General features: G+C 37.9%; 1 pseudogene across 1 annotated transcript; it reads left to right on the top strand.

Annotated features, from left to right (window-relative positions):
- The first annotated feature begins 1,236 nt into the window (after window positions 1-1,236).
- On the top strand, window positions 1,237-1,900 carry LOC309826127 (homeobox protein NANOG-like; annotated as a pseudogene). Its single transcript has one exon. The product of its transcript is annotated as a homeobox protein NANOG-like (transcript).
- Window positions 1,901-72,089: the final 70,189 nt, after the last annotated feature.

Raw genomic sequence — 72,089 nt, 5'->3', positions numbered from 1 at the left:
GGTTTCTGAGACCTAAAAGCTTGAGGACAACAGGCTGAAGCTATTCGCTGTCCCTGAAATGTCCTTTCTTCTTTCTCTTGTTGCTGCAATTCTGTATGTTCTTTCAGGATGAAATCAAATATTACTTCTATGAAAACTTTCTTAGATTACACTCCAACACCAGGAAAACTTGTTCCTACCATACCATCTATTGCCTTTATCGTTCATTTCTAGCATACAGGTGTAGTGATTTCAGAATTGTTAACCTATATCCCCAGGGGAAACAACTTTCTCGACTAAAGTGTGGAGTGTATGTACTGTTGCTTTGGCATTTAGAATTTCAGACTCCACTTATTTTCGGGGTTAGGTCAGCACCTTTTACCTGCACTCCTGTCAGTGAGGCTGTTTCATACATTTGTAACCCCATTCGATTCTGCATTCTATTCTGGGATCCCTCAGCCTTCTAAATAATACTTTTTAAGTTGTATACATTAAAGTTCACTCTTTGTGCTGTAAAGTTTCATGGATTTTGTCAAATGTGTAGCAGGTACCCACTGTCACGGTATCATATGGAATAGTTTCACGACACTAAAAAATCTCTTGTGCCTCCACTCTGTAACACCTCCCCACCACACACACATACACACCCACCAAACACACACATACACGAACCTCAAACTCCTGGCAACTACTAATCTGTCTATTATCTCTGTATTTTTGCTTTTTCCAGAATGTCATATAAATGCATCAGTATATAGCCTTTTCAGGCTGGCTGACTCCCATTAGCAATAGGCATTTGTGATTCACCGATGTCTTACATGGCTTGATAGCTCATATCTTTTTATTGATGAATAATATTCCATTGGGTGACTGGGCTCCAGTTTGTTTATTCATTTACCTATTCAAGAAGATCCTGGGTGCCTCCGTTTTTTGACAGTTATTAATAAAGCAGCTATAAACATTTCCATGCAGGCTTTCATGTAGACGCACTTTTTAAAATTAGTTGGGTAGATATCAACAAGCACAATTACTGGAATGGTATGGTAAGGGTATGCTTAGTTTCGGTCATTTTCCTACATTGGGCTGGTAGGCTTCTGTTATCACACAGGTGACTTCCCTTCATCCCATATTTTTAATACTTTTATACCTGGAGATCTTCACCTTTCTCTAAGCTCTTCTACCTAGATTCTTAAGCCTGGACTTTTTCTACCATCTATCTAGCCCTTTGGTTTTCTCCCTCTCCTTCAATTCAACAACATGAGTGTGGACCCAGCTTGTCCCCAAAGCCTGCGTGGTCCCGAAGTATCCAATTACAGGGAATCTTCACCAATGCCTGAGATTTATGGGCCTGAAGAAAATTATGTGTCCTTGCAAATGTCATCTGCTGAGACCCACAACGTGGAGACTGGACAGTCCTGATTCTTCCACAAGCCCCAGGTAAAACTACTGGCCACGGCTGCAGACAAGAGCACAGAGAAGAAGGAAGAGAAGGTCCTGGTCAAGAAACAGAAGACCAGAACCGTGTTCTCTCAGACCCAGCTGTGTGTACTCAATGATAGATTTCAGAGGCAGAAATACCTCAGCCTCCAGCAAATGCAAGAACTTTCCAACATCCTGAACCTTAGCTACAAACAGGTTAAGATCTGGTTCCAGAACCAGAGAATGAAACGTAAGAGGTGGCAGAAAAACAACTGGCCAAGGAATAGCAACATTGTGTGACTCAGGGCCCAGCAACTACAGAATACCCAGGCTTCTATTCCTACCACCAAGGATGCCTGCTGAACTCTTGCAGAAACCTGCCCATGTCAGGTAACCAGACCTGGAATAACCCAACTTGGAGCAACCAGAGCTGGAAGGTCAATCCTGGAGCAATCACCCTTGGAACAGTCAGACCTGGTGCCCCCAAGCTTGGAATAACTAGACTTGGAACAGTCAATTCAACAACTATGTTGAGGAATTCCTGCAGCCCCAGAACCAGTTCCAAATTCTCCTGTCAGTGATTTGGAGGCCACCTTGGAAACTGATGGGGAAAGCTAGAACACAATGCAGCAAACTGCTAAGTATTTCAGTTCCCAACAGCAAAGCATGGATTTATTCCCAAATTATTCTCTGAACATACAGCCTGAAGATTTGTAACAATGGCTGTATTATTCAATCTCAATTTGAGCCTTGACTGTATTACTTCCCTAGAATTTTTCTTTTACAATTACGTATCTCTCTGCCTTGAAAAGCTGCTTTTCATTGTGCCTTGTGTGTCAGTTTGGGGGTGTATGATTGGTGACTAATCAAAGAGGCTTCAGAAGCATTGGCTTCTACAGACAACGTGATAAAAGATGACTGGCGACTATAGATAACTAGGTTATAATGCTATTTTTTGGATATCTTTAGGATCTAGAACCTAACCTCAAGAATAGGGAGCAAAAGTACAAAGATGTGTGATGAAGGATTATTCATATTTTCTGGGGTGGGGAGGCTTTACTTGTTAAGAACCTCAGTTGTTAAGGTGAAGGGTTAAGCTACAATGTGCTTCACTGATTTCCTCTACCCATTTTTGCTATTTTACTACAACCCCTAATTTTTTCACCACTCTAGTATGTGTAGAAAGATGTTTTGATTTGTCCACATCATAATACTACCAGTTGGCTGGTTTGTTTATAAGTACCAATAAAAAAAAAATTACCCATTAAAAAAAAAAAAAAGAGTATGCTTAGCTTTGTAAGAAACTGCCCAGCTATCTTCCAAAGTGGCTATACCATCTACACTCCTAACTGCAATGCATTCCTGCTGCTTACCAGCAATCCTTACCAGCAAATAATATTGTCAGGTTTTCTCTATTTTATTCTTTCTGGTAGTTGTGTAGTAATATCTCCATAAAATTTTTAAACATCTTTATTGGAGTATAATTGCTTTACAATGGTGTGTTAGTTTCTGCTTTATAACAAAGTGAATTTCATTTCTTTTTATGGCTAATATTCCATTGTATATATGTGCCACATCTTCTTTATCCATTCATCTGTTGATGAACACTTAGTCCATACATTTTTAATGTTTGTTTTGTGTTCATGTGAGAGCCATAATTTTAACTTTCTGAAAAGTACTGACAATTTTACTTCTAGTCTCTCTTTGGTATATAAACCCAACTTTTATGAATGTTATGGGTAACAGAATATGCAATTATATGAAAAGAATATGGGTACGTATCTGTTTGTGTGTGTTGATATAAAGCTGTTATTTATCATATTTAGTCAATTCAAATAGTAGATTTATGGATTTAATTAAAAATAAGCAAGTTAATTTGATTTTGCTTTATTTTTCTATGACATCCACCAATTAGAAGAGGAGACAATAGAGATTAATTCACTAAACCACTGGTATTGATTTATTTTCCTCCAAAGCCTTAGGAAAGTACATGCTGTATGAAATTATTGAGGTTATTGTGCAAAGCTGCTGCTGAATCTGAGATACTTGACAGCCACAGAATAAGGAGAAAACTCAGTGTGCTATGTGCTTTGTGCTGAGATAAGTTCAGTTATTTTCAGATCCCTTTCATTTCAGTTGCTATTTAGGATTTATATAATTTGGTAACACACTGTTGAGGGCTTATAGATTAACCTGAAATTCATAGACTTTATGGTGAAAAACTTCAAGACATTATAGGCTTACAAGAAACAGTTTTCTGGCTGATAATTATAGAATTAGGATCAGTAGCGTTTTAAATGGAGAGTGATTGGAGTACAAATGTTATTGGGGGGAAAAGGGATAAGCCAATATGAGATTTGGGGGAAGCTCTTACTCCTTTGATTACTATTTCACCATTCTCATATGAGCTTCAGTACCAAGATAGCAATAAAATAATTCTATAGTTCTGTTCACCAAAACAGTCTGGAATTTATTTAAGGAAGTAAGCACAGCTTACTGGCTGCATTTGTTATTAAATTTTTTTTCTTTTTTAATTAAACTAATTCTTTACGAATTGGCCCAACATGATGCTAGAAAAGAGATGACAGGATGATTTTACTAGAGAGCCACTCAGTATGGGGCCAATCTGACCAATATGTCCCAATATCACCAGCAAAGGGTAGCTCCATTTTTCTCACTACCAAGTCAGACCCCTCCATGCTTTGGAGATCTCAGCATCCTTTTCCTCTTGTTTGATGAGCTGATTGAATGCAGATACAGACAACAACCTGAGTGCTGATGTAAGCTGTTGAGTATTCATTTGATTTTAAGCATCTTAATAACTACAGTATAGAATAATTATATCTCCTAATTTATACATTCATTATACATTACATCTCTGGAAAGCAGAAGGGAGAAAAATAGTACAATCTTAATATCTGGGCTTTGTTGTCACGGAGACAGGAGTTGGAATCATGCTCTGCGGTTTATGATCTTGAGAAAGTTACGTAACTTCTTAGAAATTCATTTTGTTCACCTGTAAAATTGAGACGGTAATATTTATCTGAGTTTTAGTGAGAAGTAAATGAAAGGACTAGCACTTTATAATCACTTAAAAAATAATCTCCCTGGGCTTCCCTGGTGGCGCAGTGGTTGAGAGTCCGCTTGCCGATGCAGGGGACACGGGTTCATTCCCTGGTCTGGGAAGATCCCACATGCCGCAGAGCGGCTGGGCCCGTGAGCCATGGCCGCTGAGCCTGCGCGTCCGGAGCGTGTGCTCCGCAACGGGAGAGGCCACAACAGTGAGAGGTCCGCGTACCGCAAAAAAAAAAAATCTCCCTCCTTCCTCAATTTGGTAATTAATAATCAGTTCTCGAGTACTTCATTGTCACTTGCCTCATGACCTCCTTTTTCTTCAAAAGAAAAAAAATAGCATTAGGAAATAATGTTTATAGACTGATTTTATTGGGAAAAAATTAGCAAAACTAGTATAAGAAATATCCACTCCCCCGGCCACCAAAAGAAACACTGATATGTCTTCACAGGAGCGTTCTATCACATCTTTAAGGATCAGATCATTCCAATGCTATTATCTCTTCCATAGCAGCCAGATTGGCCATAAAAAAAGGAGGCAATTTAAAAATTATTTTTAAAGTTGGCATTACTTGCTACCAAAATGTGACAAAGACTGCACACACATGCAAAAATTATGGATTTATATTACTATAAATATTGATTAAAAAATCACAAACAAAATATTAGCAAGTAGAATTCAGTAGCCCATTAAAAAAACTAATACATCATGACCGATCAGGTTTTATAACAGGAATACAATGTTCAGTCAACATTAGGAAATGTATTAATATAATGTATTATATAGATCTATGTATTTAAATAAATTATATGATCATATGCTTACATGCTAGAAAAATTTTTTTCAAATTCCACACCAATTCTTGATTTTAAGTGTCAATAATATTGGAATGAATTGATCCTTCTCAGTATGATAAACTATTTATATCTCAAAAAAAGGACCAGTGTCATGCTCAACAAGGACACACTAAAGTTAGGAATAAGGTAAAAATGCCCACCACCATACATATAGCTTAACATTGTACCAAGATATTAAACAATAAAATTTTATGAAAGAAAGAAGTTAGAAGTATAAGAATTTAAAAGAAGGCAAAGTGATCACTATTTGCATATGACATGATTGTATACCCAGAAAAACCCAAGAGAATCAAGTGAAAAAAGATCTTTATGTGATAACATAATTCAGTAAGTTTGTGGGGTTAAAAAAAATACGCAGATGTCAGCAGCTTTGTTAAGTAGGAACAACAATAACAACAAAAACAGTTAAATGATAGAAGTAAATAAAATAAATATTATTGATGAAGATACAATACTTAGGAATAATGAAAGAAATCTGCAAAATCTTCATGGGAGAAACTTGGAAACCATTATTTTATCACTTTAATGCTATGCTGATAAAATAACACTTGGTATCCTAGGGATTCTAAAGTTCACATGTAAAAACAAATCAGAAATATTAGGAAAGCAACCTCAGGGGAGAAGGAGGAAGAATACCGAGGAAGAATTAGTCTTAAAACAAATTACTAAAATATAGTACTGGTGTTTGGATAGATCAATAGGACAATAGTCTATGGAATAACTGGGTTGTGAAGCAGACAGCTATAAAAGATAACGTTGGATCCATGATTCACATTACACATTAGTATAAACTTTAAATTAAACAAATATTTAAATATGAAAAATAAGCCATACAAGTTTAGAAGACTACATGGGAGGATTTCTCTATAATTTTGGAGTGAGGGTGCCTGTTCTAACTTATTCAAAAGGAAAAAATGGTAAATTTGATTACTTAAACAGTACAAAGTTTTGCAAGGTAAAAAAAAAATATATATATATATATATACATAATATATATACATGGCAAAGTTAAAAGACGATCAACAAATTGGAAAAAAATTTGCAACTCATAACACAGGAGAAAAAGATGCTCTACAGGAAGTTGAGAAGAAGAATATTAATAACCTCCAAAAGAAAAATGAGCTAGGGATGTGAACACAGAGCTCATAGAAAAAGTACAAATGTCCCTTAAACATGTAAAAAGCTGCTAAATCTCACTTATGATAAAAGAACTGCAAATTAAAACTAAATTTCAGTACCAGATTTCATTTTTCAGATCAACAAAAATCCCAAAATTTGGCAACAGCCATTTTGGTGAGGTTATGGGAAAATAGACTCATTTCATTTTTCTCAGGCGACACTGCAGAATAGTGCAATGGCTAACAAAGGTAATTTGGCAATTTCTCTCTAAATGAGAAATGCTTTACCTTTTGATTCAGCAATCCCACTCCTTGGAATTTATTCAACAGATGTATCTGCACATGTATAAGACGTGTGTGTAATAGGTATGTGCGCAAGATTACTCCTCCAGTATTGTAATAGCAAAACATTAGAAACAAACCAAGATTCCATCAACAGGAGAATGGTTAAATGATCTACAGTACATCCACAGGATGAAATACTATGTGGTTGTAGGAAAAAAAGATGAATTCTTTATTTACATATGTGAACAGTTTTATGAGATATAAGTGAAAAAAACAAGATTCAGATCAAAGCATAGGATATTTTTTGATGTACAAGAGGAAACTTAGAATATGTGTTCATATGTTCTTATACTTGCATAGAAACAGTGGAGGGATACATAACAATTAAAAGTTGTTTGCAGCTGGAGATGTGGTGTGGGTCTGAGGATAGAAGTAAGATTGAGATATTTCACAGATGAGCTTTTTTTTTTAAACTTCTTTAAACCATGTGTTTTTTGTTTGTTTGTTTTTTGTTTTTGCGGTACGCGGGCCCCTCACTGTTGTGGCCTCTCCCGTTGCGGAGCACAGGCTCCGGACGCGCAGGCTCAGCAGCCATGGCTCACGGGCCCAGCCGCTCCGCGGCATGTGGGATCTTCCCGGACTGGGGCACGAACCCGTGTCCCCTGCATCGGCAGGCGGACTCTCAACCACTGCGCCACCAGGGAAGCCCTCATGTGAATATTTCTTATTAATTTTTTTTTTTCATTTTGGGTCTCGACCAATATCTGGGGTCAAATATTTAGGCTTCTGTATTGTCCCCTGGAAAATGCAAAATTGACCGTACACTTACTGGTCCCTTCACACACATTTCACCTTTGAAAGTGAAATTAATTAATGATGTTCTCTGGCTATTCAGACCCCAGGAAACAAAAAGCCTACTTTTGCCTTTTATATTCCCCTGTTGAGTTTGCATCTGAGTGATAGAATTATCTGGGTTTACCTGTGTTTGCAGGCAGAAAACAACAGCAAGCATCCAGCACTCATTTTCCAATATATTTCCTTCTCCACTGAATCTCGAAAAGGCTCCTCCAAGTAAAACTGGTTAGGCTTCCTTTGGTGCTTTCCAAAGATGTCGGAGGCAGACTACAGCCATTGAGTTTTGTTTCGTTTTGTTTTTAATTGATTGAAGTATAGCACTGGGCTCCCTGACTACCGTCTCCTTTCTTTTTTTCTTTTTTTAATTAATTAATTTATTTATTCATTTTGGGCTGTGTTGGGGTACCGTCTCCTTTCTGAGAGTCTGTATCTTTAAATATTAAGAGAGAATGAACATGTTGCTAATGTTGACAATCAGCTACTTTTTACTGTTTAACCACACACATGGTCACAAATAAAAAGTGAAGGACTACTCTGAGTATGGTTAACGGGAGGTAAGCACTAAGACGTGAAGGATGCTGCAACCACTATCTGAAGAAAAAGAATTCACTCAATATGATTTCTTACCTTCATTTCAAATTCCCTCTCATTCTATATGAAATATTGAGTTAAGAGATGAAATAAATTGTTGTGACACTTCCCTTAAGAGTTCCCTTAAAAAAAACAAGAGTTTTCTCTAAAAGAAAATTATTTTGCAATTATTCATGGAGTGCTTCATAATTCCCATAACTCTTTCTGAAGTTGCAAAAGCAGACACCCAGATGTATATCAAATATCTAAAATAAAATGTTATAACTGTTATAATTCCTCTGTTAACACCTCTTTTAATACAAGAAAAATGCGATATAGGTTATGGTAAAATAAGAACCATGAATAAGAGTCACTGAGTTTCTCTGTATCAATTAGGGTAAATCAGGAAAGCAGTTTGCAATGAAGAATCTCTTACAGAAATTAAAGTTTATACAATTCGAGGGAAAATAGGCTTCAGAGGGAAGTTGGAGGAATAGAGGAAAGTCACTAATGAGCTCTCTTGAAACAGGGGCACTGGAGGACAGGGTGGAGCTTGCAGGGAGATCTGGAATTCAGGCATGTCCAGCCCATGGGGTTAGACTATAAAGGGAAGTGGTAGAAAAGTCTGTGGAAAGGTAGTTCCTCTCAATCTTGTTGCTGTTGGTCAGCAGAGCTAACAGTTGGGAAAAAGAGAGGACACAGGACAGGAGACGAAGAGAACAAACTGGGATTCACTAGCACCTCTATATCTGTCTTCTACTGCAGGGAAGAGCAAGGATAAACTCAAATTGCATGCATCTCCATGCCTGTCTGTCACTCCATCTAACTACGACAGCCTCAGAGAGTCATGGCTACCAACATGCTCTGCTTCCCAAATCTCACATAAATTTCACTTTTGTACCAATAGTATGCCTGGACCATACAGGGAAGAGGATTCTTAGAAATGCAGTGTCAGCTTAGCCAATTTGACACTGAATGATAGCACCACACAGTACAATTCAATCAACAGGTACTGAGTACTTACTCTGCATCAGGTACTAATCTTATGTTCAGAGATGAAAGACACTCTCTATCCTCACCAAATAAACCATTATTAAGGGGACAAAATATGGGGAAAAAATATTGTAATCAGGGTGGGAAGAGTAACTCTAACACTGATGGTTGGGTAACTTAACACTATACTCAACCCATTTCCCTCTGACTCATTATCTCTACCAGAGAAGATGAAAAAACTAATATCAGTTTGACATCCTTTTTTGTAGCTAGGAGTAATCATGTGACAAAATTATTGCAAATTGGATCTAACTGGAATTCTAATTGGTGCTTTGGAAAGGCATCGATTTTTTTTCTGATGATGGGAGAATGCACAGCTCTACACACTTTCTGGCTTTGAATGTGGATGTGAAGTCTGATGCTTTAGTGACCATCTTTCAAGTATGAGGAAAAAGCCAAGAGAATTTCAAAGGTGCTGGCCTTGATGTTGCTGATCCACTAAATGCCAACAGACTTCACATTCTAGATTTCTTAATTAGTATGAAAAAACAAACTCATATTTATTTAAGCCCTTGTGCTTTGAGTTTCCCATTACTTGCAGTTAAATGCATCCCTAACTACTTCCTCTATAGAAATAGCTATAGTAAAGAAAAGAGAAAATAAAATCAAGAACAGCTTCCCTAAGGAAGACACAGATGAATTGCTTGTTTAATGTCAAGGTGGATAAATATAGACAATTTTTTACCCAGGTATGTAAATACAAAACAACACAGGTATAAGCAGGTATTTTATTACATTAAAGCAAAGATGCTTTTCACAGTTCCTCCATGTCCCAGAAAGTTCAGTATATACCTTCCAGCTGAAAATTAAGGGAAATAAACAGAACTTAATGCTTTTAAACCTTCCCTAATGGCATTAAGATCTGAGTAGAGCAATATTCAGTGGACATTCCATCATTGATATTGGATGAGTGCTTTGGAGAAAAACATTCAGGACTAGAAATTGTTGGTGAGAACAATGGACTACTATTGGTTAAAGTGTAAATGAGAGAAAATCAGCTAGGGACTGTAATCAGTAGCCTAAAACATATAATATTTGTTGGTATGTGTGCCAGCACTTCTTTATCCATCAAAGACAGATTTTACTTTCTCACTAGAGTCATCTGCTGATCCCAGACTCACCTTCAGAATCCTTCTCAACACGGGACTTCAGCTAGTCACTATCAGTTAGAATTGGTATGTGAGGAAAAAAATTACTTGCAGTCATGATCTTGAAATATTATCAGAGATCTGACTTGAAAATGAAAACCTTAGGGTAATCCTTACATTTCAGATTAATATAGAAACATAGGCATGGTTGGGATAAAAGAAGAGTTTAATGATGAAAGGCTTTTATATCTGCTAGTTCTGGTTTTGAATTCTGAATTTTGGATGCTGGTCAGGGGAATTCATCTCTCAGTTTGCAACCTCTTTAAAAATGGGGTAAAAATACCTAACTCATAGATATATTGTAAGTAATAATTTATGTGAAAATATTATCTGTGAAATATCTGTGATGATGATAATAATGAGTCAGATCTTTTTAATTGAACTCAAGGAGGAAAAAGCAGTTGCGAATATCAGATCACATTATCATCAAATGGAAATTCTTGGGCCATATCTAATTTGAATGGCATTTAAGAATATATATGAAATTTACTCAAAAGAACCAAAAGGTAGAGAAGCAACTCAAAACTGCAAAATAGAAATACCACATTCTTTGGATTAAGTATTTTTAAAAGGCTGTTTTAAGGGTAGAGGTACTAGGTCTTTGAAATGTGCAATTATTATGCAGAAAAGGATTAATGTGTCTGTCTTCACCTTGAATTTCTAACATTTAAATTTCTAGTTAGGAATATGACCAGCAATCCCTTCTACTTTCATCAAACATGTCCCACTAAGGGATAGATCCAGATTTTGTGAGACCTCAAGCATATACAATTTGTGCATCTTTCTTTCATGAAAGGAATGCAAAAATTACAAATATAAAATTACGTTTGAAAATGAATATTCAAGTAAAATAAGAAAAGAAATCACAATAAATTACTGTAATAAATGACTCAGGCCCCTTTTTCTGAGATCTCTTTAGGCAACTTACAAGTAATTCTTAGAGATGTTTTCTGGTTGCTACCTGGCTTTTCATACCTGAAACACTGTCCAACTCAGCAACTCCCAGCCCTCACAGGGGCAGGAGGCAGTGGGGACACTGAAGCTGAAGATTCATCAGGTTCACAGCAAATCTACCTCTGGTTCCACTCTAAGTCATTCTAAGTCATAATGAACTAGCAAAGCAATAGCAAATTCAGTTCTTATTGCATTTGAATGTTTTTCTTTAAGCGTTATGCATTTTTTTCAGATGTGGACAATTTTTAAAGTCTTTATTGAATTTGTTACAATCTTGTTTCTGTTTTATGTTTTTGGTTTTTTGGCCATGAGGCATGTGGGATCTTAGTTCCCTGACCAGGGATCGAAACCGCACCCCCTGCATTGGAAGGTGAAGTCTTAACAACTGGACTGCCAGAGAAGTCCCATTAAGCATTGTGCATTGGCAACCAAATTTAAAATAACTGCCTAGTCTACTTTTTAGTAACTTAGTCCTTCTAGAGGAGTTGTTTTCAACACTGGCCACACATCAAAATGATCCAGGGCACTGTTAAAAAATACCAGTGCCAGGGCCTCACTCCAAGAGTTTCTGATTTAACTGGTCCTATTGGGGCCTAAGAATCAGTATTTAAAAGCTCTTGAGGTAGTTCTAATGTGAATCCAGGGTTAAGAATCACTGACCTAGGGAGTTGAAAGATTCTAAAATATTTATCATGTTTGGTTAATAAAATCTGCATTGTAACTGCTAGTTGAAAATTAAACAGTGTATATCTATTAATTTCAGATTGCTGAAAAGATCAAACTGTATACAGATACTAAGTGCCTACTTAAGAATGACCCAAACAGGGTAGAGAGGAGGGACAGAAAGGAAATTTGGAAAACTTCCTATTTTCTTTTGTCCTAGAAAATAGGAATCAGACAAATAAGAATGGACACAATACATATTGATACACTTTTGTCGACTACAGTCACAAACTAAAAAGGGAACGTTTAAAAATAAATGAAAAATAAAAGCACTGAGCAAGGTAATGGAATACGAGTAGATGTTAAATATTCTTGGATGACTCAAAATTGCTAGTTGTAACACAACTGTAGGTGGGTTTTTTTTTTTTCAGACATCAAATTAATCTGACAGCATGACAGGTTATGACATGATAAGTTCTGTCATTTTTATTTTTCTTTCTTCCTTCTCTATCTGTTTTATTTAATAGCAAACATGAATTTTCCTGGACACTACTGTAGCAATTATCATTCAGCCATTCAGTCTATCAAGAGAGAGACAGGATGGCAAAATAATTAAATAAAATAAAACCGTAGTTCAATATAAGGTAAAAAAAGAAATTACTTGTCCCACTTTAAAAAAAAAAAAAAGTAGAAAGTCAGTTTGGGAAAGAATAAAAAAAAATCTCCTATTTTTGATATTCAATGTGATTCCATTTAGCTCCAGAGTTGGCAAAGACTGAAAGGGAAAAATGGTGTCTGTACAGATCAAAATAAAGAGAGTCAAGAAAATGACCTAATTTAGTTGTTTTCAAAATTTCTTTTTGCTCTGGAATCCTTTATTTCAACAAAATCTTAGTCAAAAGCTCAATATGGAAAATGAAAATAGCAGAGTTGGCCTGGGTGAGAAGAAACTCGGGAAAGTTGAGATAAGACCCTTGGTGGGTTGGGATGAAAGTGCCTCATGACTTTTACACTTTCAGCAATGCTTGTAGCACATCCTCAGAACCATAAGAAAGATGTGGAAAACAGTTTGAAAGCCACTAATCCAGAGAATTCAGATTCCAGATTCTGCTGCTAACAAAAGAGCCTTTTTTTAAAGAGAAGATGATCTTTTTCACTGGTAACAATAGATATAAGCAAATAGTGCTTTTTAAATTTTTTTTTTTTATTTACTAATGTGCAAACCCTATGGCTCTAAAAGAATCCATTAAAATGTGGAACTGAATTTATGGCACATTTACTGAGCACCTCTATATGTTAAGAATTCTACTAGAAGCTACAGGTATCAAGGACTAAGTAAAATGAAGGAGTGGGTAGAAAGGGAAGGGAGAAAGATCTTTTAATCAATTTTATTTATTGACTATTGTTTGAGCATCTATTGTGTGCCAGACAAGGTTCTAGACACTTAAAAAAAAAAAAAACATAAAATTTCCTAACAACAAATAAGCCCTCCAAAGAACTTATGTTCCATCATAGGACGATAAAAAATAAATAATAAACACTAGGAATAATTGAGAAGGTGACATCCATGGAGTAAAGGGGTTTGGGAATGTTGGAGGTATAGTTACAATTTCAAATAGGGAGATCATGATAAGTCTTCTTGAGAAGGCACATTTGAGAAAGACCTGAAGTAGAGAAAGGAGTAAACTATGAGGATATCTGAGAACACTATACCAAGCAGAGGAAAGAACCAGTAGATAGGCCCTGTGTTGAGAGAGAGTTCTGTTGGATGATTGGTGTGGTAGCTAACATGATTTAAGAGAAAGGTTAGTAGGACCTGGGGTCAGAAAGGTAAAGAGGTATGGATGGAGCGTGGTTAATCACACAGACCCCATAGACCATTGTGTAGCTATTACTCTGAGTGAAATTGTGATCTAATCCAAGGATTTGAGCAGAGGAGTGATAAGCTTTGACTTTCATACTAAAAGGATTATTCTAGTTGCTGTGCTGAGATTAGGTAGGGTTTGGGGACAGGGTCAAGTATGGAAGCAAGAGGGCCATTTAGAAGGCTATTTCCAATAGCATAAGTGTGAAAATGAGGGTGGCTTAGATTAGGGGGGGTGAAGAGATTTAGAAGTATTTTTGGATTTTTTAAGATGGAGATAATAGAATTTCATGGTCAACTGAATGGACGGATGGTATGAGAGAAAGAGTCAGGAGCCAAGGATTACTCCAAGATTTTTGGCCAGGGAAATTAGAATAATGGATCTCTCAATGCTTTTGCTCATGTTACTTCTTCCACTGATGATGCTTTCCCTTTAGTTTCTCCATTTTAAAATCCTATCAGTCTTTCAGGTAATAACTAATACGCTCTTTGCTTCCAGAAACCTTTCCTGTTCTCTCAAGATGAAAGGATTGTCTTTCTTTTCATACAGCCACAGTCTTTTTTGATACCTTTCTCATGGTATATAACAATATCAACTTCATATTAGAACATTTTGTGATGCTGTCTAGCTTTCCTACTAGACCACCAGTATTTTCAGAAGAGGAAATAAAAGTTGATAACAAGCATGGTCCCTGACATATAAGAGAAGCACAATATTAATGCATAAATGACATTTTCCAGAATATATTTTTGAGTTGAGATGTGACCTTTTTTCATTCATCTGTATCCCTTTACTTACATTGGTGTTTACTTTTTTCACAACAGTTATAACCAGAATATAGATTCAATGGAGGACACGGATTAGTTAATAAGGCTAATAGTTTGACAAAGAAGAGATGGTGGTGGCTATTTTAATTTTGTGAAGAAAAGGGCATTCACAGGAAGTGGAAGAAAGCCTATTTTATTGAACACTTACTGTTATGTGTCAAGTGCTTTATGTCTGATCCTCTTTTACCCTCAAAAGTGTGTATAAGCTATGTGCTCAGTATTTCCATTTTGCAGATAAGAGAGATGATAATCAAAGAAGTGAAATAACTTTCCAAAAGTCACATAATTCATGTGGTGCAGGAACTCAAGTCCTTTGATCCTGAAATCTATGCCTTTTCCTTTTGTATCACACTGCCTCTCCAGATCTTTGGACTTTCTTTCCACGCTATAAATTCAATGAAAATGTTTTGAAGGTTTATTTTATTTAAGTTCAAATTTATGGAAAATTTAAAGTCAAGTAAACAACTCTGCATACAGGGTCTGGAGCAACTGAAGGTTACCGGGAAACCTATTGTGAAGGGCACTGCAGGCTCAGGTCAGGAAGCAAAAGTATGACTCCATGGTAGTTGGCAAACACAAAGAATTATTTAAATAAGCCCCACCTCCCTGCTAAAAATGTTCACCATAACATGGAAAGAAAATTACTTCTAATTAGAAGTAATAAAATGGTTCTTAAGCAGTTGACTTGCTTTTCACGCTCCTTTCTAGGAAATATCTCTAGAAGCCCTAAAGCTGTTTTGATTCTGAATGTTTTTTATTTTAATAAAGCTATTTTTTAAATGATCATACAGAATAGTAAGTTCTGAAAGACAGAACCTTCTCTGTTATAGCCCTGAAATTCAGAACAAAGTTGAGCAGTAAACTGATATTCAGAGAAGGTGTAAAAATAGAATCTTGGATCCCTCCTGGCATTAGTATTACATTTTTTTTTCCTACAGAAGAAAGGAACTTTATGTTACCTCATAGCCTCTCCATCAGCAACTGAGATCAAAGGAAAAGAATCTTTTTTTAAGTTGGCATGGGAAATGTAGCCAGAAATTTGGCCAAAGTTTTACCTTAGATTGGTTTAGGGCTGAGGTCAATCTGAGATGTTGAGAAGAGGGGAAAATTGCCATTTCCTGAAAATGCAAACTTAGTAATGATTCATCTTTTACCTAAATGCATTAAGGGCATACTCTGTGTCGAGGCCTGTGGTCAATAATTGGGATCCAGAGATAAAACAAAGAGTCCCCATCCTCAAGGGGCTCTGTCTATCTGTTAGGTGAGTTACATGTAGAAATTTGGAGACTTGGGAGATAACAGGCTGGAGGTGGTTTAACTTACTTGGGTCATTTAATACAAGGCTTATACTTTTATAAGAAGGAAGTTTCCCTTCCCAAACTCGAAAGGAAAGGAAAACACTAAATGCTTAGGACATGTATATTAAATAAATTATTCAACTTTAGAAGTTCATACTTGAAGGAGTTAATGCGAGAACTGCCATCTTGAAGCATTAGGAAGAGTGTATCTCTCCCTAGTCCTGCAATAGAATCACAGAAGCTCCGTGGGTATGGCCATGGAATTTCTATTTTTAAAAAATCTTCCAGATGATTCTAGTGTTCAGCCAAGACTGAAAACCATTGATTAAGCCACACAGGAGACAGGGATTTCCTGCAAGGAAGAGACAAATAGGTAGAGAAAAATATTCAATTTTGGTTGGGGTTCTAGGGAAATTGGGAAAAAAAGACAAAAGGAGACTGAAAAGTGGAAAAGGGTGAGGAAAGACAAAGAAGGAGAAAGATATGAATTCATGTTCTTGTTCCTGAAACAAAGGCAAGATTGTTTCTGATCCTCTTCTCTTTTTGTGGATTCATTTTACCAAGCAGATTCCTGTATTGGATTAAACCTTAATCTTTCCTTAAGAATGGGGATTTGCAGCTGATTTGTCTTTATATTCTTTCCAGTGAGCCATTCCCCCTTTATCTGAACCCTCCTGGAGAACAGCATAGCAATTGGAAAACACATAAGCTCCTTTCTCAAATGTTGACTTGTTACATGCCCACACACACACGTACACACATCTGTCTGTCTATCTATCTATAGAAAGAGAGTGAGAAAACACCCACCTATTCTGTGCTATAACTTCACATTCTTAGGAGGAGGCTGTGGATCCATCAAGTGAAGGTGAACTCTACTGTTATTGGTTGAATTATGTCCCCACAAATGGAATATGTTGAAGTCCTAATCCCTAGTACCTGTGACGGTGACCTCATTTTGAAACCAAGCGGGGCCCTTTGGGGCTCCTGGGCATGGAAGCCTTTTTGTCCCCCATTTCTTGTAGGCAAGATTCCAACCTCCATGACTTTCCCTTAGTTCGAAAGGGCAGATTCAAACAGTTGCTAATCAAGGGAGGAGCAGGCACAAATCCACCTGAGGCAAGATTAAAGGGACAAGAGAAGCTCATCAAGATTCGGAGAATGACCACCTGAAATCCCGCACATACCTTAATCTTGTCAGCAAGCCCACTCTTGAACCTTTGCCATTAAATTCCACTCGAAACTCCCCTGGATTGGGACACAAAGTTTTTCGAGGCAGGAGCCCTCCGTGTATCCCTTTGCCTGGCAAAGAAATAAAGCTATCCTTTTCTACTTCACTCAGACCTCTGTCTCTGAGATTCGATGCAGCACCAGTGCACAGAGAGACTGAGCTTTTGGCATCATTTTGGAAATAGAGTCTTTGTACATGTAATCAAGTCAAGATGAGTTCATAAGGGTAAGCCTTAATCGAATATTACTTGTGTCCATATAAGAAGGGAAGACAGACATAGACAGATACATACAAGGAGAATGTCATGTGATTACAGAGGCAGAGATTGAAGTATTGAAGCTGCAAGTCAAGGAACATCTGGGGCTACCAGAAGCTGGAAGAGGCAAAGAAGTATTTTTTCTCCTGGAGGCTTTGGAGGGAACATAGCCCTTTGCCAACACTTTAATTTCAAACTCTAGCCCCCAGAATGGTGAAATAATAAATTTCTATTGTTTTAAGTCACCACATTTGTAGTACTTTGTTACAGCAGTTTTAGGAAACCATACACCTACCTTTACATGATAGGAAATGGATACCATCTACCTTATTAGCAGTGGATGAAATCCATAGAGATTTATCCTAAAAAAGGAAGAAAATATGTTCATTGCATTCTTTCTTTTATAATCCATCATGTAGGGACATAATTAAATAAGCAATCACATAATGTGAGATATTTGTTGAGTGGGAAAGAACTTACAAATTGTCACGAGAGCACATAACAAGGACTCCTAACTTAGCCAATAGAGATAGAGGTTTCAAGAGACATCAAAGAAAGGCTTCCATGAGGAAGGCTATTTAAGATGATATTTGAAAGAAATAAATCAGACAGACAACTCAGAAGGAAGGGTGTTCTGGGGAAAAGGAAAATGTGTAATTGGGCCTAGACTTGAGACATCCTTAGTGTAGTTGAGATGCACAGAAATGTGGTTGTAGGCTGGAGTCTCTCATACATGGTCCTGTTAAAGGATGTCATTTACTCACTGTGATATTTGGCCACTGTATTTTTGTCCCTTCACCTTTCCTTGGAATTCCTTTAGCATCTCAACTTAAGACCAGAATTTCCTTGGTTTTCATTAGTCTCTTTTATTTTGTAAGCTCTGATCCAGGAATTTAAGTTCTGGAAATGAATTCCAAAGGACACTAGTATTAGACATACCCTGCTTGAAAGGGAAAATGAGGCTGTTTAGTTTCTGCCTCTAGGTTGCCACGTCAGGAAATGTTTATAGAAGACCAGGGGAGGACATAGACAAAAGGTCTGGAGAAGGCTTAAGGCAACAGTTCTCAAATTAACACCTGAAGAAAAATATTCAATGCATTAACATATTCTATCATTAAAAGGCTCCGTGGTCAAATAAGTATGAAGAATGCTGAATTGTAAACTTAACAGACTTTTTTGTTCATTTGCTTTGCTATAAGAATCTCAGAGACTCTAATATATAAAGAGAATTGTGAATCTCCAGAGTAAATTATAGTATCAGTTGTCTGCATTGGTTTTTGTCTTGTCTTGTTTTGCTTTAAACATTTTGCAGAATGCAGAAGATATTTGTTGCTTATTCATTTGCTTATTTTTATGTTTGAAGATTCTGATTTAGGGTGAGTCTTTATGTAAATAAGGGCTCTGACTCATACCATAGACGCCAAAATTATTAGATATTTGAGACACTTGTTTTCCTTGAAACAAGGCAACTAGAATTTGAGGAAGTGACATAAGCTTGGCCAAAAGGATTTTCTAGCAAGATACTTTAAATCTGGAACCAACGATAAAAGAAAGCAGAGGACATCTGGAATTCACCCTAGAGTGGTGGCAGCACCTGATAACCATTGCATTGGTGCCAGTGGTAGTTAGTGACAGGTAGCAGTTTCTCTTTACCCTGACTGTTATGGTGCTCCCAGTTGCATTGGATTCTGCCATTAACCAAGGTAGATGCTGTCAACTTAGGAGCTTAACCACTCTCCTTCCAATACAGTCCTTTTTCCTTTACCAGAATGAAGTTTCTGTTGGTTACAACCAAGAATATGGTCACAGGACACCTCTGATTGTAGTGCTGCAAGGAAAATATTTTGGGGAAAAATAGTTTAGGAATACATCCATGTACGCCAAATAATATCATGTGTCATGTCCTTTTAGCCATCTCTAACCAAGGCCCAGCTTCCTCCAATAGCACAATCTCTTCTAATGCCTCCTAGAGGCTTAAGAAAGGAAAATCTATTGTAGGTGAGGAGGTGGAAAAAAGGGAATCCTTGTACACTGTTGGTGAGAATGTAAATTGGTGCAGCCACTGTGGAAAACAGTATGGAGGTTCCTTAACAAACTAAAAATAGCCTTGGGGTAGCCGTGTGGCTGACAGGGTCTTGGTGCTACAGTCTGGTGTGAGGCCTGAGCCTCTGAGGTGGGAGAGACAAGTTCAGGACATTGAACCACCAGAGGCCTCCCAGGCCCATGTAATATCAATTGGCAAGTTCTCCCAGAGATCTCCATCTCAATGCTAAGATCCAGCTCCACCCAATGACCAGCAAGCTCCAATACTGGATGCCCCATGCCAATCAACTAGAAAGACAGGAACATAACCCCACCAATTAGCAGAGAGGCTGCCTAAAATTATACTAAGTTCACAGAAACCCCAAAACACATCACCGGACATGGCCCTGCCCACCAGAAAGACAAGATCCAGCCCCACCCACCAGAAAACAGGCACCAGTCTCCTCCACCAGGAAGCCTACACAAGCCACTGAACCAAACTCACCCACTGGGGTCAGACACCAAAAACAACAGGAACTACGAACCTTCAGCCTGTGAAATGGAGACTCCAAACACAGTAAGTTAAACAAAGTGACAAGACAGAGAAATATGCAGCAGATGAAGGAGCAAGGTAAAAATCCACCAGACCAAACAAATGAAGAGGAAATAGGCAGTCTACCTGAAAAAGAATTCAGAGTAATGATAGTAAAGATGATCTAAAATCTTGGAAATAGAATGGAGGAAATACAAGAAATGTTTAACAAGGACCTAGAAGAACTAAAAAGCAAACAAACAATGATGAACAACACAATAAATGAAATTAAAAATTCTCTAGAAGGAATCAATAGGAGAATACCTGAGGCAGAAGAACAGATAAGTGACCTAGAATATAAAAGAGTGAAAATAAATGCCACAGAGCAGAATAAAGAAAAAAGAATGAAAAGAATTGAGGACAGTCTTAGAGACATCTGAGGCAACATTAAATGCACCAACGTTTGAATTATAGGGGTTGCAGAAGAAGAGGAGAAAAAGAAAGGGACTGAGAAAATATTTGAAGAGATTATAGTTGAAAACTTCCTAACATGGGAAAGGATATAGTCAGTCAAGTCCAGGAAGCACAGAGAGTCCCATACAGGATAAATCCAAGGAGAAACATGCCAAGATATATTAATCAAACTATCAAAAATTAAAAACAAAGAGAAAATATTAAAAGCCACAAATAACATACAAGGGAATGCCCATAAGATTAATAGCTGATCTTTCAGTGGAAACTCTGCAAGCCAGAAGGGAGTGGCAGGACATATTTAAAGCAATGAAAGGGAAAAATATACAACCAAGATTACTCTACCCAGCAAGGATCTCACTCAGTTTTGACAGACAAGTTAAAATCTTTACAGACAGCAAAAGCTAAGAGAATTCAAGACCACCAAACCAGCTTTACAACAAATACTAAAGGAACTTCTCTAGGCAGGAAACATAAGAGAAGGAAAAGACCTGCAAGAACACACCCAAAACATTAAGAAAATGGTAATAGGAACAGACATATTGATAATTACCTTAAATGTAAATGGATTAAATGCTCCAACCAAAAGACATTGACTGGCTGAATGGATACAAAAACAAGACCTGTATATATGCTGTCTACAAGAGACCCAATTCAGACTTAGGGGCACATACAGACTGAAAGTGAGGGGATGGAAAAAGATAGTCCATGCAAATGGAAATCAAGAGAAAGCTGGGTAGCAATTCTCATATCAGATAAAATAGACTTTAAAATAAAGACTATTACAAGAGACAAAGAAGGACACTACATAGTGATCAAAGGATCAATCCAAAAAGAAGACATAACAATTGTAAATATTTATGAACCCAACATAGGAGCACTTCAATAGATAAGGCAAATGCTAACAGCCATAACAGGGAAATCGACAGTAACACAATCATAGTAGGGGACTTTAAAACCCCACTTTCAGCAATGGACAGATCAACCAAAATGAAAATAAATAAGGAAACACAAACTTTAAATGACACATTAGACAACATGGACTTAATTGATATTTATAAGACCTTCCATCCAAAAACAACAGAATACACTTTCTTCTCAAGTGCTGATGGCACATTCTCCAGGATAGACCATATCTTGGGTCACAAATCAAGCCTTGGTAAATTTAAGAAAATTGAAAAAGTATCAAATATCTTTTCCAACCACAATGCTATGAGACTAGATTTCAATTACAGGAAAAAATCTGTAAAAAATACGAACACATCGAGGCTAAACAATACACTACTAAATAACCAAGAGATCACTGAGGAAATCAAAAAATACCTAGAAACAAATGACAATGAAAACAAGAAGACCCAAAACCTATGGGATGCAGCAAAAGCAGTTCTAGGAGGGAGATTTATAGCAATAAAATCCTACCTCAAGAAACAAGGAAAATCTCAAATAAAAAACCTAACATTACACCTAAAGCAATTAGAGAAAGAAGGACAAAAACCTCCAAAGTTAGCAGAGGGAAAGAAATCATAGGGATCAGAGAAGAAATAAATGAAAAAGAAATGGAGGACACAATAGCAAAGATCAATAAAACTAAAAGCTGGGATAAACCGTTAGGCAGACTCATCAAGAAAAAAAGGGAGAAGACTTAAACCAATAGAATTAGAAATGAAAAAGGAGAAGTAACAACTGACACTGCAGAAATACAAAAGATCATGAGAGGTTACTGCAAGCAACTATATGCCAATAACCTGGACAACCTGGAAGAAATAGACAAATTCTTAGAAAAGCACAACCTTCTGAGACTGAACCAGGAAGAAATAGAAAATATAAACAGACCAATCACAAGCACTGAAAATGAGACTGTGATTAAATATCTTCCAACAAACAAAAAACAAGGACCAGATGGATTCATAGGCAAATTCTATCAAACATTTAGAGAAGAGCTAACACCTATCCTTCTCAAACTCTTCCAAAATACAGTAGAGGGAGGAACAGTCCCAAACTCATTCTATGAGGCCACCATCACCCTGATACCAAAACCAAAGATGCCACAAAAGTAGAAAACTACAGACCAATATCACTGATGAACATAGATGCAAAAATCCTCAACAAAATACTAGCAAACAGGGCTTCTCTGGTGGTACAGTGGTTGAGAGTCTGCCTGCCGATGCAGGGGACACGGGTTCGTGCCCCGGTCCGGGAAGATCCCACATGCCACGGAGCGGCTGGGCCCGTGCGCCATGGCCGCTGAGCCTGCGCGTCCGGAGCCTGTGCTCTGCCATGGGAGAGGCCATGACAGTGAGAGGCCTGCGTACAGCAAAAAAAACAAAACAAAACAAAAAAAAAACCTAGCAAACAGAATCCAACAACACATTAAAAGGATCATACACCATGAACAAGTGGGGTTTATCCCAGGAATGCAAGGATTCTTAAATATATGCAAAGCAATCTATGTGATACACCATATTCACAAATTGAAGGATAAAAACCATATGATCATCTCAATAGTCACAGAAAAAGCTTTTGACAAAATTCAACACCCATTTATGATAAAAACTCTCCAGAAAGTAAGCATAGAGGGAACCTTCCTCAACATAATAAAGGCCATATATGACAAACCCACAGCCAACATCATTCTCAATGGTGAAAAACTGAAACCATTTCCTCTAAGATCAGGAAAAAGACAAGGTTGCCCACTCTCACCACTATTATAAACCATAGCTTTGGAAGTTTTAGCTACAGCAATCAGAGAACAAAAAAATAAAAAGAATCCAAATTGGAAAAGAAGCAAAGCTGTCACTCTTTTCAGATGACATGATACAATACATAGAGAATCCTAAAGATGCTACCAGAAAACTACTAGAGCTAATCAATGAATTTGGTAAACTAGCAGGATACAAAATTAATGCACAGAAATCTCTTGCATTCCCATATGCTAATGTTGAAAAATCTGAAAGAGAAATTAAAGAAACATGCCCATTTATCATTGCAACAAAAAGAATAAAATACCTAGGAATAAATCTACATAAGGAGACAAAAGACCTGTATGCAGAAAATTATAAGACACTGATGAAAGAAATTAAAGACGATACAAACAGGTGGAGAGATATACCACATTCTTGGATTGGAAGAATCAACATTGGAAAATGATTATAACACCCAAAACAAACTACAGATTCAATGCAATCTGTATCAAAGTACCAATGGCATTTTTCACAGAACTAGATCAAAAAATTTCACAATTTGTATGGAAACACAAAAGACCCCGAATAGCCAAAGCAATCTTGAGAAAGAAAAACAGAGCTGGAGGAATAAGGCTCCCAGACCTAAGGCTATACTACAAAGCTACAGTAATCAAGACAGTATGGTACTGGCACAAAAACAGTAATATAGATCAATGGAAAAGGATAGAAAGCCCATAGAAAAACCCACACACATATGGTCACCTTTTCTTTGGTAAAGTAGGCAAGAATATACAGTGGAGAAAAGACAGCCTCTTCAATAAATGTTGATGGGAAAACTGGACAGCTACATGTAAAAGAATGATATTAGAATGCTCCCTAACACCGTATACAAAAATAAACTCAAAATGGATTAAAGACCTAAATGTAAGTCCAGACACTGTAAAACTCTTAGAGGAATACATAGGTGGAACACTCTATGACACAGCCAGATTCTTTTTGACCCACCTCCTAGAGAAATGGAAATAAAAATAAACAAATGGGACCTGATGAAACTTAACAGCTTTTGCACAGCAAAGGAAACCTTAAACAAGTTGAAAAGACAACCCTCAGAATGGGAGAAAATATTTGTAAATGAAGCAACTGACAAAGGATCAAGCTCCAAAATTTACAAGCAACTCATGCAGCGCAATATCAAAAAAACAAACAACCCAATCCAAAAATGGGCAGAATGCCTAAATAGACATTTACCCAAAGAAGATATACAGACTGCCAACAAACACATGAAAGGATGCTCAACGTCACTAATCATTAGAGAAATTCAAATCAAAATTACAATGAGGTATCACCTCACAGTAGTCAGAATGGCCATCATCAAAATATCTACAAACAATAAGTGCTGGAGAGGGTGTGGAGAAAAGAGAACCCTCTTGCGCTGGTGGTGGGAAGGTAAATTGATACAGCCACTATGGAGAACAGTATGGAGGTTCCTTAAAAAACTAAAAATAGAACTACCATATGATCTGGCAATCCCATTACTGGGCATATACCCTGAGAGAACCATAATTCAAAAAGAGACATGTACCACAGTGTTCATTGCAGCACTATTAACAATAGCCAGGACATGGAAGCAACCTAAGTGTCCATTGAGAGATGAATGGATTAAGAAGATGTGGCACATATATGCAATGGAATATTACTCAGCCATAAAAAGAAACAAAATTGAGTCATTTGTATTGAGGTGGATGGGCCTAGAGTCTGTCATACAGAGAGAAGTAAGTCAGAAAGAGAAAAATAAATACTGTATGCTGAAATATATATATAGAATCTAAAAAAAAAAAAAAAAGTTGTTCTGATGAACCTGGGGAGAGGACAGGAATAAAGACAGACACAGATGTAGAGAATGGACTTGAGGACATGGGGAGGAGGAAGTGTAAGCTGGGGCAAAGTGAGGGAGTAACATTGACATATATACACTTTCAAATGTAAAATAAATAACTAGTGGGAAGCAGCTGCATAACACAGGGAGATCAGCTTGGTGCTTTGTGACCGCCTAGAGGGGTGGGATAGGGAATGTGAGAGGGAGACACAAGAGAGAGGGGATATGGGGATATATGTATATACATAGCTGATTCACTTTGTTATACAGCAGAAACTAACAACATTGTAAAGCAATTATACTCCAATAAAGATGTTAAAAAAAAAAAAGAACTACCACATGATACAGCAATCCATTTTGGGGTACATATGGAAAAAAAACAAAAACACTAATTTGAAAAGATATATGCACACCAATGTTCAAAGCAGCATTATTTACAATTGCCAAGTATGGGAACAACCTAAGTGTCCATCAGCAGATGAATGGGTAAAGAAAATGTGAGATATATATATATATATATATATATATATATATATATATATATATATATATATATATATATACACACACACACACACACACACACACACACACACACATGCACAATGGAATACTACACAGCCATAAGAAAGAATGAAATTTTGCCATTTGCAGCAATATGGATAGACTTGGAGGGCCTTATGTTAATTGAAATAAGTCAGAGAAAAACAAATACTGTGTTATATTACTTATATGTGGAATTTAAAAAATACAGGAGACTAGTGAATATAATAAAAAGAAGCAGACAGAGATATAGAGAACAAACTAGCGGCTACCAGCTGGGGGGAGAGGGGCAATATATGGGTAGGGGATTAAGAGGTACAAACTATTAGGTATAAAATAAGCTACAAGGATATATTATAGAACATGGGGAATATAGCCAATATTTTTTAATATCTATGATTGGAATATAACCCTTAAAACTGTGAATCACAATATTGTTTACCTGTAACATATAATATTGCACATCATCTATATAGAATTTTAAAAATAAATAAATAAAAGAAGGGGAAAAAAAAAAAAAAGAAAGGAGGATCTATGTCACGTGCTCCTGAAGGCAGCCCATACACTCTACCTTAGCATGTATTTCAGGAACACAGACACCAACCATAGAAAACTTCTAACCTTTCCCCCCATGAGTCATTTGTTCTTATCCTGGCTCCACTGAGAAATAATCAGGCTCTTTGTGACAGATAGAATGTTACCCTTTATTGCTTCTGCTGTATGAAACAATACAGCTGGTGTAGGCTATAAAGTTTGGCAGACCTGGGATGGAGTCCTGCTTTGGCAAATACTTGTTGATTGAAATACAGCAAGAAGAGATGTCACAACAACATCTTTCAGGGTGTGTTTCTTTTGATGAATTCCCTGAAAAAGTTGATGATAAATTATCTTCATTTTAGACATGGATAATTGTGTACTCAAGTTCTCCAAATGTTTAAGTATAGGGCTTAGCATCTCTGTTATTCAGTAACAGTATTGCTTTGGGTTAAATTACTTAACTTCCCTAAGGCTCAGGGACTTATGTGTAAAATGAAATGCAATAGTAAGGTTTCTGTTACAAATGCCAGAAAATCTGGCCTAACCTGGGTTAAGCTGAAAATATTCTTTTTTTATAACTGAACAGATCAAAGATGAGCATTGATTTCAGATGAGCCTTGATCCAGGATTCAAACAATATCACTTGGATCCAATTTCCACCTCTATTTTTTATAGTTTCACTTTACTGTTTTCTCCCTCCATCTTAAGCAATTTATTTTCTTAAGATACCCAAACCAACAACTCCCAAGGTACATCCAAGCTCAGACACAGGAGAAAATAAGAATGTTTCTTTCTGAGAAGTTCCAGCTTAAATTACATTGTCATTCATATTGTTTATGAAATGCTGATAGGCTCAAATTTGTCGTATGCTTCACCTCTAGTGTCAATCCAATGGAATTTAATTAACAAAGTGGAAAAATGTGGCTCCTCAGAAAGAAATTATGGTTTCCTAAACAGGGTTAGAATCAATGGATATTAGAATGCAAAAATAGCAGATAGCTACAGTACCTTAGACTTCTGCTAAAGCTTGTATAAGATAATAAATATAAAACTATTCAGCACAATGTGTGTGGCACATGGGGGCAACTGAGCCATTTCATAATATTGCTCTTTTACAAGTGCATGATGCTTAAGTATAATCTATATTAAAGCCCTAATCATTCACATCAAAGACAAGAAGGTGTGCTAAAATTATGTCACAATGCTAAAACATTAAGCTTTTCATATACAATGTGAGGTGGGAAAAGGTAAAAAAATCTTGTGTGACCATGAAGAACGTTCTACGTCATTCTTCTTTTTGATATTTCTTTTTGGAGGATCAAACTCTTGGTCTGTCTTCTCTCATGCTGCTGGCAGTAAAAGGGGCCTAGAATCTGCCACTTGGAGGGTTGCATTCTCCTAACCTATCTTGGAATTCTGTCTTGGCAACTAAAGAGGGGTCCGGGGTAAGAAGTCTGGGCAGCCTATTTGACTTGCATTTTTTTATTAAAAAAAAATATTCTTGTGGCTTCCATATTTTCTCTTCCAGTTGACTAGGAGACTCTGCTAGGGCTGGGTGCCTAATTTCAGCTACAAACATAGAGTGTTCACAGGCCTGACGTATTGTTTTGGTCTCTCTTTTAGATGTTCAGCATTTGAGACTATAGTCATGATTCAGAAGTTTCAGATGGCAGCCATGTCTTTCTTGGAGATCCAACTACATGAAGAGATAGCTCTTTCCTTTCCATGGACAGATTAGGATTCAAATACCAATCATGGAGATAGAGAATGGCTCTTTCTTTCTGTCCCTCAGGCTTTACTCAACTCTCCAGTTACTTTGTGGCCCCAGTGTTGAGCTGAGCAAATAAGGGGGTGTTGACAGTGTCTATCTGATGCCAGTTCAGGAAATGAAGCAAGAAGAGGAGGCCAGTCACATTGAATCATTTTGTTTGAGAAGATACAGCTGGCAAGCAGTTTTTTCACAGAACTGAGTTTTTGCTACCATAAAGATCTATATATTAGTTCAAACTGCCATTAAAGAATACTACAGACCGATGGGTTTAAAGCAACAAAAATTACTTTTTGCAGTTTTGGAGGTATGAAATCCAAGAGTTGATTTCTGATGAGACCTCTCCTCTCGGCTTGCAAACAGCTGCCTTCTTTCTCTGTTTTCACATGGTCTTTCCTCTGCGTGCTTGTGGGGAGAGAGTGATCTCTGGTATCTCTTCTTCTTCAAGTCACAAATCCTATTGGATAGGGCCCCACACTTATGACCTCATTTAACCTTAATTACTTCCTTAAAGACCCTACTTCCAAATAGAGTCACATTGGGGGGTTAAAACTTCAGCGTAAGAATTTGGGGCAATATAATTCAGCCCATAACAGTAACCAACAAGCAAAACCCTGAGGCTACTCAAATCTGTTGTGTTTAGAAATTATCCCTCTGCTTGTCTTTGTATGGTGTAATGGGACCACTGATCAAAATTTTATGGAAGAAGAAAAAATAACTTAAAGAAAAATTATGATATTTCTGTGACTATTTGTGGCATCTGAAATTTTCCCAGGAAGAGTTTTACAAAATGTATATCAATATACTCTTCACAGCGGAATTCCTCATCAGCAGCCCCTACAGTCTTTCTTCACCAAGAATCCAAGACTTCTGGAGGCAATATCAGTATGGCTATGAGATGCTTTCAACTCTGCTTTCTGTGTGGTACTTTCTAGGCCTGAGGTTCTCATTAAGTAAACACATCTCCTCCCCTCCCTATCTCTCCTCCTTCTCTCTCAACACCTGTTCCATAATATTATGTGTTTTTTCCCCCTCTTACTCATTAGAAGTGAGCGCATTCTAATTTTCTCTTTTTCATTTTAATTAGATAATCACGCTTAATTTTAGATGAACCAAAGTGTTTAGAGATACAATCAGCATGCTTGATTATGCTTGATTTAGGGGTGGGTATTTACTAAAAGGCTGGAAAAGAGTCTTATCAGAGTCTGGCCAGCCTTCTTAATGTGGCATTAAGGTCTAGGAAATAGCAAGAAACTAATCCAGTGGAAAGACTCTTATCACATGACCAAAAATTCAACAGGTCCTGAGACACTATTTGACTTTATTTCTCAGGATTCATTTGTCGTTATTTAAATGACAAAAAGAGACTTAACTCAGAGTTTACTGCAATCCTATTATGTGCCAGACAATGTACCAGCTGCTAAAAATACAATAGGACAAGATATAGTCCCTGACAGAAAGGATATCACAGTGTAGTAAAGGAGATAAACAAGAAAACCTTTGCTACTCAGTATCACATGGGGTAAAAAACAGGGTGGGAGTCCTGGGAATATCAATGGAGTAGGATGAACTTTCTGGAGAATACAAATATCTTTTGCTAATAATGGTCATGTAAACAAAAAATATAGTATAAATTCAATAAATTTTTGTTGAGTTAACAAATTATACTATGTTTATAAATTTCAGTTAAATATCTCAGAGGTTTTAAAAATCATGCGTCATCCTAAAACCCTAGGAGGTTAACATTTTAATGTATTTCTTTAAATTTTTCCCAAATACTTCCATGGGCATGCTTATATTCTTTTAAAATATATATACATAAGTGGGCTAATCATATGTGTGTATATATATATATATATATGTGTGTGTGTGTGTGTATGTGTATATATATATATGTGTTTGTGTATATATATATGTATATATGTACTTGTAATACATTTTTAATTACAGGTATATATATTTGTAAATACCATTTTCATTTAACATATTATCATGGGTCTCATCATTTTATTAAGCATTCTTCAAAAATATTATTGATGTTTGTTAAATGTACCATTATATAAGATGGCTTATAACTAACAAAACAAGTTTGGAAGGTAGATTTCTCAGTATAATTTATGGCTGGAATATTACTAACTACTGAGTTTAAATGACTTTCGTAAACTGATTCAGTAAGTGATGAAGGCAGGATCACGTGCTGGGGAGATGTTGGTCAAAGGGTACAAATTGTCACTTACAAGATAAGTTCTGGGGACCTAATGTATAGCATAGTAGCTATAGTTAATAATATTGTATTATATGCTTGACGTTTTCTAAGAGAGTAGATATTAAGTGTTCTCATCACACACACAAAAAAATGGTAACTGTGTGAGGTGATGGACATGTTAATTAGCTCGATTGTAGTAATCATTTCACAACATACACATATATCAAATCATCATATTGTATACTCTTAGTATATTCACTTTTTGTCAGTTATACCTCAAGAAAGCTGGAAAAATAGAAATAAGGGTAATAGTTGTTATTCCATATGGTTGTTGTGAGAATTAAATGGATTAATTGATATCAGTTTTCTGTTGCTGCATAACAAATTACTAAAAATTTAACATCTGCAAACAACACTTAGTTATTACCTCACAGTCTTTGTAGGTCAGAGGTATGGCATACCTCATGGTTCTCTGCTCTGTGTACATAAGGCTAAAATCAAAGGGTAGGCCAAACTAAGTTATTGTCTAGAGGCTCCGGGGAAAATTCTCCTTCCAATCTCATTCTTGCTGTTGGCAGAATTCAGTTCCTTGTGGTTCCTGTAATACTGCAGTCCCTCTTTCCTTGCTGGCTATCAGCTGTGGGCTGCCCTCAGCTCCTAGAGTCCACCTTACGTCTTGATGCATGACCTCCTCCATCTTTAAACCGGAAATGGCACATCCAATAGTTTTCATGCTCCAAATCTTTGACTTTCTTTAGTTACCAGCCAGAGAAAACTTACTGCCTTTTTTAATATACATGTATATATATTTATTAAATATATATCTGTATATATCTGTGTATATATATATATACATATATATATATATATACACACATACATACACAGGGAGAGAGAGGGAGTCTTGTTTTACTTATTCACAGTGGTAGAACAGTCAGGAGGGTCATTTAATGGATTTGTCAGGCAAAGAGAACTTCATATTCTGAAAGGCTAGGTATATTTTCCTTTTTCTTCCATGTGCTATCTTTTCACTGCCTGAGCATTGCAAGGATTTCTCAGTCTAATTGCCAGAAATTCTGACTGTGATATGTTATTTACTAGACTTCTTATATGGAACGAATGCTAAACAACAATGATATGTATTGTGTAGTCCACAATATTTTAATAGGTCTTTGATGAGGACTATTATGAAACTTAGAAACCAATTCAGTCATTTTTTAAGCTAAAAATCCTTTTAAAGGCATTGTACAATTTTTTTTTTTTTTTCCGGTACTTGGGCCTCTCACTGTTGTGGCCTCTCCCGCTGCGGAGCACAGGCTCCGGACGCGCAGGCTCAGCGGCCATGGCTCACGGGCCCAGCCGCTCCGAGGCATGTGGGATCTTCCCGGACCGGGACACAAACCCCTGTCCCCTGCATTGGCAGGTGGACTCTCAACCACTGCGCCACCAGGAAGCCCATGTACAATGTTTTTGATAAAGGTTAATGGTTAAAAAGAAATAATTCTCATTGATAAGTAAAAACAATCAAAAAGAAATTATTTCATTTAAAAACAGGTTCCCTGTTGCCCTTCTCTCCTTTTTCTATATAAAGTTTTTGTATAAGTTTTTATTCTGTGGAGCTTGCATTTTCTCCATTTATGTCTATCAAAATTAAGCTCTATAAGTTGTCTAATATTGTCTTAGCTTTCTAGAAGTAAAACAATTTTAAAGAAATGCATAATACCTTATCAGTAAAAAGGTTTTTTGCAGATTATAAGAATGGTCAATTTAGTTGTATGATCTTATTTCACCCTAGTTTTCATATGTATAAACAAATGCAGCAATATAATTATTTAATTACTAAGTACTTTTTGAAAACCTGTGGCCTTTAAAGGGCTCATGGGATTTGGTCAGTTTACCCCGAAAATTTCCCTATCTTAAGATCAACTGTGCCATGTAACATAACCTAATCACAAGAGTAAAATCCATCAGATTTACAATCCATGTGATTATGCATGCAGTCCAAGGGGTGAAAAATCTTGGATGCTATCTTAGAATTCTGCTTACCATATCATGCTTGTAAAGCATGTAGAATGTTCACCATTAATACAAGCACTTTAAAAATGTTGGATATTGTTTTATAACTAAAATATCAATATATAGCATTCCTCAATGTATAGAATCATCAGAATTCAAAATCATCACTACACAGTAAAACTGAAACCCACCTACATATTTTCATTATTTTGTTAGGAAAAAATCTGAATGAAGACTAAAATACTGAATTTAGGTTCCGCAAAGTGTAAGTAAGATACCATCTAAAGGCTACTTTATATAACAGAATTCAGAATTCTCAACCATGTGCATCTTCTGCCTTCTTCTGGTGTTTTGGAACATAGCATGAGAATGTTTTTCTTTCATAAGGGAGAAAATTTTTAAAGGTTGATTTCCTGTATGAATATCACAGAATCTTTGTTGGTCTTAATTTGGGGGTGTTTAGTTCATAATTTGTAACATTACTAGCCACGTCGATCTTAATGTTTTTAACTAAATATAAAGAGGATATTCATTATGCACATGTCATTGTCTCAAATGTCCCGTAGCTACAGGGCCCACCTAATTACAGAATTGATTTACAGCTACTGCTATAGTGTTTAAGCCACATAACTTGGGTAAGCAAACCAGTAAGGAATGGTTCAATCAACAAAATGGGTCCATCAATCTGCAAGAATGTGGTAAATTTCCAAAGAAGGTATAGAAAGTCAGATCTTTCCAGAGAGGTTCAGAAACTTCCTCTGATGAAATAAAGTTTTATTCTCTCTATTCATGACTGTTCTTGCAGTGATGCTTCTCCCCCATGACTTGGTTGAATTTCGGTGGATTTAGATAGCTATTTGCATAACCGTCTCAGAATCGCCCCCTTCTGACACTTCAGTCCAATGTATTTTATTGTATTCTGGTCACTGAATTATGTGTCTCATTACTTTTTTTTTTTTCCAGCCTGAGATTGTGTAGGGCTGACTTCATTTTCCTCATAGCCCCAGCATAATCACTGCACAGGAAAGTACCTGGTTAATAGTCCTGAAACATGTTAAATCCGTGCTCTAAAAGGAGACGTACAATAAAAGGGCTGTTGTTGAGATAACATAATCACAGGATGATAACGTAGGAAAAGAACGTTAGAATCTTAAGCTCTCATCAGAAATGAGAAAAACAAGTATCAAAAATTAGTATGCTAGGACTTAGGCGCAGTGGTCAAGAATCCGCCTGCCAATGCAGGGGACATGGGTTCAAGCCCTGGTCCAGGAAGATCCCACATGCCGTGGAGCATCTAGGCCCGTGCTCCACAACCACTGAGCCTGCGCTCTAAGGCTTGCGAGCCACAACTACTGAGCCCGCATGACACAACTACTGAAGCCCGTGTGCATAGAGCCCAAGCTCTGTAACAAGAGAAGCCACCGCAATGAGAAGCCTGAGCACCACAACGAAGAGTAGCCCCCGCTCGCTGCAACTAGAGAAAGCCCACACACAGCAACAAAGACCAAATGCAGCCAAAAATTAATTAATTAATTAATTTTAAAAAATTAGTATGCTGTGTCTCAGATCTCATAGCAAATCATCCAGGATATTTCTCCTTATTAACTTTCTTAGCTTCACTTGATTCTAGTGGACAATTTTTGTATTCTTTGTTTATAGGTTACTGAGTTTATACTCTTGTGCTGTCTCTCTATAGGTTTCTGTTCATTTGTATGTATTAGAGTATAAGCAGTGTGTACATAAGTTCCAGTCTTATGTTTTAAATATCAAGTGAGATTGGTGTAGTTGGCAGGATTTTGGCCCCCATGATAGTTTGTCCCCTGATGTTAAGCCTATTAATATATTTTATTACATGTCAAAAAGAATTTTCAGGTTGCCAATCAGCTAACCTTAAAATAGGGAGATTATACTCCATTATCCAGTTGGCCCAATGTAATGAATTGGGATTTTTAAAAGTGGCGGAGGGAGGAGGAAGAATCAGTGAGAGAGAGACAAAATGGTAGAAGTTCTACAGATCTGAAACATGACAGGGACTTGACCCACCACTGCTGGCTTTAAAGACAAAGGGACAAGAAGCCAAGGAAGGCAGACAGCTTGCAGAAGATAAGAACCACCCCTAAATGACAGCCAGCAAGGAAACAGGGACCTCAGACATACAACTGCATAGAGCTGAATTCCGCCAACAACTTAATTGATTATGGAGGTAGATTGGCCCCTAGAGCCTCCAGAAAGAAACAGAGCCCTGCAGACATCCTGATCTTGGCTTTGTAAGACTTGAAGCAGAAAAATGAGCTGAGCTCACCAGATTCTGACATATAAAACTGTAGTGTTCCATGGAAATGTACTTAATATCACTGAATTGTATACTTAAAGATGGTTAAAGTGGTAACTTTTGTGTTATGTGTATTTTACCAGAATAAAAAAATTTTATAAAAGAAAAAAAAACTGTAGTGTTGTTAAATGGGTGCAGTTTTAAACTGCTAAATTTGTGGTGATTTGTTACTCATTCATAGAAAACTCACACAATTGGCTTTTAATGACTTCTCTTAGGAGAACTGGTGGATGGGTATTTTTGTATGGGTATCCCAGTCCCTCAATGCTTAGCTTTTCTTGATAAGAATCAGTACAACACATAGCCTGTTTTATAAAAAGCAAGCTTGGTGATTTGATCTCTGGGAGAGAGACTAAAGCAACTGGATACAAACGTGGTATCTGAATTTTCCTTCACCTTCTGAGATGTGCTGATCAAAGTACATTTTTTGCCCCAAGTAGATGAAGACGAATCCAGTTTCTTAGGTCATTAACACACTGTCTATTTGATTCCATCACACCCCTCCTCTGTTATCAGCATATGCCAACCCCTTTCTGTATTGATTCTAACACCTCATGCTCAATCTTGACTAGAAATCTTATCTTTTTTTCTCATAGCAGATCTCAAGCAGATGAGAGGAGAGACGAAATGGTAGAAGAAGGTCTACAGATTTGGGCTTGATTGTGTTACACTCTATCCTTGAGATTATGTCCTTGGGGAGAAGCCCAACTAGGCAGAGATTGAAAACACTGATTATAAGATGAATCCAGAAAGTAGAAAGTAAGTTCTTCATAAGATGGATTCTTTCAACGGTATGGCTATGATTATTAATTATTAGAGTAGAGGATATATATAGTATACACTTTTGCTCAATCATTTGAGTAGCTATATAAATTAGGCATTGATAGCTTCATTTTTGTTTTTAAAGTATTATTTATTTTCATTGTAATAATTAATAGCCTACACTTCAGTATAGAGATAGAGATGTTGATCAGATAGTACAGAGTTCCATATATTCAACCTACCCCCATTTCCAGCCTCCTTCCCACACTCACACACAGGTTCCCCTATTATTAAATTACTGTATTGCATTAGTTCCAATTAATGAAACAGTATCAATACATTGTCATTAACTAAAACCTGTCATTTACATTAAGGTTTCCTCTTGCATTGTACTGTTTTATGTGTTTTAACACATGCATGATGTCATATATCTACCATTACAGTATCATATAGAACAGTTTCATCCTAATGATCTCCTGCACGTCACCTAATCATCCATCTTCTTCCTCCAGCTGAAAACCCTGATAACCCTGGATCTTTTTATTGTCTCTATAGTTTGGGGTTTTTTTCCCCAGATATGCCATACGTTTGGAATCATACAAGATGTATGATTCACGGACTGGCTTTTTTCACTTAGCAATATGCACTTAAGTTTCCTCCATATTTTTGTAGCTTATTAGTTGATTTCTTATTATCACGGAATACTGTTCTATTGTATGGATGTACCACAATTTGGTTTTGTTTTTCACATCTTTATTGAAGTATAAATGCTTTACAGTGTTGCGTTAGTTTCTGCTGTACAACAAAGTGAATCAGCTATATGTATACATATATCCCCATATCCCCTCCCTCTTGAGCCTCCCTCCCAATCCCATCCCTCTAGGTTGTCACAAAGCATCGAATTGATCTACTTGTGCTATGCAGCAACATCCCACTAGCTATCCATTTTACATTTGGTAGTGTATATAAGTCAATGCTATTCTCTCACTTCATCCCAGCTTCCCCTTCCCACCCTGTGCCCTAAAGTCCGTTATCTATGTCTGCGTCTTTATTCCTGCCCTGCCACTAGGTTCATCAGTACCGCTTTTTAAAATTCCATATATGCGCGTTAGCATAGGTATTTGTTTTTCTGACTTACTTCACTCTGTATGACAGATTCTAGGTCCATCCACCTCATTACAAATAACTCAATTTTGCTACTTGTTATGGCTGAGGAATATTCCATGGTATATATGTGCCACATCTTCTTTATCCATTCATCTCTTGATGGACATTTAGGTTGCTTCCATGTCCTGGTTATTGTAAATAGTGCTGCAATGAACATTGTGGTACATGTCTCTTTTTTTTTTTTTTTTTTTGCGGTATGCGGGCCTCTCACTGTTGTGGCCTCTCCCGTTGCGGAGCACAGGCTCCGGACGCGCAGGATCAGCGGCCATGGTTCACGGGCCCAGCTGCTCCGCGGCATGTGGGATCTTCCCGGACCGGGGCACGAACAAGTGTCCCCTGCGTCGGCAGGCAGACTCTCAACCACTGCGCCACCAGGGAAGCCCTACATGTCTCTTTTTGAATTATGGTTTTCTCAGGGTATATGCCCAGTAGTGGGATTGCTCATGTAGTTTTCTGGTGGCCTCTTTAGGATTTTCATGCCATCTACAAAGAGGGACAGTTTTACTTCTTCCTTTCCAATTTGGATTCCTTTTACTTCTTTTTCTTCTCTGACTGCTGTGGCTAGGACTTCCAATACTATGTTGAATAATAGTGGTGAGAGTGTTCCTGATCTTAGAGGAAATGCTTTCAGTTTTTCACCATTGAGAATGAGGTTTGCTGTGGATTTGTTGTATATGGCTTTTATTATGTTGAGGTAGGCTTCTTCTATGCCCACTTTCTGGAGAGTTTTTTATCATAAATGGGTGTTGAATTTTCTCAAAAGCTTTTTCTGCATCTATTGAGATTATCATATGGTTTTCATCCTTTAATTTGTTAATATGGTGTATCACATTGATTGTTTTGCATATATTGAAGAATCCTTGGCTCTCTGGGATAAATCCCTCTTGCTCAAGGTTGTATGATCCTTTTAATGTGTTGTTGGATTCTGTTTGCTAGCATTTTGTTGAGGATTTTTGTGTCTATGTTCATCAGTGATATTGGTCCATAATTTTCTTTTTTTGTGATATCTTTGTCTGGTTTTGGTATCAGGGTGATGGTGGCCTCATAGAACGAGTTTGGGAGTGTTCCTCCCTCCTCAATTTTTTGGAAGAGTTTGAGAAGGATGGTGTTAACTCTTCTCTAAATGTTTGATAGAATTCACCTGTGAAGCCATCTGGTCCTGGACTTTTGTTTGTTGGAAGATTTTTAATTACAGTTTCAATTCCATTACCTGTGATTGGTCTGTTTATATTTTCTAATTCTTCCTGGTTCAATCTTGGAAAGTTGTACATTTCCAATAATTTGTCCATTTCTTACAGGTTGTCTGTTTTATTGGCGTATAGTTGCTTGTAGTAGTCTCTTATCATCTTTTGTACTTCTGCAGTGTCATTTGTAATCTCTCCTTTTTCATTTCTAATTTTATCGATTTGAGTCCTCTCCCTTTTTTTCTTGATGAGTCTGGCTAAAGGTTTATCAATTTTGTTTATCTTCTCAGAGAACCAGCATTTAGTTTGATTGATCTTTGCTATTGTTTTCTTCATTTCTATTTCATTTATTTCTGCTCCAATCTTTATGATTTCTTTCCTTCTACTAACTTTGGGTTTTCATTGTTCTTCTTTTTGTAGTTGATTTAGGTGTAAGGTTAGATTGTTTATTTGCGATTTTTGTTGTTTCTTGAGGTGAGCTTGAATTACTATGAACTTCCCTCTGAGAACTGCTTTTGCTGCATCCCATAGGTTTTGGATCATTGTGTTTTCATTGTCATCTGTTTCTAGGTAATTTTTATATATTCTTCTTTCATTTCTTCAGTGATCTCTTGGTTATGTAGCAGCAGACTGTTTGGCTTCCATGTATTTGTGTTTTTTACAGGTTTTTTTTCCTGTAATTGATTTCTAGTCTCATAGTGTTGTGGTTGGAAAAGATGCTTGATACGATTTCAATTTTCTTAACTTTACCAAGGCTCAATTTGTGACTGAAGGTGTGATTTATTCTGGAGAATGTTCTGTGTGCACTTGAGAAGACAGTGTAATCTACTGTTTTCAGATGGACTGTCCTAAAAATATCAATTAAGTCTATCTGGTCTATTGTGTCATTTTGTGTTTCCTTATTTATTTTCTGTCTGGATGATCTGTCTATTGGTGTAAGTGGGGTGTTAAAATCCCCCACTATTATTGTGTTAGTGTTGATTTCTCCTTTTATGGCTGTTAACATTTGCCTTTTGTACTGAGGTGCTCCTATGTTGGGTGCATATATAATTGTTATGTTTTCTTCTTGGATTGATCATTATGTGGTATTCTTCCTTATCTCTTGTAACAGTCTTTATTGTAAAGTCTATTTCACTTGATATGAGTATTGCTATTCCAGCTTTCTTATGATTTCCATTTGCAAGGAATATCTTTTCCATCCCCTCACTTTCAGTCTGTATATGTCCCTAGGTCTGAAGCTGGTCTCTTGTAGACAGCATATATAAGGGTCTTGTTTTTGTATCCATTCAGCCCATCTGTGTCTTTTGGTTGGAGCATTTAATCCATTTACATTCAAGGTTATTATCAATATGTATGGTCCTATTAACATTTTCTTAATTGATTTGGGTTTGTTTTTGTGGGTCTCTTTCTTCTCTTCTGTTTCCTGCTTAGAGAAGTTCCTTTAGCATTTGTTGTAAAGCTGGTTTGGTGGTGGTGAATTCTCTTAGCTTTTGCTTGTCTGTAAAGCTTTTGATTTCTCTGTCAAATCTGAATGAGATCCTTGCTGGGTAGAGTAATCTTGGTTGTAGGTTTTCTCCCTTTCATCAGTTTAAATATGTCCTGCCACTGCCTTCTGGCTTGCAGAGTTTCTGCTGAAAGATCAGCTGTTAACCTTATGGGGATTCCCTTGTATATTATTTGTTGCTTTTCCCTTGCTGCTTTTAATATTTTTTCTTTGTTTTTGATTTCTGATAGTTTGATTAATATGTCTTGGCATGTTTTTCTTTGGGTTTATCCTGTATGGAACTCTCTGTGCTTCCTGGACTTGATTGATTGTTTCCTTTCCCATGTTAGGGAAGTTTTCAACTATAATCTCTTCAAATATTTTCTCAGACTCTTTCTTTTTCTCTTCCTCTTCTGGGATCTCTATAATTCGAATAATGGTGCATTTCATGTTGTCCCAGAGGTATCTGAGGACAGAGGTATCTGTCCTCAATTATTTTCATTCATTTTTCTTTATTCTGCTCTGAGGTAGTTATTTCCACCATTTTATCTTCCAGCTCACTTATCCATTCTTCTGCCTCAGTTATTCTGCTAATGATCCCTTCTAGAGTATTTTTAATTTCAGTTATTGTGTTGTTCATCACTGTTTGCTCTTTAGTTCTTCTAAGTCCTTGTTAAACGTTTCGTGTATTTTCTCCATTCTACTTCTGAGATTTTGGATCATCATTACTATCATTACTCTGAATTCTTTTTCAGGTAGGTTGCCTATTTCGTCTTCATTTATTTGGTCCTGTAGGCTTTTACCTTGTTCCTTCATCTGTAACATATTTTTTTTCATCTCTTTTTTTTCTTTTTTTGATGGGTGGGTCTGTATTCCTGTCTTACTGGTTGTTTGGCCTGAGGTGTCCAGCACTGGCGTTTGCAGGCAGTGGGTAGAGCCAGGTCTTGGTGCCAAGACTTGGACCTCTGGGAGGTCTCATTCCAATTAATATTCCCTGGGTCTGATGTTCTCTGTTAGTCCAGCAGTTTGGACTCAGTGCTCCCACCACAGGAGCTCAGGCACGACCTCTGGCCTGGGCAACAAGATGCTGCAACCTGCATGGAGTGGCAAAAAAAAAAAAAGAAAAAGAAAAAAGGGAGTAGTACAATAACAAGGAATAAAAATAAAATAAAATTCCAAAGATAAAAAATATATTAGGAAAAATAAAAATATAATTGAAACAACTGCAACAAGTAAAACAAAACCACAACAGAAAAAAGAAAAAAAAGGGGGGGGAAGGGGGGGGAGGGGGAACAAGCCAAAAGGAGCAGAACAATAACAAAGTATAAAGAATAAAATAAAATTAGAAAAATAAAAGATTTATTAGAAAAAATAAAAATATACATGAATCAACAACAACAAGGTAAAACAGTACCCTAACCTAAATGAAGAAAATAGAAAAAAAAAGTGCCTTGGTTATGGGAGGAGCAGTCTAGGCAGGGGATAGAACTTAGGCAGGGGCTACATTCAAGCGTGGGGCGGGGCCTCTGCTTAGGATCTGCAAGGAGGGGGAGAGGCAGCAAGGCCTGAGGGGAGCCTCTGGAGCGTGGAGATCCGGAGTTTGGAGGTAGGGCCCTGGGTGAGGGTGTAGGGGTGAGGCTTGGGCTCTCCATGGCAGGAGGGAGGCATTGAGGACAGAGGATTAGGCTTGAGAGCCCAACAGGCTCCCCAGTGCTTAAGTGGACAGGGAAAGCACTGGCCAAGTTCCCTCTGTTCCTCCACCCCTCCCCCACCCAGGGTCTCCCCCATCATTGCTGGACCCCTAACCATGAGTGGGTCCCTCTGGGTTTAAGAACTCCTCCCCTCCCCCAGCCACCCCTCATGGGTGCCAGTCTTGGAGGTCAGGCCTTTACTTTTGCTCCCCCTTCCCTCCCTCTCACTCCCTCAGGACTGGCGTGGCTGGAGGGGGCCTCGGTGGGCAGAGGATCAGGCCTGGGATCTCAGCAGGTTCCTGGGGGTCCAAGCGGGCAGGGGAAACACTGGCCATGCTCCCTTTTGATCCTCTGTCCTCCCAATGGTCCCCAATTTCCCCCTTCGGGCATGGGATCCCTTCCCCTCCCCCAGCCGCCCCTCAGGGGCTCCAGTCCCATCCCGCTTACACTTCTCCTCCCGCTTTACTCTCACTGTGCCCCACATCCTACCCGGTTGCTGAGGGTTCCTCCCATCCCCTTAGGTGTCCGTGGTCCCCCACTGCTGCCTGGTAGGTGCCCTAGTTGTGCGGAGACACGAATTCCACGCCTTCCTAGTCTGCCATCTTGACTCTGCCCCACCCCCACCCCGCCAATTTGTTTATCCATTCATCTGTAGAAAGACATCTTGGTATACCTCTAGCTGGGGACTATCATGAATAAGCTGATATAAACATCATGTTCAGGTTTTTGTGTGGACATTTGTCAGAGATAGGATTTCATTGTTGGGAGGGGAATGTTTCTTTTAGTTAGAGAGAATTTCACCAGTGCAGCACTCCTGACTTTTCTCCACCACTTCCATCCCTCAGCCTCCCAAGAAATAGAGAGATCTGTCTGATTGGTACAAATGTGGACATGATGGACACAGGTCCTCCTTTCTCTCTCTTTATCGAGTCCACCAGGTTTAACCAACTTTCAGCCGTGTCCTAAAACCTAACTTCTGTTAGTAATAAAGGTCATATTATGGCTTCCATATTTGTATTTAATTCTTTTTCAGCTTCTTCAAAACCTGGGCAGGAAAGAAGAATACTATTTTCCATGAGCTGTCTCAAAGACTCCAACAAAAACTAAAGGCTCAGAAAGGTTGAATATTTCATACAAATCAAGCAGAAAGGTTAAGTATTTCATACAAAGTCAAGAGCCAGAAATTAAATCTAAGTTGGTCAGACTCCAGAGTCTGTATTCATTATACCATACTATCCTTTTTCAAAGTACTTTCCACATTTAGTTCCACTGGTGTTTATCATTACTACTGGGGAAGGGGGAGGGGAAAGGAATTTTTTATATTCCAGTAAACTTAGGGAAATTGGATTCAATAAAGTTAATCTAGCTTATTTATAGAATTTGGTTTATGTTCTAAGAAAGTAGACATAGTGCACAGTGTTCCCTAAATTTGTATGGCCATGGAGCTCCTTTAAAGAGTATTTCATGAGACTAGTGTTCCATGAAATACACTTGAGCAATCACTTCATTTGGACAAGGAATTTTGTGTTTCCAGGTACCTAAAATGTGGTCTAAGAGGTGAGGGAAGCAAGTTTTTGGTGGGCATGTTCCCTTGACTCTGTGGACCCCTGACCTGTGAGAAGGGAAAATAGTTAAAGGTAGGACAGTGAAGTCTTTACACAGGGTTTAGGGCAGGGACCCAGCTTTCATGGGCAAAGGGTATGTTTCACCTTTGCCGGAGTGCTCCCACTATGTCAGGCACACATTTTTTCCCATGTTTTACAATCATATATTCTCTTACTGTTCCAACTCTATAAATAAGGACGTTTTAGGCATGAACAAGTTAGGTGATTTGTCTAAGGCCATATTAGCAATAACTGGGAGAACTAGAATTGGAACCCAAGGAGTCTGATTCCAGAGACTATACTTTTATTCTTTATAAACTATAATTTTAACAGAGGATATCCAGCTTTCTACCAAATATCCAAATATATTCAATAGACAACCAGAGATCCCATGCTGGGTACAACTTGAAATCATTGTAAAATGGCACATTTGAGGAGTTTTGGTGTAAACATCGATCTTTGTTTTAACAGAATTAGGGTATAGATTATAGGAATTTAAAAAATTGGCCAAGAAATACTACTTTGCCCTCAAAGAGCATCTAAGCCACTCATGAAGAACCTTATCTGAGCTAGTTTTGCTCTGTTCTTAAAACTCTTCTAGTTTCTGCATTTTTAGGATTTCCCATTTATTTTAGAAAGAATCACTTTGTTCTCGTCACCATTCCTGGGATACTTGAACCACATCACCTACAAAAACACTTCAGAACAGTGTTTCACAAAGCGTGTGCCACAGAGCATCGTTCTACAGGATGGGAATAGGCAATATGCAGATAATGGAGTCAGTGGTCAAAACTTCTGGGTTAAACAAAATGACGGCTATTTCCTTATTGCAGGATTTCTCAGAGACTTTACTATCCTACTCTGCTTTTTCAATCTCTGGAAAGGGAACGTAGAATAAAGCATTTCTCAACAATGCTTTGAAAGAAAACTGTTTTTTCTTACTACATGATCTCACATTCTACCAAAAACAATTTGGAAATGATGCTTTATAGCAAAATGACCATTTCTCCTCATGGTACACTATATTTTCATCTCTTTGCAAAAGAAAAATGAATTGAAACTCTCAGTCATAGTGGCTTTTAAACATGTGCCATAAGAGACAGGTTGACCTTGCTTGCAGATGGTCCTACGCTTAAACCATTCCTCTTAGAGAAACACTTTGGACTTAGAAGGGTGTTCTGCCTCCAGGAATATGACGAAGTGAAAGTTGCAATGAAACCTCTGTGTTGCCAGACGTGCTGAGAGCAGCAATTTGGAGATGGTGCTCCATAGCACACCCTCTTTGGAGAAGCCTTTGTAATTGAGAGGTCAGAAGGGAAGAAAGGTAAAGGCATCATTTTACAGCCCTGCTGATGTATTCAAGGCTTGCTCTGTACTGTTTACATCTTAAGTGAATTGCAAATTTATTTATAGAAGCTATTGAGCACTTTACAAGGTATTTTCTGCTTGCCAATATCATTGTTCATTTCCTTTAGCCTCTAGGAGCTGGGTTTAATAAAACCTAGCATTGATTCTCTTTCAAGGTAATTCATTTAGGTCATATCTGAACTAGGCAAGGGTTTTTGAACCTTGTAAAAAGTATGCTCCTCGTTTAAATAAAAATCATCTGAAGCATGTCAAGGGGATTATTAAATAGGAAGCCCAGGCTGATGCAGATAAGAGGTAGAAAGGGCGTGCAATAGGACTTAGTCTTAAATATCTGTATTTAATACCTTGCAGGCTTAAATAGTCCTAAGTACCTTGCAGGCATCTTTATGGTAGACCATAAGCATTTTAGCATCAGCGTCTTGTCGTTGACACCAAAGATTCATGATGTCTCTATTTGGTAATTTTGCTGAGGCCTTAGCTTGAATTGCATATGGAGAGAGGCTGGTGTCTGGAGACAAGTCACTTGGATAGTGAATGAGGAGGCCCGATATCTCCTTCCTTTCACTTACTAGCATCGGGAGTGTGGGAGGCTGAACAGCAGCCCCCATAATATATCCACAGCCTGATCCCTGGAACCTGTGAAAGTTACTTTATGTGACAAAAGAGACTTTGCAGATGTAATTAAGTTAGGGTCCTGTAATGGGGATATTATCCCGGAGTATCTGGGTGGGTCCAATATAGTCACTAGGGTCTATTTAAGAGGGGACACAGCAGGACTCAGAGTCAGAGGAAAAAATGATGTGATGATGGAAGCAGAGATTGGAGTGATGCACTTTGGAGTCACAGCCAAAGGATACAAGTGACCACCGGAAGCTGAAAATGGCAAGAAAACAAATTCTTCCCTCAGAGCCTCCAGAAGGAAACTGCTCTGTCTACATCTTGGCTTTAACCCAGTGAAATTGATTTCTGACTTCCAGAACTGTAAGAGAATAAATTTGTATTATTTTAAGCCACTAAGTTTGTGGTCATTTGTTATAGCAGCCACAGGAAACTAATACAGGGAGTAAGATAACAAAGCAATTAAGCGGACAGCCTCTGGGGTTGTAGCACAAAAGCTGAGATCCTGGCTCCTGCACAAAATCTGAGCAGGTTTGGCAACAGCTCTCACTTTCATTTGACCCACTGACTATAATATATAAGGAAATGACAAGATGTAACCTAATCATAGGGGTGTTCTAAGAGTTAATCCACTATAAATGCAGTGTTCAGCCCAGAGCTTAGCCCAGGGTACCTACTTAAATATTACTTGTTGTTGTCATTGTTAAGAGATTCTACACGACATGATTTTGTTGTTAAATGGTTATTGAGAGAGAAGAATGTACTCAATACTGAAAATGCTACTTGCTTGTGATAATAGGATTTTTCCAGAAAAACAAGTTATTGTCAATGGCTGCATTCAAAGATGAAAGATCAATACAGTGATCCTGTTTCTCATTGCTGTGTTGGTATTCCTTTTCAATCTTAAAGATCCAATCCTGTCCATAATTCATTGATTTACTCAGTTTAAAATCTCTATCGAGTACTTGTGATGTTCTTGCAGACACGAAGTATATGCACCGTGGTTAATAACTGACATATCCCTGGCCTATTTTAGTGAGAGAAAGCAGTAAGTAAACAAGTGGATAAACAAGGTCATTCAGAGAGTGGTAAGTGCAGAGACGGGAACAAATTAGGTTACTGTGATAAAGAGGGGCCACTGTTACTTTAGATGGTCTGGACGGGTAAGACTTGGATGACCTGAGATCTGAATGATGAGTAGTACCAGCCCTGGGTACAAAAGGGGATAGAGCATTCTAGGCAGAAAGAAGAACTAATCCAAAATTCTCAGGTAGGAGTGACTGGCATTTGTGTGTGAAGCAGTGGGAGGAGTGTGGTATTTCTGGAGCACAGTGCGTGAATGTGTAAATTGGAAAAGGAGCAGGCAACCGCTGAATTATGAGAAGGTACATAAATCGTGTTATAGAGTTTGGACTTTATTTTAAGGGCACTGATCATTTTTTAGAGGGTTTTAAATAAGAGAGTGGCATGATAGATCTTATATTTTAAACCGTCACTTTGGTTAATATATGGAGCACAGACTGTAGGGGGACAAAAAGAAAAGTAGAGAGTCCAGGTAGAGTGGCTCTTGAAGTCATCCATGTGAGGGATAACGGTGGCTTGGTCAAAGATGGTAGCAGTGAAGCTGGAAATAAATGAAAACTTTTACAATGTGTTTTGGAGGTAGAGTCAAAGCATTTCTGATGGATTGGATGTAGCGTGGGGAGCAAAGAGGGAAGTTTTGCTTTCATTTTCTGACATTGCAAAGCTTGAGAAGACTCAAGTTTTGGGGACGGAAATTGAATTCTGTGAGGTTCTTACTGGACATCCAAATGGAATTCTTGAGCAGGTCGTTGTATTTATATGCATATAATTATAACTTAGACATTAATTATAACTTAGACATTAATTATAATTTAGACATTTAATTGATAAATAATAAAAATTTAGACACTGTGACAATGTATTTCATGGAGAAGGCAGTTAAATAAATTTTTATCATCATTGGACATTTTCCTTAGGTAGCAATATGCTGATTTTAATGAATAAGAATTTATTTGTTTTACTTGTTGTTTAATTATTGTGCACTTTAAACATTGTTCTGTTTTACATTGTGTGTTTGTGGTGGTGGTATTATTATCCTCCAAAATGATTCCTACTCTTGCAAAAAATCCTTCTGAAAACCAGAAAACTAAGGCAGAGGATATTATTTAATTCCTGCTGCCACCTAGTGGCATTTTTTAAAAAGAGAAGTTAAATTTAAGTAGAACTAGAGAGCGCAGCTACTTACGGATCCTACCTCATTTTACAGGTGAGGAAGTAAGACTCAGAGAAAGGAAGTGACTTGTCTGAGGTCTCATAGCTACAAGCTTGTACTCTGTCAATGAAATCTCAGTTCAGGAGGTTTTGCATTACAGGGCTTCTCTCACCTGTGGTGCTCATCATGGGTCCTCTTTTTCCAGTTTTTTTTTTTTTTTTTTTGATTCTTTTTTCTCTTCTCTTGCTCTGAAAAGGGTCTTATTTCTAATCTCTGGCTTCATGTTGATAGTCTTAGCTGCTGGTGGGTAGAGAGTCCTAGAGCTTATCACCAAACAGATTTCAATCAATGAAATTTTATCACTTACAGAACTGGTTTCTTCAGAGCTAATGAATCAAATTGCCTTTTATTTTAATGATTTCTACACTGATCTCGAGCTTTATCCAAATGAATTTACATTCATTTCAAACTTCATTTCAAAATTTGCTCCTTTTCAGCACTCATTTATAAATATGCAAGCCATTTTGCAATGGGCCTTTTAAAAACTCTCATGTTTCCCCAACTCTGAACCCCCCCAAAGAAGTAGATTTTGTTGATATTATGGTGGACCACATTAAGAAAATTCATATATGAAATTAAGACGTAGATACTTCGAATCAGTGTATTAGCACTCAGGCAACATACCTTACTGACCATTGTCCTAGTGAATCCTGTGAAGGGGGGAAGTTGTGATTGAGGAAGCCTTTGATGCTGTACAGAGTACAGAACTCAGGGTTTGGAGACAAAATAGACTTGGAATTGAACTATGGCCACTGCCTAACAGTCATGTGACCTTGAACAAGGTATTTATCCTGCCTATGTGAAGTTTTCTCATCTCTTGAAAAAAACAAAAACACATATGGCTACAGTAAGACTTTAAGTAACTCTAAAAATCCATTAAAGGGTTTGTTTTAAAATATAGGTTTTATTATTATTCAGGTATAGAAAGTCCAACAGATCAGGAAACAACTACCATTGAAAAAATAGCTTGTTATATTCACAGATTCCATGAGGAAGGGGAATGCCATGCCATGGGTCCACATGAGGAAGCACCAGGGTCAGTCAGAGGCAGAAAGAGTGAGCAGAAAATGTAGGCAAGAGGCTTTATTGTGGTTTCCCTGGGAAGGAATCAACAAGGCAGGGTAAGCAGTTTTTGGATTGGCCAGTTTGAATAATTTCAGCAGACTCTGGGGCACAGAGGTTGTCTCTAGGTGTCTGGTACCTGGCCCTGGGGTGACTGGGACAGGGGGAAAGTGGCCTGGAGTATAATAAGAGCTTGATAAAGTTGGGGGTTTGAGCTCTAGATTGGTTGGTTTGCTTATGGAGGACATGATCTCTGGTGATTCAGTTACCATCTATAGGAACTGACTCGCCCTGGGAGGGGCAGTCTCTCCAGAGTCTGCAAAGCCCTAGATGTGAAAGCATCAGAAACACGTGGTTAATACAAGGTTTATCTCATAGAGACCCAGAATAAATGGAGGGAGCAGTCACAAAAAAAATGATAATGCAGTGATAAAATGGGCATGATGCCTGCTCTCAATGATGTCACAGTCTCTTCTGGGCACAGAAAAATGAACACAGATTTAATATGATAAGTACTAGAGTGGTCATGCACACAAGGTCTTGTGGGGGTACAGCTGTGAGAGAGGGAGACATGGCTTTACCTTTGGTGAGGGGGGATTGAGGGAAGGGTGCACAAAGATAGTATGTGAATTGGTCCCCAGAGGATGAGTAGAAGTTAAGCCAATGAACACAAATGGAGCTAAGAAGGACATTATGAAAAAAGGGAATAATGTGCAATGGTGAGTGTGTGTGACTGTATGTGACATGGGGAATGGCCTGGAATTTATAATACTGAAGAAGAATTTTGCAATTAAAATAATATCATTAATAATAATGAGGAAGGTATAAAGGAAAACAGATAACATTTACCAAATATTTACTCTGAGCCAGACACTGGGTTCAATATTTGACCTGAATCATCTCCTTTAAACCTTACAAAAACCTTAGTGAGGCAAGTTCTTTTGGTATCTAATTTCACAGAAAATGAAGTTGTGCTTTAGTGAGTTTAAGTTATTTTTCCAAAGTCAGATAACTAGTGAATATTGAAGTCCGGATTTGAACTTAGGTGAATTTGATTACATAGTGTAAAACCATGTTAAAATGTGATCCATGAACCACTAGCATGGATGCTTATAAAATATGTAAATTTCTAGTCTTACCCCAAATGTACTGAATAAGGGAACTCGGGTGTCTGAATTTTCAGCAGTTGTTAAGCACTAAAATTTGAGATCCACCAAGCTAGAGTCTGTGAAAGAGTGTCAGGCAAGGTGATCATGAGCAGTTGGAAAGAGAAGATTGAAGAAATTATGAAGGTCGTATACATTTTTCAAAGAATTAAGACGTTTTCTTATAAAAAAAATAGTCGTTGGAAATTTTAAGGAAGTAGGTTTAAATACTTTTCAAATCTTTTTTTGTTGTTATTATGAGGTATGTTACCCATGCCATTATATATAATATTATTTCATGCTGTTATGCAAAATACAAAGATATAGAAATTTATGAGTACAATTCTGCATATAGAAATTTATTGAGTACAATTTAATATGTAAGCATATTAAAAATATCGATGTATATTCTTCCAGTTTTTCATATGTATTTAAGCTATATGACTTTTTAAAACAATAATGGAATCATGCAACATGTTCTATGTTTTGGAAAAATTTTCATGGTAGATTCTAGAACAGGTGTCTGCAAACTTTTTCTGAGAGCCAGATAGTAAATATTTGAGGCTTTGTGGGCCATATTATCTTTGTCCCGAGGGCTCAATTCCACCATTAAAATTCAAAAGCAGCCTTAGAAAATACACAAACGCATGAACATGGCTGTGCTCCACTAAAACTTATTTGTTTCTTTTTGTTTTTTACAAAAACAGGTGGTTGGCCAAATTTGGCCTGTGTGGCATAATTTAACAGCCCCTTCCTGGAGCATTGCTTAGAAGAAATATGAAGTAGAGGAAGAAAGGAAATTTAGGGTAATATTATGCTAGCCTTGGTGACAAATGAAGAGGGTTTGAACTAGAGTTTTGGTGCTGGGATGTGGGTAAGGAGATGCATTCTTAAAGTATTTCTGAGAAGGAAACAATGAGATAAGAGGTTGGAGTTAGAAGGGCAAAGGTAGGAAAGGGTCAAGCATGATTCCAAATGTCTTAATTTGAGTTACTAGATTGACATATTGTGAAACAAGATGTGGAATGCATGAAGAAGGATAAACTTTATTCGAATTGATATGTGTCAGTCACTGGACAAGATGATGTATATATACAGTGGTATGATAATGAACAGTTTCAATAGCTTGATTTGGAATGCCTCTTTAGGGTGAAATTGCTTTTGCTTAGGAAAATATTTTGACAGGTTATTGGTAATAAAACTAAGATCTCAGATGATGGAACATAAGGAAACCAAAAAGTAAACCATACAGTATAAGAGAAGGGTGTCTAATACACAAATTTGGAAGGAGAGAGAACAGAAGAGGCAAGAGAGGGGAGAAGAGAGAAAGAGTGACAAAGCGAAAGAATTTTAAGAAAAATAATATCTAATATTTTACTGTTGTTTCTGTTGATATGAACTTACTGCCTTATTTCTCCAAACCTTCAGTAAAGACTGTAACATACATACATGCACCCAGTTTCAGTGTTAGTAGATCTATAAGGGGGTGTGCAATTCAAGGAAATAACCTGAGTTCATACATGGGTTAAAAAAAATAGTAGAATAAGGATAACGAATTATTTATTAATGCTTAAAATAACTCTGATTTTAAAGTGTCTCAAAATTCTTGGGTTGACTGGTTTGGCTTGAAGTCACTCATTTGGTGGCATTCAACTAGTGGTCAGTTGGGTAATGGGCTTACCTGGGATACTGGGGAGGCCTGGGCCTTTCTTTCCATGTGATCTTCATTCAGGGATTTTTTTTTTTTAACAGCTTTATTGAGAAATATTTAAAAAATCATAAAGTTTGTGAGTAAAATTCAATGGTATCTAATGTCATTTTGTAGCGCAACCATCACCATAATTCGGATTTAGAACATTTTCACTGACTTCAGGGCTGCTTGACGGCATGTGGTCTCCGCTCAGCATTCTGAGGAGCAGTGGTGGGAGTTACAAGACCCCATGAGGTTTAGGCTCAGAAATCCCACGATGTCACTTTCATCACATTCTACTTGGTCAAAGGAGAGTCACAGCCCAGGTTCCAAAGATGTTAAAATCTATCTTTTAATGGGAGTTAATGCAAAGAACTTGTGGTCTTTCTTTTTTTAACTACAAATGTGAATATATCATCTTCATTTATTCCCCAAAAGCAAATCACAAAACCAAATATAACAGAAAAATCAGGCAGCCAACTTTTCTAGAATCCCTGATGACAGGAAGAAGTATCTGGAGCTACCACTGTACATGGGATTATGTATAATCCATTTGAATGGACTCCCAATGGATAGAATACCTCCTTTTGGGCACAAGTTTGTCGTGATATTTAATCCTCATAATGAAATTACGAAGTAGGTATTATTAGCTCCATTTTACATAAGAAGAAGTAAACTTGAATAGATTTGGTGTTTTCCTTAAAGTCACACAGCAATCAAGTGGCTGAGTCAAGACTGAAAGCTCAAATTATATGCATCTATGTCCTGACACTTAATTATTGTCCCTCACAGAACTGCATGACACAATCAGGAGTGAGGCTGTCAGGGAGGTATTTGGGAAAGTGCACACCAGCCTGGAGCAGAGTGGAGCTGTTCTTTGGCAGTGGGAAATAGGAGTCTGGAGCCATGAGAGAGTTTTGTGATGTCCATTGTAACATTGTCAACATAACAGCAATATTTAAATTGCAGGAGTATGTAAGATTTCATGGGAGGAAGTGTGGAGGGGAGAGGTGGAGAAAAGAGAAGATAAGAAAGTTAAACGAGTAGAGGAGATTAAAGAAGAGAAAGGGAAAGAGAACAGAGGGAATGAGGGAATGGAAGAGAGGGAAGAGGGTGGACAAAAGCATTATCCTGGAAAATGGTGTAGGACATATTGGGAAATTAACATTTCAAAGGCAAATGGAGTTAGAGAGTCCTCAGTCTGGGAGCCGTCGGAGAGGAAAGTAAGAACTCCAAGAAAATATTGCAATGGAGGACAATGGCTAAGTGAGGGGGAAAATGCCTTCACCAATTACTGCAGAGAGGCAAAGCAGAAAGAGGAACGAGTTGAAGCTATTTTTTCTATTTTAGAAGTTTCTTAGAAGAGCATTAATAGGTCTCTTATTGCACTTAAATTCTTGAGTCTCTGGATTTTAGGAAATAACATGGAATTGATCACTATATTCTCACAAAACTTATAAATGAAGGCTCAGGGGTGTACATTAAACATTTCAGGACTTAAGTTGAGAGGAATCAGAGACGAAAGAAAAAAGTCTGCTATTAGGTGTATATAGGGAGTTTTAAAGGCTGTTTCTCCACCAGAGCCAAGAAGTCACCTTTTCTCTTGAAAGAACACTTTCCACGTTAGCCCTAAAATTTTGATTTGTTTGATAAAGAAGATAGTAGTAATTAGGTACTAACTATGATGGAGATGAGGGTTACTACTAGAAACTTATTACATGAGAAAAGAATAATTACATAGCTTTTTATAATTTATACTGTGCTTTCTAATATTAAACTTTTCCTCTATTTTTTTTTTTTGGGTCCCATAGATCCTCACCTGTTTTCTTCTTGAGAGCAAGAATTGTGTCACTGTTGTAATGCTAGCATTTGTGCTGAATAAATTAATGAGAACAAATAAGATTCATATGAACAGTCCATGCTGATTAATCTATGGCATATTCAGGAAGATCTAGTTTCTAAACTAAGTCCTGGTGCCATGCAACATGCATATCTTTTGAATAAAAATGACATATATTTATGTGAGTTATAACCGTATTAATCCAGGAGCCACTCATGCCCCAGTCTTGTTACTGTCAAATTCAAAGAAGTAGTTCAGAGAAACAGGTAGTTAAGGTTATTCTGTTTTTACTGTCATCACTGATAATCTGTTAAAGGGCTTAATTCTTAGTCCACTGTCACATGTCCCAAAATTCTTCAGTCCCTTATTATTCATCACTGTATCCCTTAATGCACAGCTGCTTGAAAATCTCTTTTTCTCTCTATCTTCACTCCATATACCTCCCCATCTGAAAGTCTCTCTGACACCTGAACAGGTATTTTCCTTTCTTTCTTTCTCCAATCCACAAAATACCACTTCTATATATCTTCACAAGTGGTCTGTGGAGGGCAGCTGTGTTATGCTTCCATCTTCTGCATTCCACCTACTTGGAACTTTAGTTTTTTTTTTAACTCTGATAACCTATTCTACAATAAATCCTTATGGGTGATTTCTAGTGAATAATTTTTTTTACTTTGGGTAGATAAGTTTAACTCATAAAAATGATTAACCAGTTTTATGGTGATGCCAACTAGAAAGCACAACACGAGAATTGTGAGTTGTTTTATTTGGGGCAAAGTGAAGACTGTAACCCGGGGGACATCATTTCAGAGAGCTCTGAGAAACTGCTCCAAAGAGGTAGGAGGGAAGGTCAGTATATATGTGATTTTGGTGAAGAGAGAGTACATGCCATCAAGCACAATTTTTTTTGCAGAAGCTTTCGCTAGTCTCGTGAAGGTTACCGCTAGTCATGGGCAGCAGATGAAGGAGTTCGTCTGCTTGAAGCATGAAGGATTTTAGTGCCTTTCTAGATATGAGGAGATGCAAGAATTGGGCTCATAAAGTTGTCTTCTGAAAATATCTAACTATCTGAAGACCTGTTCCACCAGTTTTTTCCAGAGCACAGAGTGCCTCATTTCTGATCTCTACCCTGAACTCCTTTCAGGGGGTGTTGATGGTCAGCAGCTGCAGTGCCTCATGATTTAATCCTTGTAGAGGTAGACGGCAAGTGCCCATTTGTAGTTGACAGTGAGATTGAGAAGCAAATACATTTCTCCACCCTCATATTCTGCCTTAGTCACTAATTCAGCAAACATGTTTAGCATCTACTATGTGGCAGGCACATTTCTAAGTGCTAGGGATATCCTAGTGAGTAAAATGGAAAGAAATCCTTGCCCCTGTGGACCTTTGATCTTGTGGGGGTAGAGAGATTGTAAACCAATTGCATTATCTGGAACACTTAGAAGACAGTAGGTGCAAGTCACCTGCATACTTACTCTCTGCTCATATCAGTTTTGCTATGAATTGCAGGGAACAACATTTCTCAAGCCTCCTGGCCTTCTGGGTTTTGTGTGGATGTGCCCATCGTGAAACAATGGAATTTTGGAGGCAGAAAGAATTTCAATGTTTCTCCTTCTACATCTCTCTGCTTTCTGGTGCACCTAGCCTAATAGTCCCTTCTCCTACCGTCCCAGCTATAGCTGGGCAGCCTCTGTCATGGTTTTAACTCACACCAGAGTGCTTCAGATCCTGAGCTCTGGTAACCCTTTGCTTTTCTTCCTAGTCTTATGGAATGGCTAATGCCTGGGCTGCATTTCCATCCTCTTTTTGGCTTTTCAGCTCTTCCATCAACTTTGTCACCAATTCCCTGTATTAAATGTCCTCTATTTTAAAGATCTAGAGTGACTCTTTTTTTTTTAATAGTTGATTTATACAAAGGCTTTGGGTTTAAGAGTGCTGGTTGTTGGGTGTGCAGTTTTAAATAGGAATGGTCAGGGTGGGATCATTGGAAAATTAACATTATGACAGTCTTGAAGAGGTGAAGTAGTGAGACGTGTAGCTCTCTGGGGAGAATTACAGGCAGAAAAAAATGACTGTACAAAATTCTGAAGCAGTAACATGTTTGGCATATACTTAAACAATGAGGAGGTCAGGGTGTCTGTATGGAGTGAGGAGAGAAGAGTAGAAGTTGAGGTCAGAGAGAGAATAGAGAGTTAGGTTTTATAGGGTCTCACAAGCTATTATAAGGGCTTTGGCTTTTATTTTTGAGTGTGTGGAGAAGATCACAATGTTCTGAGCAGAGGAGTGGCAGGACATAGGTACCTTTTAATATGATAATCCTGGCCATTGTTCTGAGAATAGACTGTAGAGGGCAAAGGTAAAAGTAGGTAAGTCAGTTGGAAATCAATTGCAATAATCCATGAAAGCAATGATAGTAGCTTGGATTGGAGAAAGTGTAAAATGAAGTGATTATGGATATAAAGTTTAAGTGGAGGTCTTTCTATTGGACGAATGCAGGATGTGAGAGAAATTAAGAAGGCAATGATTTCTGGTCTAATGAAAGAATAGAGTTGTGTGTCATTCAGTGACATGAAAAAAGTGTTAGTGCAGTATGTTTGCGGGTGGGCTGGAAAGTTAATAGTTCTGCTTTGGACAGAATAATTGTGGGATGTTCATTAGATATCCAAGTGGAGATGTCAAGTAGGAAATGGACATAAAATTTCAAGAACAACATACTGATTGGATATCTGAAGACTTCCAAGGAGACAACCCACCTAGGAGTCATTAGCATATAAATAGTACTTAAAGCCATGATGCTAGACATGGTTTCATCCTTTTAGTGAATGTAGATGGAGAGGAGAAAAGGTCTAAGAATTGAGTCCTGAGTCACATAAAAGGTAAAGTGTCTGAAAAAGTAGAAGAGGAAACTGCAAGACAGATTGAGAAGAAACGGATAAGTAGGAAGGAAGAAAACCATGAGCACATGGTATCCCAGAAACTAAATAGACAGTTTACAGGAGGAGGGAGTGATAACCTGGGTAAATGCTGAAGATGGGTCAAGTAAAATGAGGACTCAGGATACATTGTTGGATTTAGCGCATGGAGGTTATTGGAGACCTGAGTAAGAGCAGTTTGAGGAAGGTGGTGCAAAGAGTTTGAATGGAGTGTGTTTGAAATAATAAAAGGGAAGAGCCTTATGGGCAGAGATAATATTTTTAGACGTTTTGCTATAAAGGGGAATAGAGAAATGGCATGGTAGTTGAAGGAGAAGTGAGATCAGGAGACTTTATTTCTAAGATAGAAGAGATACCAGTATGTTTGAATGCTGGTGTAATAAATCAGGAGAGCTGGAAATAATGATGACATAGAAGACGGGGGTTTTTTGAGTGAAGTTCTTGAATTGATGAAAGGGTAATACATAGTTCATATATGGAGGTGTTGGCATTAAAATAGGAGCATGAATAATCCCTCTGTCATAATAGATGGCCAAGTGCATGGACACAAATGTTAGCATGTGAGTAGTTGTGGAAGAGGAAATTTGGGGAAGTTCTCCTCTGATGGATTCCTAGGGAAATAGAAAGCAGAGTGGGAATGGAGTTTGAAGAGAGAAAGGAATGTGTGAAATAACCCTCTGGGCAAGTAATAAAATGAATGAATACATTCTGATATCACTTATATGTAGAATCTAAAAGATACAACAAATTAGTGAATAAAACAAAAAAGAAGCAGACTCACAGATATAGAGAACAAACAAGTGGTTACCAGTGGTGAAAGGGAAGAGGGAGGAGCAATACAGGAGTAGGGAATTAAGAGGTACAAACTATTAGGTATAAATTAAGATACAAGGATGTATTGTACAACACGTGGAATATAGCCAATATTTTTAAGTAACTATAAATGGAGTATAACCACTAAAAATTGTGAATCAGTATGTACACCTGTAACTTACATAATATAGTACAGCAACTATACTTCAATAAAAAAATAAGTTAAAAAAAGTGAATGGACTAGGGAAATGTAGTTTGACTGCTGAGCAATAAAGGGGTGTGCTTGACATTTATGGTTATATTTTAACCTGAGTGGTTAAACATATTAAAATATTTTTTTCTCCAGCCACACTTAGCTACTGCCCCTGAGTAGGGGAGGAGTTATATTTCAGCAGGACAGTGATTTTAATACAAGACCAGAATAACTCTAGAGAGAGGGACGAGGAAGTTGAAATATATGCAAAGCAGTGATCATATTATTGACTATGGAATGGAATCTGATGTAAAACAAAGAATCTAGCTACTAGGAGAGTCAGAAAGGGGGGCAGTTTAAGTGATCTTACCAATGAGATTTTGTGAGTATTATGCCTCATTTGAGATCACCAAAATCTTTAAAATATTTTTCCTGTAGTATTTTAAAAAATATCATTTTCTTTCTGAATTCCTGGAGACTATAAGCGGAATCTGTCACTTTCAAGAAACCAGACTGTGATGAAATAAGAGTATCCCTTCTGGTTTCCAGAAGCCATGCCGTGACAGGTCAAGCCTTCCTAGAACGCTCAATCATGAGTGTTTTGAAACCAGACAGAGTCTGAGAGAGCACTTTATGAAGGATTTTCAAATATTAGGGACAGAGTCTTTTCCCAATCAAATTCCTACCATGAAATAGATAAAAATCCCCTTATCTTCTGAGGTGACCTGTGAGGTACTTCCACAGAATTCATTTTGAAAACTGAGGATAAACACTTCATTCTACTAACAGAAGGGTTAGAGGATATAATTGCATATATTGAATTTGCCAAGTAATTACTAGAATCTAGACCTCTGGTTTCCTACTTCCGTGCTCTTACCTTTTCAGACTGTACACACTCCAGTGCCTTTCTTCCTGAAGTTCACCTTTTCCTTCCTTCCTTCTCCCCTTCTTATGCTTTTTTTTTCTCTCTGTATAACGCAGACTGCCAAATAGGAAAGGAGCAGTTCATTAACGTCATATCCTACAGTATTCAGTGGTGAGAAAAAAGAATAGAGAATGGGAGTTTATGGGCTGTCCACTAGCTCAAAATGAAAGTCAACCAACTAACAAACAACGTTCTTGACATATAATAGCCCACAAAATGGGATTTAGAAAAAAGGAATTATAATTCCTCTCTGCAAGAACACTAGTCTTCACCCTTTCATTTTTGAGTGTTCTTTAAAAGACTGCCTTTATTTGTTTACTCAAGAGGGCAGACTATATTTAGCAATTTGATTCCTGCTATTTCTCTGAAGTCAAGGTTTCCATATTTAGCACCTCTTCCTTCTCAGCACAGTAAAATCAATGAATGTTGTTGACTGACTAACAGGTTGATCAGTAACAATTAAAAAACAGGAAATAAGTAGCGGTAGGCAGACATTTCAAACACAAGTGATTTAGTCACCATTTCATAAGCCTCTCACAGGCAGACAGCCAAAGAAAAAGGACTGGCAATATATAGATCAGAACAATCTTAGTTTATTGTATTATGAATACATTTTTAAATATCTATATATCTATAGCTAGATATCACATATATTCACAACTCTTACACTGAATCAAATGCAAAAATTACCAAAAATATAAAAATACTCAGACTCAACATACTTATGTCCACAAAACCTCACACACTTATGCTCAATAAAACAGACCCTCTCCCCTTATACAATCACATAATATATATGGCCTTTAGCTTGGGGAGCAAGTTTGAGCAACAAGCACAATAATTTTTCTTATACCTCCTCCTCCCCCATTCCCTTTCCTCATTCCCAGTGTGTAGCATGAGATAAAATCAGGACAGAGAAGATTTCCAAAGTAGAGAAAATACAAATGCTGGGTGATGGATGGAGCAGATATACAAGGCTTGTTTAAATCAGGTGAACGAAATTCTATGTTTGTTTATTTGTTTGACCTCAGGAAGAGAGGCTTCCTCAGTCACTAATCTGGAGTCCAAACTGATTCTCCTCTAGGAGATCCTGCATATGCACCCAGAGCCTTCCAGATGAGACAAATGATGTTAGTAAAACCTCTTTAACTCCTTCCCGTATTTGAAATTTAACAGAAATGTGGTTTTCTTTATGAAAAATAATGATATATTGAAAAGTATAAACACAACTTTGAAGTTTTCTAAATAGAATTGGTTTATAAGGCATCCAAGGACTAATTATATGCAAACGTTGCTACTAATTACTGATGACCTCATCCACCCCATTAAACATCTCTCTAGGACTTGCAAGAAGCACTATGTGAACATTTCCAATTTCTGTCTATGCTTAAAAATAATAAAACCACATTCCTTTGGAACCTTCTGAATTAAGATATTGCACTTCAATGGATCCTGTCCATGTAGGTCAATGAGAGTAGGTTAATCATTCATGATGAAGGAGTTAGAGTCATTGAATGTCAGCTATAGAAAGGAATATAGAGAAAAACATTGCTTAATATGTATTACAAAGTCTAACACCTCTGGTCCCTGTCTATACCACAAATGCTACCTCAGTTATTTTAAACTTTACTCATTGCTTTTCAATCAACAAAGCTTTCTGTTTCTGCTTTTCCATTGCATCATTCTCATTCCTACCTCAGGGTATTTGTGCCAATAATCCTCTTGAAATATATTTTTCCATTCTTCATTCAGCTAATGTTAGTCATCCTTCAGATGTTGGTTCAAACATCTCTTCCAAAGTGAAGACCCACATAACCCCTGAATTAGTCAGGCCCCACAGATTAACCTGTACTTCTCTTCAGTGGTCCTTGTACTCCCACAGTCCAACCCATCTTAGCAAAAATAATTTAATATTTACCTGCTTAGTTCAATGTTATCCTATATCCTAAAGAGAGTTCTCATTTTTTTTGTCAGTTGAGTTTTGGAATAGGTACAGCTACACAACATTAAAGAGATGAAAATCGGGGCTTCCTTGGTGGCGCAGTGGTTGAGAGTCCGCCTGCCAATGCAGAGGACACGGGTTCGTGCCCCGGTCCGGGAAGATCCCACATGCCGCGGAGCAGCTGGGCCCGTGAGCCATGGCCGCTGAGCCTGTGCATCCGGAACCTGTGCTCTGCAACGGGAGAGGCCACAACAGTGAGAGGCCCGCGTACCGCAAAAAAAAAAGAAAAAAAAGAGAGATGAAAATCAAAAGCGGGGAGGAACAAAAGACAAGAGGCAGGTAGACTGGGCTTTTATCGAAAGATTTTGGTAAAGTGGAACATGTGGATGGAGAGTAGGAAGTTCCAGAGGAGCTACGAAGTGTGAAAATACAGTCAAGAAAATTTTAAATGTAAACTTTATTTTCTTGTAATGTTCTGAAAGAAGTGTAAGTAAGTAAAGATTGGTGCCAATTTTCAACTACTTTTGAATACCATTGTTTCTTCTGAGACGTCAACTGTTAATTTTACTGGGACTTGCTTGTAAGTGACATATTCTTTTTCTCTTGCTGCTTTCAAGTTTTTCCCTTGTCTTTGACTTTCAGCATGTTTTCTTGATGTGTCATTTTATGAGTCTCTTTTCTTTATACTACTTGGAGTCTATTGAGTTTCCAGGATGTATTGGTTATTTATTTTAAATAATTTAAGAACTTGTCTGTCATATTTCTTGAATATTTTTTTCTTTTCCTTTCTCTCTCTCCTCTCCTTCTGTTACTTTCGTTAAATGTATACTGGTATAACTAATGGTGCCCTACAATTCTCTGAGGGTCCATTCATTTGTTTTCACTCTTTTTTCCCTCTGTTCTACGGGCTGGATAATCTCTAAAGTTTATTAATTCTTTTATCAGTTCAATTCTAATGCTGAGTCCCTCTAGTCAAGTTTTGTTTGAGTTATTGTACTTTCCAAGTCCAAAATTTACATTCAGTTCTTTTATAGAATTTCCATCTCTTTATTGATATTCTCCAGTTGTTATGACACTGTCATCATACCTTCATTTACTCTTTAATAATGCTTTCCTTTAGTTCTGTGAACATATTTAGAATGGCTACTTTGAAATCTCCTTTCTGTTAAATTCAACATCTGATAGGTATCTGGTAGTTCTGTTCCCTGTAGGAGGAAGAAGATAAAGACAAGAGAGGAAGTAAATTAAATAAAGAATAGAAAAACAATAGAATTAATGAAACCAAGAGCTGTTTCTTTGAAAAAATCAACAAAATTGACAAAACTTTAGCTAGATCGACTAAGAAAAAGAGAAAAGACACAAATAACTAAATTCAGAAATGAATGAAAGTAAAGATATTACATTACAGCTGATTGGATAAAAATTAAAAGATTTATAAGAGACTACTAAAAACAATTGTCAACAAAGTAGATAACATGGATAAAATGAACAAATTCCTAGAAACACAAAAATTATAAAAACTTACTCAAGAATATACAGAACATATGAACAGACTTATAACAAATAAAGAGATTGAATTCATAAGCAAAATCTCCCAACATAGAAAAGTTCAGGACCAGATGGCTTCTCTGGTGAATTCTACCAAATATTTTAAAAAGAAGTAACACTAAGTCCTACTCAAATACTTCCAAAAAATATGAAAGGAGAGACCAATTCTTAACACATTCTATGAGGCTAATATTTGCCTGAAACCAAAGACAAATTACTACACATAAAAGCTATAGACCAGTATCCCTTATCAATATGGACACAAAAATCCTCAATAAATATTAACAAAACAAATCAACAACACATTAAAAAGATTATATGTTATGGGCAAGTAAGATTTATCCCAGCAATATAGGGCGATTCAACACAAGAAATTTAATCAATGTAATGCACCATATTAATAGAATGAAGGAATATAAAAACATATGATTATCTCAATAATGTAGAAAAAGCATTTAAATTCAACACCATTTCATGATAAAAACACTCAGAAAACTAGAACTAGAAAGGAAATTCCTTAACATGATATGATATTGTAATATATTCTAAGAAATATATACATCTGGTCTTAGTCTCTGTTTCTGGCACAGAGTTCCTAAAACCCTTGGAATTTACTCAGTGGTGAGAGTCACAAAGGTATCTTTTCTTATGCTAATGAGGTGACTTTTAGAAAGCACCTAAGGATGAGGGTGCTTGGCAGTGGAGCCTACCAGACCAAATGACTGGAGGATTAGAACTTGCTGTCCCACACCCTAACCTCTGGGGAGGGAAGAGGGGCTGGAGGTTCACTCAGTCACCAAGGACCAATGAGGTACTCTGTGAAGCCTCCATAAAAACCCAAAAGGACGGGGTACAGAGAGCTTCCAGGTTGGTGAATCTATAGAGATCTGGGGAGAATGGCATGTTCCAAGATGGTATAGGATCTCTGTGCCCCATTCCACATGCCTTGCCCTATGCAGCTCTTCCATCTGGCTGTTCCTGTATTATATCCTTTTATAATAAACTGGTGATCTAGCTTCTTTTTTTCTTTCTTTCTTCTTTTTCCAAAATCCAGATTGGGACTTGAAACCACGTTCTTTTTTTTTTTTAAATAGACTTATTTATTTATTTATTTATTTATTTATTTATTATTTATTTTTGGCTGCATTGGGTCTTCATTGCTGCACACGGGCTTTCTCTAGTTGTGGCAAGTGAGGGCTACTCTTCATTGTGGTGCGTGGGCTTCTCATTGCAGTGGCTTGTCTTGTTGTGGAGCACAGGCTCTAGGCACGTGGGCTTCAGTAGTTGTAGCTCGTGGGCTCAGAAGTTGTGGCTCGTGGGCTCTAGAGTGCAGGCTCAGTAGTTGTGGTGCACGGGCTTAGTTGCTCCACGGCATGTGGGATCTTCCCAGACGAGGGATCGAACCCGTGTTCCCTGCATTGGCAGGTGGATTCTTAACCACTGCACCACCAGGGAAGTCCTGATATAGTTTCTAAACATTCTAAAATGTTTCTCTGAGTTCTGTGATCCACTGTAACAAATTAATTGAACCCCGAAAAGGGGTCATGGGAACCTCTGATTGATAGTTGATCAGAAGAACAAGTAACAACCTGGACTTGCCACTGACATCTGAAATCCAAGGAGAGGGTCTTTGGAACTTCCAGTCTGTAGCCAGTCCATCAGAAGCGCCTGGGCTTGTGACATGTCTGGAGTGTGTGGGTGGAGGCAGTCTTATAAGACTGAGTCCTTAACCTGTGGAATCTGATGCTGTCTCGAGATAGATAGTGTCAGAATTGAGTTGAATTCTCAGCACCTTGCTAGTTTCTGAGATGGGGGAAACTACTGCCCACCCCCCACCCAACACACACATTGGACTTGAGTACAAGAACCCAAAAGACATGATAAAGGGCATTGACCAAAAACCCACAGCTCAACTCATACTCAGTGTTGAAAGACTAAAATTGTTTCCCCTAAAATCAAATACAAGACAAGGATGCATTTACCACTGCTATTCAATATTGTACAATAAGTCCTAGCCAAAGTAATCAGGCAAGGACAAAAATAAATAAAGTGTATCTAAATTAGGAAGGAAGAAGTAAAACTATCTCTATTTAGATAAAATGATCCTACATACTAAAGAATCCTAAAGTACTAAAGAATCCACCCCAAAACTACTAGAGCTAATTATTTATCCATCAAATATTTATTCATCAAATTCATATCAACATGCAAAAATCAGTTGTGTTTCTTTTACACCAGCAATAAAAAACATGTAAAGGAAGTTAAGAAAACAATTCTATTTACAATCCAAATGAATAAAAGACCTATGAATATATGTAACCAAAAAGGTGAAAGACATGTACACTATCACTTTGGAAAATCAGTAAAGCTGAATAAACACACCTACCCAACACTAACCTCAATATTTATTGAAGATAAGTAAAAATATATTAAAAAAAGACATACAAAGGAATTTCACAGGAGCTGTGTTCATAATAACAAAAAAGAAAAGATGTCAGTAGGAATGGAAGAGATTACTCTGAAAATTGAAAGATCCATGAAAATTTTCACTGTAAAAGCAATGAGAGCACTTAAGAAATAATTGTCAATATCAAAATTTTTCAGAACTCTGGAAATTAAACAAAAACATGCAACAGGTAGTATTTTTTCAAGAAAAATGGATAAATATTAATAAGAAAAGCAAGCTTTCTATGTTTTAGCTTGTACTATTTCCATCCCCCTCCTGCCAGACTTAAGATAGCCTTGACAACAAATAGGTCCACAAACATTGTGAAAACCATTAGCCAAGCAGCCTCTAGAGGCAGTAAAATGGAACTCCTCCAAAGACCAATTTCCAAAGCCTCACCAGCAACTGGGAATTGAGGTATGCCACGTTTAGTACTTCTTGACTCTAGTATGGTTCTTCTGGTGTTTATCCCATGCCCAGATGTCCGATTCTGCAGCCACATCTCCATGGTGCCATGTTGGTGCTGCCTCTATGGAATTATAGACCTTCCTTTGTGTGTCTGCTGACTCTAGGAGATTTCCAAATGAAAAAGAAATAATAAAAGAAAAGGATAAATACACTAATTTCATCTTTCTTCTCTTGAAAATGAAACAAATAGATGTCTGTAATGAGAACAAACATTCAAAAATAAAAGATTTGTCAGGAAGATGGGGGTTTCCTTCAGGGCAATTTGTAGATATGGAGCTATGTTTACTCTGACTTAGAAGCTTTTTTATTTTTTTGAAAAAAACCAAACAAACTGGAAATTGAGTTCATCTCTCCAGATAGTCTCACTAACTCTGATCCAGCCTAAAAGAATGAGTGAAATTTCAGTGTTCTCTGTCACTTGAGGTTTTTGTGACAAATTAGATAATGCAGGTCAAGCATTAGAACTTTGCATATATTTAATAAATCCTCAATAAGAATTAGTAAAAATGGTGATAATAAATGAGGATGATGATGGTGGTGGAGGTGGTCTTCTTAAAAAAATTAGAAGAGTCATGAAGAATTAATATAAAGATTGGAAAGGGAAATCAAGGAGGTGAAGCTTTTAAATATGAAAATATGTTAGTCATTTTAGAGTTATTTTCTTTGTGGGGAATTTTAAATGAATTGTCTTTCTCTAAATCTCATATAAGGAATAGTGAGTTAGGGAGAATAAGGGTTGTAGGAGAGAATAGAAGAATCAGTTATGGAAAGAGTTACCAATTGGCCATTGAATTTACTACATAAACAAAGAACAATTTCAGATGATGTTTTGAGCCATGTGAAATTATTCTTTGGTTTAAAAGCAGATTAAGATAATCCAATGGAAAGATGACACATAGGGAATCTGAACAATTGTTTCTCTCTAGTCTCAGCTATATTCCTAATTGGCACATGTCCTTAGATTTCAGTTTCCTAACTGATAAGATTCTATTATATTTATGAAAAGAAACTTTGTACTCTAAGAATAAAATAATCATATTGAAATATCTGCCTATAGTACAAAGTTCAAAGTATTTATGAAAGCCTAGTACGTAACAGATTCCAAAATAAATAAAGGTTGCCCCAGTCTTGTTTTGAAAGGTAGAATGCACACCTGGTTAACCCAATTTAGGTATCAAAATTTTGATAACAAAAACAAGGGAAGCCAGTCTAGTTCTGATATCAATGTAAAGCAATATTTGGAGAATGTGAATCAGGACTTCAATTAGAGAGAACATAAAATACAAAAGTAGCTTTTGCTATCCCCTAATATGTTGCATTTTCATTTTAACTAAAAATATTTCCTAGTTTCCCTTGGAACTTCCCCTTTGATCTATAGATTATTTGGAAGACTATTGTTTAATTTCAAATTATTTGGAGTTATTCTAGATATCTTTCTATTATTAATTTCTAATAAGTTTATTGTGGTTAGAGAACATACCATGTATGATTTCTATTCTTTTAAATGTGTTTTATGGGCAAGAATATGGAATATCTTGTGAATGTTCTATGCACACTTGAAAAAATGTATATTGTGCTCTTGGTGGCGAAATGTTCTCTAAATGTCAGTTATATCCATTTGGTTCATGGTGTTCAGTTCTTTTATGTCTTGATTTTCTGTTTACTTGTTCTATTGATTACTGTGTGAGGAGTGGTGAAGTCTCCAAAGAAAACTGGATTTCTCTATTTTTCTTTATAGTTCTATCAATTTTCGCTTCTTAGGTGCACATGTGTTTATTTTGTTTTTGTTCTTCGATGCACACAAATGTAGGATTACCATGTACTCTTGCTGAATTACTCCTTTATCAATATTCCTGTTTATTCCAAGTAATTTTCTTCAGAAATCTACTTTGAGATTACCATGCTCATTTCATCTGTGGTAAGAAGAATTTGAAGATGACCCCTAATGACTCACACCCTTGAGTAATGTCCTCCCCCAGAGTTGACCAGCAAATATGATGGGATTAGGTTTTATGTTGTATGGCAAAGGTGAAGGAATTTTGCAGATGTAACTAAAGTTCTCCGTTAGTTGATTTTGAGTTAATCAAGAGGATAATTATCCTGCGTAGGTCTAAGCTAATCAGGTAAACCCTTAAAAAGGGAGAAAAGAAGCAGCAGAAGATGCTCTGCCATTGGCTTTGAAGGGAGTAAACTGCCATGTTGTCGAGAATGCCATGTGGCAGGAAATGGTGAGTGGCCTCTAGGAGCCCAGAGTCTCAGTCCTACTACCACAAGAAACAATTCTATCAACAGCTAGTAGGCTTGGAAGAGAATCCCAAAACTCAGATGAGACTGCAGCCTTGGAAGGCACTTTTATTTCAGTTGATTAAGTACCTGAGCACAGGATTCAGCTAATCCGTATCTGGACTCCTGACCCACAGGTACTGTGATACAATAAATTTGTTCTGCTTTAAGCCACTAAGTTTGTGATAATTTGTTATGCTCTGGTAGAAACGAATGCACCAGTTTTCCTTTGTACAGGCACAGCTCATTGTATGGTGCTTTATTTTTATTGTGATTTGCAATATTGTGTCTCTTACAAATTGAAGGTTTGTGGCAACCCTGTATTTTCAGATGATCACATACTTACCAACGTATTTACCTTTCCAGTGATTTTTATTTCTTCCAATAAGTAAGTCCATGTCTGCCAGCCCCCTTCCTTGTCTGGAGAGGGAAAAGAACCCCCTCTCCCCTCAGCAAGCTGCAGCTTCCCCACCAACATAAACAAAGCAAGAAATCCCTGCTTTTGGAGAGGGCCAGCCTTGGGAGGCCTCCATCTAGAATAACAAAGTCATTCCTAATGGTGCCACGGTTGGGCCTCCTTAGCTTCTGTATCCCCAGCCCCCATGGTGTTCTGAGCCCACGACCTGCACCAAGAATCCAATACATCCTCAGCGCAGCCCCACCAGGCCTGGAGGCCATGCCCTGCAGAGTAACTGTGAGGTGCCACAGCCCAGCACACCCTCCAGCATGTCCCCATGACCTCCCTGCTGCTCACATCAGCAGCAGTGGTGGTGCCCTAGACTTAGCCAAATCCTTTGGGTGTGTCCAAAGGAAACTTTCCATGTTGGGTGGCTCTGACAGTTGTGACCAGCAGAATTTGTCCTGCGGTGGGACCCAAGCCTCTCCCTCTGACAACAACCAGGGCTGGCAGGGGGCCATTGCCAAGTGCTACAAATTCTCCTTCAGGTCTATACACAGACGTCCCTGTTTTGGGCTTGTCTGAAGCATCCTGAATGAACCTGAAGGCAAACCTGAGTAGAGATGCTCAAACCTGTGGTGGGCAGCAGAGGCTGTGATAAAGAAAAAGAATTCTGAGAGGCCAAGCCTCGCTTGCCACACTTACATGGGCTGTGAAGACCACCAGCTCCATCGAGACTAAGAAGCAAGAGAAGGAAAGGGATGCAAAGAGCAGTGTGCAAGCTGCACTAGAAGTTCACGTCACTGCGCATGCAGGGCTCGCTGGGGCAACGGGACTTTGTGCAGTAGAAGATGGAACGTGCAAACTGCCCCAGGGGTCTCTCAATAGGTTCGGTTAATGCAGCTCACAAATATTGACGGCCCTTTCAAATATTGACTACAAATAAACCAAGGAGAGGAAGCTTTAAAAGGCTACCAAGAGCCTCGTGGGAGACAAGAGGAGAGGTCAGCCGACCCCAGCTGCCAGATCTGCCACTTTATCCACAACTGAGAGAAGCTACAGAGGCAGAACTGGTGCGTTTTCTCCTGGGATGCTTCTCTTCTCTCTGCCCTTCTCTAGCTTTACCTCCATGTTTGTGGGAGAAGGGAGATGGTTCTGTGTAAACAAACAGAGTGCAGATGAAAATGGGCGATCTATTCAGAGCCACCATCAGCAAGGGAGACAGCCACCATGGCTTGCCCCTGGCAGAGACTCCAATGCAGGCAGGGAAGTGTGAAAACTTTATAAAGAAAGAGAGAGAGAGAGAGAGAGACGGCTTCAGGTGTGCCTGATTGGAAGTTGTTGGCATGGGGAAGTGTGAAAGCTTTATAAAGAAAGAGAGAGAGAGAGAGAGAGAGAGAAGGCTTCAGGTGTGCCTGATTGGAAGTTGTTGGCATGGGGAAGGCGGAACCAGACTATCGAGACTTCTCATATGATTGTGCCAAAGCAAATTTGGCTTTCTCTGGTTGGTCTTGAGTTTGAAGGGGATGGGGAGATGAGGGTCAAAAGAATAGAATTATAGCCTTGACAGTGGAAATGGGGTAGGAGTTGCCCACGTGAGGGCAGGGACTGGGGTTCCTGTGGCACCTTTCTCAGCATCAGAGAAGCTATCTCTGAGGTTACTTTCTTAACTCAACACCTGGGAAGACAAACTAAATCTCTGTGTGGCCATGGGGAAAATATGGTGGACCTGGCACGGCACCCCTTTCATGATAAATGTTCTAGTGCTTTTCCAAAAAAAGAATTCTGTTGGTTAAAATAAATACACCCTACCCACCCCCTCTTGTTTAAAAGCTAGGTAGTTGAAATGGGTATTTTTTTTTCTATTACCATACAGAGAAAAGAAAATATGAACCCATATAATCTGAAGAGAATTTTAATCCTTTAACACTCAGGTCAAATTGAAATGGAAGTCAATTTATTGCATTCCTTTGCACTCCTGAAACAAATCCCAATTTCCTGCAGGGTAAAAAGCAAGAATTTGATGATGACCAACAAGGCTGTCTGTGTCTCCCTGGGTCCCCTCTCTGACTGCAGGGCTTACAGCTCTCCCACCCTCTCGGCCAGTTCCAGCCATGCTCACCTCCTGCTTTTCCTTAACAGACTCAACATTCTCCTGCCTCACAGTTTTCGCACTGACTGTTCCCTCTCTCCTTCCCGCAGATACCCACATGGCCAACCCCTTCAGTCTTGCCCCCATGGCATGCTCTCCACCAGCATTGCTTTGACTATTCTATTGATAAATCCATTTACCCAAGACAATCTCCTCTCTTATCATGTCCATTATCGCTATCTCATGTAGTATATAATTTACTTATTCATTTTGTTTATTATTTATTTTCCATCTCCCCAACTCCTACCAGAATGAAAACTCCACAAGGGCAGAAATCTATTTTATTCACTAATGTACCCCAAGAGGTCCGAAGTGTGCCCAGCCAGAGGGGGCATTCAATTAATATGTGTGGAAATGAACTGAGATTCCACGTCCAGGGTCTTTTCTATGACACACAACTGCCTGTAACCCTAATGAGGATGAGAGTAATACAAAGCATTATAACACACACATAATAACCTTAGTTTACATCGAATTTTCACATAAATAGTCTAAGTAGGTCAGCAATTGGGCTGCTTTGCTCTGCTAGGTATATTTTTATTTTATTTTTTTATTTTTTAAATTTTATTTATTTATTTTTTTGTGGTACGCGGGCCTCTCACTGTTGTGGCCTCTGCCGTTGCGGAGCACAGGCTCCAGACACGCAGGCTCAGCGGCCATGGCTCACGGGCCCAGCTGCTCCGCGGCATGTGGGATCTTCCCGGACCGGGGCACGAACCCGTGTCCCCCGCATCGGCAGGCGGACTCTCAACCACTGCACCACCAGGGAAGCCCTAGGTATATTTTTAAAATGCAAGCTATCTAACTGGAACAGCAAGTGTTAATGGAGTAGAGCCTGTTATAAACAGCAACAAGCTATAAACTGTGAAGCTACAAAATTAGTAGCAACGCTCTCATTCTCTGGGAATTTTAGATACGTTAGGAACCTGTAATTACTGACTCCATCTGCCTACTCTGTCTTGAGCTTAATTATGTATTTCAGAAGGAACGTTTTTCATATTTTCATTTTTTGTATATATAAATATTTAGCTATATTTCTTATCATTTTCTGCCTCCTTTTCCCTCTGCTTTTGCCGTTTACAATCTCCCAAGCTATTTTTACTTCCAAATTGCAATGTCTTTCCCCAGAATCAACATGAGATTGGAGCCAAGAAATTTAGTTCTGCCAATGTCTCCAGAGCATCTTTGAAGAGGGGTTATCAAGCCCCAAACATGCATTTATGCATTTACAAATTGGGGTGGGGGAGGCAAAGTCAGGTCTAGTATCTTTTCCAAATCAAAATATTCAAAATATTAACACGACCTCTAAGATCAATAATGTATAGATTCTTCCTGAAGGGGGTGGGGACATAAATGAAATTGGCAAACAATGAGTTAAGCAATGTTGAATAGGATTCTTTATATCAAGATTTAAAATAGTCTTTAAAATATGAATGTGGCTCTCTACAAGGGGAGTACAGCAGACACTGTTTCCTAGAATTATTTTTAATTGAGTTATAATTAACATACAATATTATATTAGTTTCAGATGTACAACCTAGAGCTTCCATATTTTCATACATTATGAAATGATCACTGCAGTAGGACCAGTACCATCTGCCACCATACAAACTTGTTACAATATTATTGACTGTATTCTCTATGTGTACATTATATCCCTGTGACTTATTTATTTTATAGCTGGAAGCTTGTACCTCTTAATCTCCTTCATATATTCCATCTGCCTTCCCACCCCCTCCCCTCTGAATACTAAAAACAAACTCTGGGGAGATGAGACACCTCTTAGCATTTTCCCCAACAATATTTTGAAAACTGATCATCTAGTGAAAATATTTTTCCTTAATGACATATGTATCCTAGAGTATTGGTTGGTGTTAGCTGGATCTTTAGTCATTTCAGTATTCCTTCCCTCTTGATGAAACACCAGAGAGAACCACAAATAAAGATTAAGTGTGGAAAGAAAGTACACAGTGCAATTAACGTCTATCTCGTTCTCCTTTCTAGAAGAGAGTGGCAAAAAAAAAAAAAGAAAAAGTGATTTTGTTTTTCATTCCCTCCCACTTTTGCCCTCCAGGTCAGGTACGTCTTTGTGCCCTATCACTTTCAATTCTTTTTTACACACCCCACGCCAGCCTCCTTGAATGTCCTGAAGAAAACTCCACCCATGTCTGTGTTTAGCGATTTAGCACCAAAAGACAGAGTTATCCCTGAACGCAGAGGACTGTGTCAGTGATTGGACCTGAAAAGGGATAGTTTTACCCAGGAGAAGAGAGTAGCTGCCAGAGACTGGAGAAGACTGAGAAAACTGGACTGTTGTTTGTTTAGTTTTGTGTGGGGAGGGAAGTGTGCTCAGTAGGTGATAGAGGCGGGTACTTGCTCACAATCCCTGCCCCCAGGGGAAGGCACAGCTTGTCACGTCCAGGTAAGGAGGGGAGATGGGGAGGCCATCTTTACCCTGTGTAGTGGTGAAGGAAATAAGCCTTACCCTGCCCAGTGGGTCAAGTTTAGCAGGAAGTAGCATGAAACGTGGACTAAGCAAAGAACCAGCTCTAGTTCTACCTTCAGGACTAGAAAATTCAAATTTAAAGACTAAAACACCATTAATTTCTATCTAACTTTTAATCTAAGTGAATTATGGCACTACCTGCAGTGACATTTCAAATCGTATACATTATTTGTAATATCACTCATAAGAAGAGACTAATTTGGAATTCCAGGACAGGGGGATAAAGATTATAGCAGCAGCAGGAGTGGAATTTCTACTGGTTCCCATCATGGGGACACTAGTTAAAAGTCTTGGGATTTCAGTGGGGTTAAGTCAGCATGTCTTCGGCCTACAGGCAGTAGAGCATGAAAGGAGATCATGGACAACTGTCTGTGGATAAGGTAGCAGGTACCAGTGACAGGGGTCCTGGTGGCAGCAAGGTAAAAGGCTTTTTGGAAGGAATAGAACGGTGCCCACGCAATATTTTTCATCTACTGATTATAAATTACTTGGATAATCATGTATTCTATACTACCTTTATGTTTAAGTATAATTATTATTTGGTATATTCTGATTTTCTGATTTGGTATATTCTGATTCTGATAGTCTGAATATATTTTCTAGAAAATGGATTTATCTTACAATTTAGAGTCTAGAAAAGCTATTGGCTTAAGTGAAAAATGTTGGGCCTGGGACCTTACAGAATTCTGGGTCAGTATTAAAAGATGATCTGCTTCTGAATGGACTGGAGGTGGGGTAAGAACCAGTAGGTCGCCCTCCCTACATTTTGCAGATCAGGAAACAAACTCAGGTTAATTAACTGACTGAAGTCACCGAGCTAATCCGTCTCTGAGAAAAGCTTCAAACTAATGTATGATTCTAACCTGATGGGCTCTTCTCTCCCCTAGTAGCCACTAACCCTTGATCATCATAATCACCTAGGAGCTTGTTACAAAATATCAATTCCTTATGCCTAGCCCTAGAGACTCTGATTCCATAGAGTCCACCCCTGACTAGCTATGATAGGCAAAAACTCAGATATTTGTGCCAATTAACATTCGTGAATCACTGCCTTACTTTCACTATCTCTAAAATGGGAAAGCAAGCATCCTTTTAGGCAGAGCACAGTGGAGTCAGGAAAACAAGCAATGGAAAGCTAAGC

The sequence above is a fragment of the Grampus griseus genome (genome assembly GCF_964374135.1).
Source record: "Grampus griseus genome assembly, chromosome: 8".
NCBI lineage: Eukaryota > Metazoa > Chordata > Mammalia > Artiodactyla > Delphinidae > Grampus > Grampus griseus.
Note: the sequence above shows the minus strand (reverse complement) of the source record. Positions and strands in the feature narration are given on the sequence as shown.